General features: G+C 38.3%; 5 protein-coding genes across 10 annotated transcripts; 2 read left to right on the forward strand and 3 right to left on the reverse strand.

Moving 5' to 3' along the window:
• Positions 1-2,570: 2,570 nt before the first annotated feature.
• Positions 2,571-8,992, forward strand: LOC108676157 (protein fuzzy homolog). The gene is made up of 9 exons (XM_018164200.2): positions 2,571-2,835; positions 3,070-3,191; positions 3,442-3,652; positions 4,055-4,204; positions 4,464-4,670; positions 4,929-5,134; positions 5,998-6,628; positions 6,883-7,013; positions 7,354-8,992. Exons 1-9 carry the CDS (start codon positions 2,755-2,757, stop codon positions 7,409-7,411), a joined length of 1,797 nt encoding a protein of 598 aa, XP_018019689.1. The 5' UTR covers positions 2,571-2,754; the 3' UTR covers positions 7,412-8,992.
• Positions 7,152-28,030, reverse strand: LOC108676158 (dihydropyrimidinase). Of its 6 annotated transcripts, XM_018164201.2 has the most exons (16): positions 27,962-28,030; positions 26,087-26,196; positions 25,428-25,559; positions 22,552-22,555; positions 20,182-20,276; positions 19,023-19,096; positions 18,342-18,452; positions 17,101-17,228; positions 16,515-16,694; positions 12,123-12,236; positions 11,486-11,718; positions 10,720-10,945; positions 10,221-10,331; positions 9,376-9,549; positions 8,027-8,120; positions 7,152-7,851 (listed from the first exon to the last, which is right to left on the reverse strand). In XM_018164201.2, the coding sequence occupies exons 3-16, from the start codon at positions 25,538-25,540 to the stop codon at positions 7,775-7,777; spliced, it is 1,734 nt and encodes a 577-aa protein (XP_018019690.1). In that variant the 5' UTR covers positions 25,541-25,559; positions 26,087-26,196; positions 27,962-28,030; the 3' UTR covers positions 7,152-7,774. The 6 variants fall into 6 exon arrangements, with proteins under 6 accessions (XP_018019690.1, XP_047735963.1, XP_018019692.1 ...); XM_047880007.1 differs by lacking the exon at positions 22,552-22,555 and having other exon boundaries at positions 25,424-25,559; XM_018164203.2 differs by lacking the exons at positions 22,552-22,555; positions 25,428-25,559; positions 26,087-26,196; positions 27,962-28,030 and adding an exon at positions 21,545-21,731.
• A 755-nt stretch (positions 28,031-28,785) lies between these two features.
• Positions 28,786-31,808, reverse strand: LOC108676165 (pre-mRNA-processing factor 17). Its single transcript, XM_018164210.2, has 3 exons — positions 31,526-31,808; positions 30,867-31,083; positions 28,786-30,565 (listed from the first exon to the last, which is right to left on the reverse strand). The coding sequence occupies exons 1-3, from the start codon at positions 31,700-31,702 to the stop codon at positions 29,223-29,225; spliced, it is 1,737 nt and encodes a 578-aa protein (XP_018019699.1). The 5' UTR covers positions 31,703-31,808; the 3' UTR covers positions 28,786-29,222.
• Positions 31,809-42,701: 10,893 nt separating this feature from the next.
• On the forward strand, positions 42,702-52,783 carry LOC108676152 (phosphatidylserine synthase). The gene is made up of 8 exons (XM_018164195.2): positions 42,702-43,137; positions 43,750-43,937; positions 44,689-44,875; positions 45,360-45,434; positions 45,792-45,953; positions 47,160-47,434; positions 49,890-50,130; positions 50,967-52,783. Exons 1-8 carry the CDS (start codon positions 43,117-43,119, stop codon positions 51,297-51,299), a joined length of 1,482 nt encoding a protein of 493 aa, XP_018019684.1. The 5' UTR covers positions 42,702-43,116; the 3' UTR covers positions 51,300-52,783.
• Positions 52,784-55,758: 2,975 nt separating this feature from the next.
• LOC108676163 (sulfite oxidase-like) lies at positions 55,759-66,754 on the reverse strand. The gene is made up of 10 exons (XM_018164209.2): positions 66,426-66,754; positions 63,340-63,572; positions 62,756-62,932; positions 62,353-62,463; positions 61,190-61,349; positions 60,207-60,393; positions 59,589-59,720; positions 58,730-58,922; positions 58,112-58,312; positions 55,759-57,643 (listed from the first exon to the last, which is right to left on the reverse strand). Exons 1-10 carry the CDS (start codon positions 66,443-66,445, stop codon positions 57,345-57,347), a joined length of 1,713 nt encoding a protein of 570 aa, XP_018019698.1. The 5' UTR covers positions 66,446-66,754; the 3' UTR covers positions 55,759-57,344.
• Between the last annotated feature and the right edge of the window lie 5,335 nt (positions 66,755-72,089).

The raw sequence follows: 72,089 nt of genomic DNA on the forward strand, positions 1-72,089 counted from the left end.
ACACGCGGACTTAAGGTATGGCAGAAAGGATAACTGACAAAGACACTCTTGCATTGTTCCTAGATCTCATCTATCACAGTTCCAATGAATGGAGCACAACGCCGGCAGATCCTGCACCACTAACTTATTATCTACGTTGAACGATTGGACTCGCCTGCTGGACGAAAGGGAGCCAGTGGATGCATTGTACCTCGATTTTGCCAAAGCATTTGACAATCCGGGCAAATAACACGATATTAGATCTTCTGTGAACAAGGCACGAAAAGGAAAAGAATCGGCGACAGGCCACATCAGGCCTACACTTCAGCGCCGACATCACTATGTTATGTTATGTTAACGAAAGAAATCCAAAAATTAGTTAAGATGAGGCATGTCACCGGTTGAAATATAGACACCTCCATTTAGCAGTCTTCAGGATGCATTAGAGGTTGTTAAACATGTCGATGGTCGATGGTCTGGAGATACTGGAGGTCAGCGGGAAACTTAGGGGCTGTGAGTGAGGGTAGGAAGAATGTAACGAGAGGCGAGTGTAAGCAGACTTCAGCTGGCGGCGATGAGGCGATAGCTGAGGAGAACAGCCAATGAAAAGCTCTTCATTGGCTACTCTCAGCTGTCGCCTCTGGTATCTGATATTCACAAAATCATAGCTGATCAAGAGTGAGCCGGCACCGGCATGTTGAGCACTGGGGTTGACTGGCACGTCTCGGACAAATGTACGGTTGACTCGGCCGTAGGCGGCAGATGTGATCTAGAGTATGAATGTTATGATACCTAACATAAGTGATGCTGCTTTTACACAATCATTTAATATGTGCTAGTCTTATATATAAAAATAGTTGTAAAGCAAAAATATTTACACAGATGACCTAACAAATTTTAAAATTACAGCAGGGAAAGATAGGTTATAGGTCCCATCTTCATGTTTCAACACCCAGAACCAGACACCGAGAAACATTGCAGTTTCCAATGCGACAGCCCGTTGACTGTAGCATGGTGGAGACTGGAGGTAAGGTTAGGCCATGTTGAGATTGTACATACATGAAGACAAGTTTGGCTTAGACAGAGGCAGTGAATTTGCGGTGCTATGGCTTTAAGCAGTCCAGTAAGAAAACAATATACTTCTAATGTCGATTTAGTATTCCACTTTTTGTATCAATAAAAAGTTTCGGGATCTTTTGCATGAACTAAAAATGGCAAAATTGGCAAAACCAACAATTTTTGAAGTACTTCCAATTTGAAGCCAAAACGTGAATCAGCTCCGCAGCAACGTAACGCAACAATCTGCTCCGTAGTCGGTAGTGTCGTACTGTCAGTTCTCACTTGTCAGTATCGTTTGCGTGAGTTCATGTGCGGCGATAATTGCCCCAGAATCCCAGATGAGTCCAGCACTTATCATTATGCGAGCGATTGCTACTCACCTCACGGCTCACGAAAACTGGTCGTCTACCTAGCTATACCTATTGTAGATCGCGAAGCGCACAAGTCTGGACCTCGCAATCATTTGCCTTCTGACCTCGTGAGTCCAGAGTCGTGTGTCGTGAGAGATTTCTGACAAGACAGACAGTTAGACAGTGAACAAGTTACGGCCGTCGACCTCGAGAGTGAGAGACAATGCCTTTATTGCCTTATACGGTTATACCTATTACCTCATTCTTGCAGTTGCAGAGATAGAAAGTAGAAACAATACTGAATGAAAGATAATTAAGACTTGAACCAACGAATTGAACTCGTATTTAATTTACTATTTACCAAACCGGGCAAACCCTATAGAGTCATAGACTATAGTTAACTAAGTTAAGTTGATATATACAGTGTTTTGAGGTCAAGAAATTTATTAACTTGTCCCTTTTTTTAAGGAATTTATTAACTAATTTAACTTAGTTCACTGTTCAGTGTTCACTGACTTCAGTTCAGTACTAGTACAGTAGTACTAGTACTAACACACTACTACTGAGAGTGAGTATCAGTACGCAGTACGCCAGTACCTACCTCAAAAAAAAAAAAAAAAAGAAAACATGCCCTAGCCCTACTATATCAGTAGGACCTATATCCGACCTAATCCTACATGCACTGATGCCCAAATTGCCCATAGGCCATACTCTACTTTCTTTCATTCAATGACTGAGCTATGGTTGCAACTTGCAATACAAATTATAATTACTGCCAATAGTATTTGTTTCCTTGTAGCTGGTCTCTGAAATGTTTTCAATATAGATATATTGAACTTTTATGGAGTTTTCTTTGCTTTTAAATTTCTATTTGTTTGTTTGTTTGGTATTATTGCAGATTAACTACATCCAAAAAAAAGGGTGTTTTTTTTTTTAATTATATGTTTTTTGGGGTGTAGATTACGAATCTGAAATCCATTTTTGGCGGTCGGCATCGGAAAACCGATTTTTTTCATTGTTAGTAGGCTAATTGCAACATAAAAAATAACACCTCAAAAAAGACAAAAAAGATGAAAAAATAAAAAAATCAAATAAATCAAAAAAATCATGAAAAAATATAAAAAATCATTGATTTTTGATTTTTTAAAAAAAATCAAAAAAATCGCCAACCCTCGTAAAGATCCATTTTCATTATTACTTATATCCATTACCAGAGGAATTAAACTTCCCTCCTACTTTCTTCAATTAGCAAGTCAATGTAAACTCCTAAAATATTGTCCCTGATGAGCTCAAAGTTGGTTGACTTTGAATGAAAAAAATACTTAAAAGTATTTCTGCTCTTAGTTTTTAATATGTGATTATTACCATGAGTTCCATCACGCTTGTGTGCATTGCTGCATCAAGCGGTGTGCCTTTGATCATTCGGCATCGGGGTGCTGGCAAGCCTGTAAGTAACTCTTTATGTCCTATAACCTAATTTTCCTTGTTTAAGTGACTTATGAATGATGTTTCTTTAGCACAAATTTGTAATACTTGTTATATACTAGGAAATTATTTTCCATCATACTCTATTATGCTACTAGTTTTATTTCATAATTTTTATGAGAATTTAAATACTTGGCCTCCAAATTCAGGCAACTGAGTGGAAATTAAATGAAAAAAACCTTACAATTTTTTTCAGCCACCTTTTAATGTTGTTGGTTCCCTCAATGGAGTCTACATGTTTGGGGAGTCTCAAGGAACTCAAATTCTTGAAACAAAAACACCTTTCTCAGCCATCACGTGGAAAACCTACCATGACAGGTTGGCTTCATTTGCTCTACAAGTTTATCATTAGTCTAACACAGTTGTTTCTTTGTATTTTAACCTAATCTGTATATATATGTGTGAAAGCTTGTGCTTATTTATGAACAAGAACCAGAAACCTGAAACTTGTACATAAGAATTTTTTAATACTTTCAGAATAAGTTTTTAAGAACAAGAAAACAAGCTATATCAATAATTTCAATTATTGTTTCATCAATTTTAATGGTTTAAAATTTTTTCCTTATAGCATTCGCCTGATGCTTCTTCATGGAGAAGAAACTTCCAGCATTGCACCAGAAAAAAGGACCAGCAAAACTATTCTTCAGTCTCAGTGCCTCCTGGGAGGAAGGCCAGATGAACGTTTCTTGGACCTACTCTTTGACTCCCTTGTGCTGCTGCTGAGCATTGATGCTCTTGTCAACATTACCAGTATTGAGAGGCTCAAGAAAGATATGAAGGTGGTTCCCTTGTCAGCAAGCTATGATGTTGATGAAATAGAAGTAGTAATCTCATTCCTTTGCAGCATGGACTTATTTATAGATCTTTAATTGTTGATATTTCACTAAAATCTTTCTTGTATTTGTAATAAGATGATTTATTTTTATCTTGATTTGTGAGGCTCATTGAATGATCACCATTCTCATTCTACCAGGTCTACCAAGTATCAAGTTCAGCTTTTAATTTTACTTTTATCAATAAAGAACTGTGACATGAAATGATTACATAATATTGTTTTTAAGATGTAAAATAACTTTTGATGGTAGTCTTTCTGAGAAACTTGATTGCTTAATTTTAATCCAATGCACTTGGGTGAAAATTTTGAAATCTATAGACCAAAGTTAAGTACAGTAATGTTGCAGGTGTGCAACCCACTTCTGGACGTGCTGCTGGAGCGGTGTATATCAGAAACCAACTGGAGAGGCGCCCAGAGCATGGGGCCTGGACCTCTATTCTCGCACCTCGTCTTGTGTGCTGACACCGTCCTACCTCCTGACAATTATAATCTCCAGGTAAATCCTTCCTCTCATCAAGGAATATATGGTTAAGAAACTTTTTATTAGTTTGCTGAAGCATTTAGGTTTCATGTGTAATAGAACATATCCACTTGTGCAGTGGTTTTATTTTTTGCATAACAATTTGACCAAATTTTGTGTAAGAAATACCATTTCACCTCATAATTTATTATTATTTTTCTTAGTTCATTCAGTTATTTACCGATCATAGAATTTTTAAGTTCTAATACTGGAAATTGAAGCTTTACTCTAACAGAACGAGGTGCAGAAATGGAGTGAAGTGGAGTGCAGCAGCAGCTACGCATGTCTACTGAGCAGCTGTGGCCGGGTGCTGGCGGGCTCTAGATCCTATTGGTCCCTCTCGAGCTCAGAGCTCGTACTGCTGCCGTTGCTGCTGCTCACCACGGCCGCTCCCAACACTGCCAGAGATGTGCCTGTCTATCTCCCCAATAAAAGTCCTAAGGTATAGGGAACATGTTTCTCATCATGCCGGAAATTCGTATTATTAGTTGCATGTTTACATTGTGTAAAACATTTTGTATATCCTACAGATCCTTGTGGTGTACTTTGCCATTATCCTTGAATGGGTGAATAGTTCCGGTTCAGTTTTCTCTGTGCATAGATGCTGTAAGTTCAGAGCTTTAAAATTCAGATTTGAGCCACTAAACGTGATTTTTCTAGTTGAATAGTATTATTATTAACACAAGTTCACCGTGGCCAGGTTCCTTTCCGTCTACTGGGAGTGAAGTTGACGAGCATGGTGTGGTGCGCATCGCTGGCGGGCCCCACGCCATCTCTTGCTCACGTGCTGCGCTCTGCTGCCCTCTTCTGGAGTCCGTATTATGCTGGCATAGAGACGCTGGCTGCCACGCAGCCCTACAACATCACTGCAGCTGTCAAGCAGACTCTTGATAAGGCCGTCTTGGGGTCAGACTAATACGCATAGTTGTTTATGTGTAGTAATTAAATATACTTTAGCAGTGTAATGTGTAATTACATATGCTTAAGCAGCATAATGTGTAATCAAATATACTTTAGCAGTTACATTGCTTAAAACGTCCCACGTCATTTCTTGCCATCAAGTAAGCTTGCAATGATGTAGCCATCGAAGTAATTTTTAACATTTCTCAATGTTGAAACGTATTCCAGTCAGATTTTGAAGTTGATCATGAAAGTCGGAAAGTACTCAGAGCCCCATTGGATAGTCTTGCCCAACTTTTAGCTTCGATGTACTTTTTTTACAGCCTATCTTATTATTCTAAGTACGGTATCATGGATAAAAAGAAATTTCTAGTCTTCAACTTTTCTTAGTCAGATTACTGATATTATACTGATGTTCTGATATTATTACTGAAATTTCACCTATATGGTTTAATATTAAGGTTGATAATTCCAATGATTCCATCATTTAGAGGTTTTTACTTGATGTGACCTGAGCTCATCCCACGCGCCATTTACCTAGTCTATCTTAATTTATTCCGGATAATTCCTATTAGCTAAAAATGAAACATACATACCGGTATTAGCGAATTAGCATGAAATCAATTGTACCGCTTGAATTGGTTCAAGTATTCTTTTTTTAGATTAAACGATTCTAAATGCATCAGTTCCTAATTAATAATTTTTTTAGGGTTCCTTTTTTTGAGGGAATGCATCAGTTCCTAACTAGAACTGAGAAATTTTTTAGTTATTATAAATTTTCAGTTATCGGCGAGCTTAGTGCAAAATTCCATCATATATTACTTTCCATCTTGAATAAAGAGTGCATCGAGGAGCCTTCTGATGTGCAGGCTGCTGGTGATCAACCAGGAGAGCAAGAGGTGCGTGTCTTGCGTGCATTTAGGAAACTCGGGCCGCAGCAGGACGGACATCACCCCTCCTGCTGCTAACGATGCAACCAGCGATGCATCATCGTCTAAATCCAAGAAACCTTCGTCTCCTGCACCACCTCCTTCCCACACAAGCACGCTACGTTCCAGTGCTGCAGGCAGCGGTCAGGCTGTTCACACATACCAGACCGCTGAGGCCACCATCACCTCAGTCACTGACAGAACCACTACCAGCCACTCACGGGCGCTTAGTCCATCTTGTAGACCTCTTAGTCCTTCACGAGCTCAAAGCCCTCCACTCACAATGACCCGACCAGCCAGAGCTAAGTCTCCTGGTGCCGGGAGAAGAAGCAGATCTCCTGGGCGAAGAAAGTCTAATGAATCTGCAAGTTTCCGAGTTAAATCTCCCGTGAGAGCAAAATCTCCTGGCAAATCGCTGTCTGGAACGCTGAGGAGCCGCAACGGAAGCTCTAATGTTGGTATGACCATCACGCCTGCCTTCAAGACTGCGGTGCTGGCAAGCACTTTCAGAAGCCTCGCTCCTTTGTTCGCGCAACGCTCATCTTCTGTTGGCCGTCATCCTGCCACACCAGTGAGTTTAACAATTTTTGCTTGTAGACTTTACATGGGCAGATACAATTTTAAATTTTTTCAGTTATCTCAAAAGACAAGTAGTCAAATGTCATCTGTATTAGGAAAATAATGCCTAGCTTCCAATTTTTATAAAGTTTAAAATTATCCTTCTGCTCAAAATCCTGACAGTAGTTGATAAATGCTGATACACCTGAGCAAGCATTGTTCAAGGTATCATAATAGTGAAACCATTTAATGTTGTGCCGTGATCAGACTGGCGACTCGTCGCACAGCATTAAAGAGACGTACGTCTGGTGCGGAGCATGTCGAGTGTACGTCATCGTGTCATCACCTCTCTTGCTACTGGTGTTGCTGCCGTCCACATTACCACATCCTCTCGCTAGGTAAGCTTCATTGTTTTTAGACGATTTCAGATTCAGATGATAATTTTTATTCTTCACATGCCTCATATAAGCAAAAATTAAGTAAAATCAGCACTTGGGTAAATGTTGCACATGTTTCAGAACCGTCGATATCAAGTGGAGACTTGATAACCTATTGAGACTTGATAACCTATTGAGACTTGATAACCTATTGAGACTTGATAACCTATTGAGACTTGATAACCTATTGAGACTTGTTAAAATTAGACGTGAAAGGAACTGCCATGTCGGAGAAGCTAACCTCACACCTGTCCCAATGAAGTCTTGCGTGTAAGCTTGCTAATAGTGTTATGTTTTGCAGGGCTGTGAGCTACAAAACCCTGGACGTTTTTCTCAAGAACAAGTCGACGAAACTGTGAGGTACAAGATATCATAAAGAGATTATTAGAAAACTATACTTTTTTTATTATCTGATTTCTGAATTTTGAAAAAATTGTTACTAATTAAAGACCACGTGCGTGAAAGGGAAATAAAAATGGGAAATTTTCCAAGTAGGATTCTTGTGTCCGAATGTAGATGACTTATCTTGTCGTAGGATATGAAAAAAGTACTCGTTAGCATTAGTATAATGAGATTCGGTGGAAAATTCCTACATAATTAGAATTTTTGCCTCGTGACAAACTTGGCATTTGTCAACAATTAATTGTCCCTTTCACTTGAGGTTAAAATATCTCTGAATGAGCGCTGCTATGGTACATGGTCGCGTTGTCGCGGCCTCTTGATCACCAGAAGCTGCCAGAAGCGTTCCCTCCAGGTGGTTGGTTGACTTTAACTGAAGATCTTGCATAGGAAGCTGTCGCTGGAATGATGAAATTACAGTATTAAACGCAGAAGCAGCAGTAATATTAGCAGCACAATTGATCGTAGGGACTTTATCGCGAGTGAATGCAGCCACTTAACATGAACAATAATTACTCTGCTGTGAATGTAGCCACTTAACATGAACAATTCCTTTGCATAAATGTATTGATTACCTTTCACGGACTGCGGCTCTATCTCCGTTATCGTCCCGTCGTTAGAGGCGTCATTGGCCACGTACACGGGGCCGGTGTAAGGCTCTCGCTCCACCTGTACAGTAAGGGTGCGCCTCAATAGATTACTCACTGTAATACTGGTTATTTATTATAGTTATACTGGTACTGGCGGCTTCCAGTGAAGTGAAGCTGTTCATTTAACTGTCGCTGTTTTTGAAGATTCATGATGCAGCACCTTATACGTAACGAAAAATAAAGCTTTTGTATACATTATAATTTTAGAAAAAGTTTCGCAAGTTTTTCAGTGATGTCAATGATTAATTTTCGGTATATGTATTTTATGAGACATGACACTGTGCAATATTTTACGGGATATTTTTTCCGTTGCATAATAGGCTTTACATAATTGTAAGTAGTTTATAAAATTAATAATAATGTTCATAACACTTGATATTCAAGTGAAGCCAAATATCAGTTGAGCCATGATGTGCCTGCAGTAATTTTGTAAGTGCGTAATTGTTTGTTTATTGTTCGTGTGATCAGATAGCATATTGTTACATTTTTGTACAGCCGTCATCAGCTGCATTTGATGGTAAATGAATACCTCTTATTATTTATTAACAATATAATAGCACGAAAGAATTGTTTGGAAGATCCTAAGGCATACCAGAAAATGTTGGATTTTGAATTTAGATAATTATTTGTCTTGCCTTTGGTTATTATTATTTTGAAGAATATTGTTCCCGGAATTTAGAATAAACATGGCATCTTAAAACTAACCGTAACGAGTTAAAAGAGGGTTTATTGTAACTAATCCGTCCTAATGATCGCCGAGCCGTATTGTGTAAGCCATTGTTTGATTGTTAATAGCATTAAGCATCGTGCCAGGTCGTTAATATTTACTCATGACATTCTCTACACCTCTCATTAAGTAAACATTTTTACCAATAAACCTAGCTAAACTGAGCCTGTTTCCGTTATTTATGCTCCTCTTGCCTGACACTATCAACAGTTATGAATTAACATCACCATCCAGGAACTGTACTGTCAAAAATAGTTAGTAATTATGTCGTCTAATAAATGACAGCGTTTCAAGCTTCAGTGACGTCAATGCTTAATTTTCGCTATATGTATTTTAGGAAACATGACACTGTGCAATATTTTGTGGGATATTTTTTATGTTGCATAATAGGCTTTATATAATTGTAAGTAGTTTATAAAATTAATAATAATGTACATAGCACTTGATATTCAGGTGAAGCCACCGATCACGCCGCTACGTGTACTTTTGACAGCACAGCAATAAAACTCAACATTCTTAAGTATCATCAAAGGCTAGCACGACTTGCCTTCTTCCACGCCTTGGCAGCATCCCTGGCAGGAGTCCTGGCGTAGACGGTGGGGGAGTAGACGGGCGTGGGTATGTACCGTCCTGAACCCTGCACCACCCTCACCTCCCCGTCCTCCACCACCACACGTCCTCCGCACACCACCCACTCTGCCACGCCGTGCACCTCCATGCCCTGACAATAAACTTCTTACTCAGTTTCGTTCAGCTGAATTCATGAAGAAATTATATTACCGTATCGAACTGGAACATCTTTTCAATAATATCTGGGGTTAGTAGACCGGAGTTGAAGCAATTATCTTAATTGGTAGAGAACCATCAGACACTCGGCTGTTAGGATTAAAATCCGATTTAGTAAGAATGACGATCTCGGCAACTGAACCTGAAGGTCGAGGACTGTCTTCTCAGAAAAGATTGCAGTGAAGCAACCATTCTTTATCATCCGCCTGTACGTAGAAATCATTGGCGCAGGATGGTCGAATGAACTACCCACCTCAAAAATGTTACAGTGATAAACTACCCACCTCAAAAATGTTACAGTGATGAACTACCCACCTCAAAAATGTTACAGTGATGAACTACCCACCTCAAAAACGTTACAGTGATGAACTACACACCTCAAAATTGTTACAGTGATAAACTACCCACCTCAAAAATGTTACAGTGATGAACTACCCGCCTCAAAAATGTTACAGTGATGAACTACCCACCTCAAAAAACACCTCAAAAATGTTACAGTGATGAACTACCCACCTCAAAAATGTTACAGTGATGAACTACCCACCTCAAAAATGTTATAGTGATGAACTACGCACCTCAAAAATGTTACAGTGATGAACTACCCACCTCAAAAATGTTGAAGTCGACGGCCTGGTGGTGCGTCTTGGCCGAGATGACGCGTGTCGCGTGAGGGTTCCACACGACCACGTCAGCGTCGCTCCCCACAGCAATGCGACCCTTGAGTCCGTAATAAAAAAGCTCAATTATCAGGCCCTTATTCGAAAATGCTCTAAAAAGAATTATTGTTGTGAGAACTTACGATGTTTAGATTCGAGGATTCTCGAGTATGGAAGGGAAAAAGAGGAAACGATTTTTAAAGCAGCCTGCTGCAAACAGAAATCAAAACGAAATGTCGAACTGAATAAAAACTGCGTAAAATTTTCTGCACACTTTTGACACATGGATTGCTGCAATTATAACATAAAACACACTCCTAAATTCTGCGAAGTATGTAAGGGTTAACTTTCTATTCCTTTTTCGATTACACAATAAAGGAATGGAGTATAGCCTCAAGTGATACTGATATAATTTGGTAGTTTGACTTACAGCCCGTAACAAAATTCACCTTTTTGGGATAAATGTTGAATATTTTAGCTGCGCTGGTAGAAGTGACGGCCACGAAGCGGCAAGGATCCATCTTGCCCTGCGCGACGCCCTTCTCCCACACGATCGACATGCGATCCTCGACGCCGTTCACGCCGTAGGGGATCTTCGTGAAGTCGTCTTTCCCTAAAGCTTTCTGGGATCCTGAGAACGTGCAGTTGTCCGTGCCGGTTGTCTGCAGGTCACCGCTGCACGCGCAACAAAACTTGGTCAAAACGAATCATAAACCTACAATAAATACATGTTCACTTATCTGTGAGGAATTCACTAACGCTTTTACACTAACACGAATCACTAACACTTTTACTTGCACCTGAATATGTAGTAGTAAACCTTTACTGCGTCTTGACTTGAAATACAAGCAATTTTTACTATTCATGAATAAGTTCAGACAAACAGAAATGGACAAGCATGAGTTTCAATCCAACTTGGTGTGAAAATTTGATGCATAAAGAACGGCATTATTTTACCGTTCGTTGAGTGAGCTGAATGATCCATGTTGCGTCTTCACTGTTAGACGACATGACGATTTATCGCTAGGTTTACTTAGCTCCGTGGGGGAGGCTAGAATCTGCTCGAGCCGAAGATACAAAACTAGGGACCGACGCCTGAAGAGGGTAGTCTATGCTACAGTAAACTAGGGCAAGCAACATAAAAGTTACTGTAGAAAACTACAACTCGCAATAAATATTACCAATAAATGATATGTTTACTCCAAGATTCCATACTTGGCGAGAAGGTCCATGAGATGGCCGGGAGTGGTGGGGTCAGAGCGCAGCGGAGGCCCCATGACGAAGGCAGCGGCATGTCGCCAGCAGGTGTGGCGATAGTGGCTGCCGCTGGCGCCCAGCGAGGCAGCAATGGTCTCCCCGAAGACGACGTAGCCTGCTCGTCGCTTCTCGCTGAGGACGTCGGCAGCGCTTTTGGACATCACGTGCACGACGTACAGCGGACAACCCACCTGGAACCTCTCAATGATGTACCATCCTAAAATAATAAATTATGAACTAAAAACATGAATATGAAGACTAAATCATTCATACACTGCTAGCCTAATTATGACTCCTGATAACTTGTTACCCTAACTGCTGTCATTCAAAACGAAATCACTCATATAAGTATAATTATGTGCGGAATTAGAGTATACGGCATCTACAGAGCGGTCTAAGTACAATCATGAACGCCATAATGGTTAAAGCTTCATATTTTAGGAAGTGACTAATTAATTATTAACTAATTAATATTAATTATTTAATAATTAATATTGATGTTGCCTACTATATTAATTAACGTATGTTAGGAAGTCACTAATTTTTCAAGAAAAGACAATACTGTCGTCTTGCTGACATACGAGATAATCAGTACCTGGTTAGAGAGCACGCACGCTCTGTTGGTGGCCTCTGCCTCGACTTCCTCAGGCCGGCTCATCTCGTGCCCTTCAGGACCGGTGATGCCTTGCGCTAGTAACTTCGTCGAATTCTGCGCAAATATTATTCTATATTAACTGATGGCTTGTATGTGCAAATTAAACCATTGTGTATTATTCAAATGCTAATCAATCAAGCAAAGAGACAGCGACTAATTATAATTATATGGCGATTACAAGATAAGAATTACGTTTAATCACTAAGCTTTAAATAAAAAAAATTACTTGACTTGCTTTCTCTTTGTAAGTAATGTTATAGTTGATCAGTAAAGAACCACCTATGTGAATCACAGTACATTGATAAATACTGGTGTCAAAAACTGGTTTTCTGCATCTTCAGAAATTTTCGAGCAACATCTTTAAATTTAACATGTATTTTACGATACATTTTTACGCCACTCTATAACTATACCTAAAGCTAAACCAGTCTCTATTTTACGCATGTGCTACACGCATTAACATTATATTACGCTTCAGATGCAAGCAAGCACATGAGAGGGGTTACAGGCATCAGTGCAGCCCAAAATAGCACTCGGTCCCACTACTATATTTATGCTTACACGTTTTTAGCTGTTTTTACGGAGTGAAAATGCTAGAAGATCTTGGAATAAATTCTGATAGATTAAGATAAGTAAAGAGGATTGGACTGAAATTGAATGTAAAAAAATGGTTTGCACAGTATTCAAGAGGTGAACATTGGGACAAACAATAGTTAGTCGAAAAAAGGTAACAAGCCTATCTCGCGAGTTACTTCGAATGCGTAATCAGCGATTGAATACTATAACTAAATGAAGTTTGCTTTAGCATCTCACTAATGCCATTTCACTAAATAATACTCGTATATGCCATTTCAGATTCATTGCCTTACTCAAAACCTATAGCGACATGAAAATGGCAGGACCTAAATAAAGTTTTCGGGCGAGACTCGTTTAAAAGAAGTAATATTTTAAGTGAGTCACAGCCTTTGCTTAAGTCGTATTTCAGGACAAACATTGCAGACTGTTTTGACTTGCATTCTACGCATGACAGGAATATGTATAAAATTATTCTGCTCAATCGCCCTGAAGATGAAGCATTTAATGGACGATGTCTTAAAGTTCAGCAATTTAACAGCCTATTGGATAACATACCATAAATAAAGTAAAGAAATACTTGGTAACTTACTAAATGTGCTTGTACACGGATTTACTGTGGTGACCAGTACAACTTAAAAATACTAACCACGACTTATTACATTGTTTCTGGTCTCATGTACAAAAGTATTGGATTTTCACTCGGCCAGTAGCGCCTGTATACAAGGCCAATAGTGCGGTAAATAGTGGCGGTTAGGGTTTGAAAGTTATCATGGCCGCCATTAGTGGCAACAATACACGCCCTTATGACTGCCATATAACCATCAGAAGAAAGGTAGTGAAAAGGAAGTCGTTCAGAATAGTGCAACTGTTCAATTGTAACACAAAATCGCGAGGCCGGTAAAATCATGGTAGGGTGTAGAACCAAAACGCCTATTCAAAAACTTATTTCGAGAGAAATTTCATTGCAGAAATTACTAAAAATGTCATCTTTCAAATGTACATTTGAGTATCTGTGTGAAAACTAATTTCGTTCAAGCGACTACTGGTAAATAAGCTCTGCAATGGTCCTGAGTGATGTAGAAGCTATAAATTCTCAAGGCACAGCACAGGCAACGGCTGACAGTTTATTTAGTCATTTGCATTCCTGGCTGGAAAAAATAATGCAAATCACCGACATTTGACCCGCGTCTAAACCTCAGCGACTATCATCTCTTATCACTCAAATAATTCATATTTCATGACATTCCATAATATTTTATGGGCGCTGTTTGAACTTATTTGTAGAGGAAATGCTGCAAAATTTCGATAATTTATGCAATTAAAGTATTATTGTAAATATACTAGGCTGATGTTAAACAGACATCCAGGCGTATATGACTCTATATAATATATATTAAAATATATAGAATATAAGAGACTATACGCCTCGTCCGCACATGCGTTCTAGGCGCGTCGCGCTCCTGATGGCATTCTAGACACGAACCATCACAACGCAGGTTAAATTACACATTTTTCCTGTGTTTTCTGCCGATATATACATGAGCGGCTGACATTGTGAGATTAAAAAATCACAGGAAAAAAATAATTATAAATAATAAATTTGAAGTTATTGCCCGAAATTTAATAATCCTTTAATAATTATAATACTAATAATAGAAATTTGCTCTCAGAATTGCGAGATGAATTAACCTACGCTGAGGCTCTGTTGAATTGATATGAACATCGTGTAAAATTGGTTTAGAGATTTAGATGATTATAAAATTATAAGTTATGTTACATTTCCATGTAAATATCTACTAATATTTACTACTACTAATACTACTTTAATTCATTCATTTACTACTACTTAATTCATTCAGTAACTATAAATAATATAATTAGTAGTAATTTAAGATTAATAAATAAATGGATAAGCCGAAAAGTTAAAAAGTCTTCAAATTTTTAATCAACGCTGATAATGATGTAGCATTACGTTAGTACACGTGGTAATAAAACGGCCGAGTAAGTTGTAAATTCAGACAGCAAGTAAAACATACTTCAATTCAGGTCACGAATTGAATGACGATGAGCCTGGCTTTTGCAACCATCCTTCAAGGAGTCGTTGGAGGATGGTCTTTTGAATTTACCTAATATTGATGATTTATTTAATAAAAAGTGATATTATGAATTTTTTTATATAATAATCAAGAATCGTTCAATGTCAAACAGATGATTGTGTTTCCGTTCTTAGTGAAAATGATTATCTATACGTGAGAAAACGTCACTTTCCTATCAAAAGCGTACAAAATGTTTCAGAATATGGCGCGATACGAAATTAAAATAGTTACCACTTAGCACGTAGGTTCTGTGGTATGTATGGAACGTAAGTCAAGAAGCGTGCTGCTTACATACGAGCTAATCGTTGGGTGTGTTGCATACATACGAGCTAATCGTTGGGTGTATTGCCTATACATCCGAGCTAATCGTTGGGTATGTTGCCTATAGTACATACGAGCTAATCGTTGGGTGTATTGCCTATACATACGAGCTAATCGTTGGGTGTGTTGCATCAAGTTCATGCATGGAAATTTAAATGAACATAGAGACAAATAAGGAACATGCTGCATGGCTGGTTTTGATATGTTCACCGGTCATCATGAGTGACGTAGACCGAAGAACAACGCAATCCACATGTGATACACGATAGCATCGCTGATTTGGATCTTAATAAAATATCATAAACAACGATAAAGAGAAAATTGCAAGTTAATTTTTTTTCAATTAGCGTCATAGGCAAATTTCAATTTCAACACCGGGTTGTATTGGAATATTTGTTTAATTATTGTTGTTAATGCTAGTAATGTTCGCATTAATTTATTTTAATACAGCGCTGACGTACGATTAGCCAGGTAATCTAACGATTTTTTTATGCCTAAAACTCGACACAGTATTCTATACGAAAGTGTAATACAATTTATTCCGTTTGACCAGATAATATGCTTCGTGTAGTAGTACCTAATATTGGTAGTTGTATTACAAAATATTGAGGAATTAGATTCTTTGGAGATTCGGTTACCACGATCCGTTGCAGGCCGCCATCTGACTGAGGTTGTAGTGCGTGGCTATCACCTTACTGACCAGGGCCCATACTTTCAAAAGAAGTTAAGAGATCTTAAGTTCATCAGCCAATCATTGACGGCCTTTCAAGCAAAATCCACCAATCATAGACAAGAAAATAGAGCGAAAGTACCTACGTTCATTTAGCGAGTTTTGAAAGTATGGCCCCAGCGGACTTTTTTTTAATTATCAAGACTATTGAACATGGCATCTGATACGTGGGACAGAAATAACAGAATTGCTTCATTATTTTTGTCTCCTTGTCATGATACGCTCGAATGAATTTTATCGACTTGAGGATGTAGTAGGCGCTATCACTTCAATTAAAATTATCACTATTCTTCAGATGACCAAAAATCTACGATTTTAAATACGAGCGTTCAAATAAAGCAGCGGAGAGCGACGATTAAGTTGACAGCACTGAACAAATGTCAAACCTAGAAAATGGTAAGTTGTTAGAATATAACGCTCACAAACATTCAACAATACTGATTATTGAATCGTGGTTGTGTAAAAATAGAAGCTAAAATTTATTAGTAACGAATAAAATAAAGCTTTCAAATAGGTATATATTCATAAAACACCGCTTCCATTTAGCTTAATGTCATTCCACCTTTCAGTCCAGCTCAAAATAGTCTAATCAGCGTCCCTAGAACTGACCTCCTTGATGACATCGCCGTTCTCAGCGTGTACGAGCGCCAGCGCGCCCAGGCGCTTGCAGGCGTCGAAAGCGTGCAGGAGCTCAGTGTCGTTCAGCTGCCAGACGTCCTTGTACGCCATGAACATCTTGAAGGAGTTGATACCGTGCACCTGGCACAACTCCTCCATCTCCTGTGTCACCTGGATGCATGTACATCAAGAGATTTCTTAGGTGATGCCTTTAGATTTAGTTCGCCACCTGGATGCATGTACATCAAGAGATTTCTTATGCGTGATGACTTTTGTTTTAGTTACTAACCTGCTATGTCACCCATTTGTGTGTCTAAAAAACTGAAAATAAATAGTCTTCGTCCTTTTAAGGAAGAGGTACAACAGCTAAACAAACACAACAGCCAAACACAAAAGTAGATATTATCTCACAATGGACAACCTTATCAGCAATTCGACACTGTTCCACATCAGACGAAACACACTATGTACTTTTAAACTTGACGCCAAAATGGACGCTTTAACGCCAAAATGGAGATGTTCTAAGTGTTGCAAGAGACGTTTGCAACACTTGCAATCAATTCCTAAGCCTAATTACCTTAGGACCCCACCAGGTGACCCCGACATGGAAGGAGTAGTCGCAACAGACCTTAGGGTCGGCCCACGCCCTCCACTTGTGGTACGCCTCCACCAGACTCTCGTTACGGCTTGGCAGAACAAAGTCCACTGCCATCGTGAAAAATTCATGTAAATCTACAACATTATTCATGTTTCCAATAATCCTGGGGATAATGAATCAGCAAAACTTTCGTTCTAACTTGGCAGTTTCAGATCCACGGCTACGAGGACAAATCTTCCCTGGTCTACGTAAGATTTTTTCAATCATCGTACAAGACATTTTTCTACCATTTGTCTGCACGACATGAATTTGTTTACCCTATTATCGAAGCGTAATACAAAAGAATAACAATTACCAGAGATAAAAAAAGAAGTTTTGACTAAAATCTTCAAGATTATCTCACTAAATCACTGACTTCACTGTAAAAAGAAGGAACTTTATTCAAAAACTCTGTAAATGACAACCTAATCGCCTCTGTACTTATGTCGCCGGCATCAAACAGAAATGTTTCAGGGTATGAAAAGAAACAAACTGGAACTTTCTAGCAACATTTGAGAAGCCGTATAATTATTAGTTCTATTCAAACACAACCTAATGTACCGTACTTCTGACTATAATTATGCAATTTTGATTGAAAAGCATAGAGTTAAGCTGTGTTATACACATTTAAATTATAAGTAATAAAATAATGACTTACTGAACTTGAGTTAAGCTGTTTCAAACGCGTTTTAAATTAAAAATTTATAAATAATGTAATAATGATTTCGTATGTGATTTCAAGAGATTTCTTATGTATTTAATTCTTATGTATTTACTATAATTTATACATAAATTATAGTCTTATAGTCTTATGTATTTAATATAATTAATATAGTTACGAATGATAAGCGTAAACATTGTGAGCGCACTGATCATGGTGGTGCCGCCGGCGAGGGCGGCTCGGGTGCCGGTGTAGAAGTCGTCTATGGCGAACATAAATTATAGTCTTATGTATTTAATATAATTAATATAGTTACGAATGATAAGCGTAAACATTGTAAGCGCACTGATCATGGTGGTGCCGCCGGCGAGGGCGGCTCTGGTGCCGCTGTAGAAGTCGTCTATGGCGAACATAAATTATAGTCTTATGTATTTAATATAATTAATATAAATACAAATCCTAAGCGGTGTAATATAACTAATATAGTTACGAATGATAAGCGTAAACATAGTGAGCGTACTGATCATGGTGGTGCCGCCGGCGAGGGCGGCTCGGGTGCCGGTGTAGAAGTCGTCTATGGCAGAGGTGCCCATGAAGGGAAGCTGCATGTGCGTGTGAGTGTCAATACCGCCTGAAATATTACATTACACTCTCATTAATTGATGCAAATCGTTTTATTATTAAATTTACTGCTATTAAATTTAATAATTAATTTAATAATTAATAACAACTTCAATTAATAACAACTAATTAATAACAACTTCAAGCCTCCCTACTTCAATACACAAAAAACAACTGATCGTGCTATTCCACTTAATATTTTTAATTAATTTTAATATGTATTTTGTGAATAAATATTTCAAATTATTTTAAACAAAATTATAGTAAAACGTACAGTTATGCTGAGTAAACTTAATCATAGAAATACTATCATTAACTTACAAACTAGAAAGAATTATCGTAATTAGCCTTCACTTCTAGGAGTGAATTATTATTATCATTATTATAATTATCAGTATTATCTTGCAGTTTCAGATTCAGATGAATAGAAGCAAGCGCTCAACTTTCATTGACTTTGGCAATTAAAATATATAATTTTTAAAATTTGACAATTGAAATATTTAATATATAAAATATTTAAAACGAAGTACACAACAATTACTTGCGCCTCCTGTAAAATAGAAAAAAAATTTAGCCTCACCGGGGATGACGAGGCGGCCTTTGGCCTCGATGACCCGACAGCCTCCGGGCACGTGCAGATCGCTGCCGATTTGCCTGCGTACAAAACACACGCAAATGTTCTTAACTCTCTACCGCCTGACATGAGTAACCGGAGCAATATTAGTAGTATATTAATATTACTAATATAATATAATATAATATAATATAATATAATATAATATAATATAATATAATATAATATAATATAATATTAATAACATTAGTAACATGAGTAACCAGAGCAATATTGTCACAAGCCTAGCCGAAAAGGATACGTTCTAGTGAGCGCAAAATGACTTGCACTGATGGTTGCAGCTACGTACGACAACTTTAAAATGTTCTCTGTTGCGTACAAACGTCCTCAGGTTGCTACACTCAATAGTTTAAGTATAATTTAAGTTGAAAGTTAGGTTTCAGGAGAGTGACATATGGTGGTAGAGGGCTAAAAATGACGCACGCACCAAGCAGAAAATATAGAGAAGTACGTACCAGGATAAATAACAGGAGAGAAACAACCAGAGCACTGCAAACAACACTCGGAACAAATTACAATGAGATTTCGGCATTCACGAACAAATGGAAATTCAAAATCAAAATGAGATAATGAGTGAAAATTTAATATTTATTCTTAAAAGAATTGCCCAGTGAACGTTCGTTAACTTTACCACTCAGCCGCTTAGCCCTTGAGGGCAGTTAATTATCTCGCATCTTCTATGTAAATTATACTGCCGTTCAACAAACGAGCTCTAGAAACATATTGATGCGTAAAACACAGGCAATACTGTATACCGTACATCACAAGTTGGCGATCCAAGGTGCCAATGCGTTCCAATAAATGAGATAATCACTATTCTTATTATCATCGAACATACTAAATAAGTTCACAATAGACAAAGAATGAAAAAATAGTTATCAATTATCAAAATAATTATCAATATAGTTCACAGTTCAGCAAGCAGTACAAGGCGGGTGCCGACAGGCAATACATGTTGGCGATCCAAAGTGCCAATGCGTTCCAATTAATGAGATAATCTCTAGTCTTATTATCATCCAACATACTAAATAGGTTCATAATAACAAGATAATCATCAATAAAGTTCACAGTTAATCAAGCAGCACAAGGCGGACGCCGTACTCACGCGATGACGCCGTCCTCGATGTACACGTCGGCATCTTGCATGCGATCATCGTTGACCACGCGACCCCCGCGGATCAAAATACGGTTCTGGGCACTCTGCAAATACGTAATAATAGATTAAAATTTAATACCGCGGATCAAAATACGGTTCTGGGCACTCTGCAAATACGTAATAATAGGTTAAAATTTAATACCGCGGATCAAAATACGGTTCTGGGCACTCTGCAAATACGTAATAATAAATTAAACATTTCATCAGGATTTCCTGCGTGCATTTTTGAAATGTAATTGCATCAGTGTTATTACTTTCAAGCATGCAGTATTGTGAAATTTTCTTCACTTCAACAGTTTGGGAGTACCTTGATTCTGAGAGGAATTTTTTTCACGGGTAAATCGGCGTTAGTCATAATACCAAGTAACATCGATTTGTTCAACTAACAAAATTTCTGTCAAGCTCCCACTGTACTTTTAAATAAAGCCCTGACGTTTGTATGCGTTGTTCATTAACGTTTGTCAGCCGCAGAATAATCGTCTCTCTATTTTATATGACCAAACACGGAATTTATTTGAGCAAAAATTTATTTAAAATTTTGAACATAAACTGGAGCAAGCTCGTGGTGTTCCGACCGTCGCGACTCCAACGAAAGCTCTGAATGTCGAGAACTTAGAGTTGTACGGCTGAAGCCTCCCTCATCTTATCTAAAACCCTTTAAACCTGATGCCTTGCTTGAATAATTCCTATTGATGTACATTGATAGAACTACACCAGTTCCGAAGATTGGAAGGAAAATAATTTTTTGGTAACAACGCTGTACTAAAAGACGCTACATTACTAAATTTTAATAAGAATTATCTAACGAGGAAGTTGTTCTAGTGAAAACTTTTCTGATAAGAGTATCTTAACTACGGGTAGGCACAAGACGGGCGCTTGCCGGCAAATGGCCCGCAGGCAAGAAAGATGCGAGGGTGAGGCGATAACAGGGGCATGCCAGACCATTACTCTGAGAAAATGTACATAAAATACTCGTTTACAGTAAAGTTTTAAACTGAAATTCTGAAGATCACTTCGAGATCGTATAACGATTAGCATTAGCGTAAGAAATTTCATATTCTCGTTTAGTTGTGCATTAACACATGAAAGTTTTGGCCAAATTCAATCGTTAATAAAATGAGTTGCTGGCATTAATAACTTAATTCTAAACAAAAGAACACACCGCTTTTTAGAATGAAGTCGCAATTCTGTTGTTTCGTTCATGACGTTGCGCAGTAAAGGTTGCCTGTAAACTCACCGTACAATGTATTCTTACATAACAAAAACTATATAAATAACATTAAACAAACTGAGTGCAAATTCAGTAACGTACCTCATCCATCGATGTTAGCTTCTTAAGTTGAATGAACAGATCTGGGCTCTTAGTAGGTATAGGTGGTTTCAAGTTCAAAACAAGGGATCGTAAAGTAAGGAAGTAATGTGAGAAAATCTGCGTAGGAATAAACTATCAAATTACATCACATACTCTACGTGCGTAGAATATTTCATCGTCCTCGCAGTAAACACACACCACAGACATGCTACTCATGTGCGTGGTCGCATCAACGCGAGAACACAGACTATAACAATTTAAATATCACTGCGCGCCCTCAGTCTTTCATGTCTTTTAGAATATATACGGCAAAAGTGATGTACGAAATTGTCATTCCAAATAAAAAACAATTCAATGGCAAGCTTTAGAGTTATTATTTTGTCATGACGAACAAGTCATCTGACTTGGTAAGCAAAAATTTACGAAGCATCTTATTTACTAAAAGGGAATAACGAAGTTTCTTATATACGAGATAAGTTAGAATAACGAAACTTCTTATTTAGTAATCTGAAATATGGGAGCTCCTTATCTCACTAAGCATATGTTGCAATACCACAACACTCACACCTCAGCAGTTAGTTGAAATAACAAACAACATATGTCGTATCAAGTCTATTCAGAAATATAACGTCATTTATAGTTGAGAGCACGCGTGACCCAGCGAGCAGTCGTGCGTATGCCTATAAGTAGCATCAGCAGGGACAGGGGCATAATGCACCGCATCCTGCCAATTGTGGTCTCAATTCTGACACTTGTGACTGTCTGTTCGAAAACTTCCCGTCATTTATGAGCATTTCTGTCTTGATTAGGATTTGCTGGAGTTAATCGGGAAGTGAATGATTCAAATCTAAAGTAACGTTATTTTCAAACAAGGCGAGGGCTAAACTAAATAGCGGAATAATGAATAGTTAATTTAAATGTGGTGTCCGGGATTAAAGTCATTAGCGTCGTATCGAATTATGAGAAGATAAAAGCATTATTCAAATTCTGAAACCAATTCAAGTTACGGACAAGACGTGTCACAGTAAATCCTAGTCAAGACTAAAAATAGTCTGTGTCGTTGCTACATTTTGATATGGAATGCATCGTACTTGATTCTAAAATTCCACATAAATATCTACATTTCATTTAAGAAACTGGGAATATGTGCATAAAAAAAACACAGCACGAAAAGTTTTTTATCATGATTTTCGGGAGCATGAAAGGACAGCGTGCAGTGGGACAGACGAAACTCAGTACAATATACGTCATGACCCTGCAGAACGCCCGGCGAAAATAAAATATTTGTACTTTCTCTCTAATTAATACTAACTTCAGCAAGGGCATGATAAACATGTTGCCGTTTGGTTAGCACCTTATATTAAGAAATAAGTTCTATACTTGCTTGCAAAGTGTCTCTATAACCTTCATTAGAATCCTTCTGAAAAGTAAGCTGTTCGTAGAATTTCCATATACTTAGTTGTAGATTATGGATTGTTTCGAATGCAAGATGGAAACATTTTCTTTTCATGAACATAACGTAGAGACAAATACTTCGCAGTACTACAAGGAAGACTGGAAACTTTTGCTAAGACATTGAGTGGTTTCAGTTAAACTATTTGATCCATCGGCCAGTGATACCACAGATGCGAATTAGTCGTGAGAATTTCAGCATGAGCCCTGTCTTTGAGTTTGGTCGTCATCAAATGTAGACAAGTTTAACTGTCGTCGTACGAATTTCAGTATCGCACGAATTTCAGCATCAGTATGAATTAGTCTTACGAATTTCAGCATGAGCCCTGTCTTCGAGTTTGATCGTCGTAAGATGTAAACAAGTCCAACTGTCGTCGTACGAATTTCAGCACCGTACAAATTTCAGCATCAATACGACTTAGTCTTACGAATTTCAGCTTGAGCCCTGTCTTCGAGTTTGATCGTCGTAAGATGTAAACAAGTCCAACTGTCGTCGTACGAATTTTAGCATCAGTACGAATTAGTCGTATGAAAGATCAGCATGAGCCCTGTCTTCAAATTTGATCGTCATCAGATGTAAACAAGTTTAACTGTCGTCGTACGAATTTCAGCACCGTACGAATTTCAGAATCAGTACAAATTTCAGCTTACGTACGAATTTCAGCATGAGCCCTGTCTTCGAGTTTGATCGTCATGAGATGTAAACAAGTTTAACTGTCGTGCGCCGCCCTAAGCACGTCACAGGCAGCGGCAAGTTCGACGTCCTGCCAACAACTGAGGCACCCACAGCCCAGTCATATAAAGCTGAACTTTCCTTCTACACACAAGCTAAACTGAGCGAGCGTCAAGGCCACGCGGACGGTGGGCCGAGATTTGCAGACCAGCCGAATACATCCTTTGCTTGGCAACAGCAGCAGCGCTGTCATGAGTGAGAACGACAAGGCAGGCAAATTTAGAAAGCTCACTTCCAGTTGAACTGAGTTTAATATGTTAGTGTAGTTCTGATAAAAGCGTCATTCAGTTGACATGGCTGATTTAAAAGGCGATATTAATCCAGAAATACAAGTTTTTAAACCCTGTCGATGTGACAAATTAGTAACAAATTCAGGCTATTACAGATATGTTTCATTGATTGTAATTATCTAACAACGAGTAATACTGTTTCCCAAATACCATCACAATATACTAATGATATTACTGCCATAGCACCCACGCATGAAGCGGCAAGTCTCAAGTAAACCTCGCAAGTCAACAAAGGCTTGTTGTGTGGGCATCAAAGCAATACAAAAAGAATGATTTACAACTATGAGCAGACCTCGCCATGTCTTGCGAAACCAAAACTCAGTAAACAAACAGAAGCGATACTCGAAAAATACTAAATTTAAGCAAAAGCCACGCACAAATCCTGAATCACAATTCCCAATCGAATCCGAAAAAATTACGGATGTAAATTCAGGCATTACAATTTACAAATCATATATTTGTTTTGTTAGACGTAAGTGTTGGATATTATATTTTATTTTTGTCGATAGTCCCGGTAGAGTGTAGACTGTACACTATAGACCATGTATTCGTTCAAAGTCCCTTTTACGTGTCAGCAGAGCAAAGAACTTCATGCTAACCCACTACATTGAAGTAAAGCCTCCAGCAAGTGAACACTTGTGTGCTTCACAACAACCCACTACAAAAATATGTAGCACAACTGTGCCGCACATGTGTGGTAACCTTGACATTCCAGGTATACTGCTGCTGAATAAATTCTTTAAAAAGTTGTTCAGTTTGATCTTTGCAGCGGTTGATAGCGTTTTCTGTAGTTTTGCTTACATCAATAAATCACTCTCCCAGAAAATGAAAATCCAATAGCTGTCAGCCTGAGCAGTACAACGATACGAGTACAATTATTAGATTTTATTAGCAACCGTTTCTTCGCATCGTTACTTCATGAACTCGGAATACATCTTCTCGAAACATAACCTCTTTCTTACGTGGTCTGTAGATAAAAAATGTCCAAAAAAGCGGAAAAACATATTGAACATTTTTGAGCTGCCCAGGCCGTATTTGGCAGAAATGCATCAACTACCCAGACATCCACGAACTCAAATAGGTCGCTTTACCCCAAAGAAATATTTATTATTTTTTAGGAATATTATTACATAAGAAAAATTATTACATAGCAATAATATTATATTGGAATATTATTATATAAGAAAAATTATTACATATCAATAATATTATATTGGAATATTATTATATAAGATTTTTATTATATAGGAATAATATTGTATTGGAATATTATTATATAAGAAAAATTAATACATAGCAATAATATTATGTAGAAATATTATTATATAATAAAAATTATTACATATCAATAATATTATATAGGAATATTATGATATAAGAATATTATTATACAGGACTACTCACCTGTTTGAAGCCGCGGTCAGGTTTACGGGGCGGCGCAGTGAGAGGCTCGGCAGCGTAGGTGCCGGCGCTGCGAGGCACGATGATCTGCTCCTCGAGCGCCTCCAGTAACTCGTCCATCTGTGATACCGCGGTGCACCTAGGCGTACGAACAGTGTACACGCACATTTCATCGTTGAATATATTCGTTATTCAAGTCAATCTGCACCTAGGCGTACGAACAGTGTACACGCACGTTTCATCGTTGAACATATTCGTTATTCAAGTCAATCTGCACCTAGGCGTACGAACAGTGTACACGCACGTTTCATCGTTAAATATATTCGTTATTCAAGTCAATCTTTAAAAATATAAATATGGATTCTACGAATATATAAAAAAATTTATTGATAAACCTAAACCCTAATTCATTACCTAAGCGTACGAACAGTGTACAGGCACGTTTCATCGTTGAATATATTCGTTATTCAAGTCAAATATTTAAAAATTATGAATATGGATTCTACGAATACATAAAAAAATTAAATTGATAGGATATTATTAATGTAGCATTTGTAATAGCAACAATCTGACACGAAAATTGTAGGTAGAGAATAATACACAGAAAAATCATAAACAATATTGGAGGTCGAATGTCACAATAAAGCAGATTATCTATTGTCTTGCCTCGTAACGTCGTACGTATCTTCAGGTCCGAGTGTCGCGATGATAAAGATGTAGATTACAACTATAAAGGCGATGGTCTGGCCATTCCTTTTCACGTACGCCAGCCGTCACTGCACGGAGGACAAATTTATAATGAACCATTTATACTGTAATGTTAAGATTTGTCGAACGTATGGTTAAAACGCAACTTCAATCGTGCGAACACATAAGGTTGCATTCAAGTATGTACAACTGTTAACTTGAATCGGCTCTTCGAGAATCGAAAACTGAGCGACTCATTGATGAACAGGCCCAAACAAAATTTGAGTTTTGAGTAACGTCCGTCGATTAAATATGTTCGAAAGTTTGCGTCTTTCAAGCCTAATTTAAGTTTAAAATTAAATTAAAAAAAGTTGTGCATGAGTTCCCAGCTAAACGTAAGTTTAAACTGGAATTTTTCGATTAACGTGTCTTCATTTCAAAAAATATTAAATGTATTCGGCATGACAAAGTTCAAGATAACATTCGAGAGGGCTGTGATTTTTTATCCTGGGCAACGCCGGTTTGCCATAATAATTTACTACAGAAGCCACCGTGCATCGAACAAGCACATTAATAGCATATATCACATTACACAATTACGCTAAATCTAGACAACTTGAGGCCATCGGCATCAAACCCCCATTAAGAGAAGGAGCAAGCAAGGTCGAATGCGATTGATTTTGAGGTGTGAATTTCTAGCAAGATTCCAAAGTAGCGTACAGTCTATATACTCATTCCTAAAACGCACGGAACACAAGTTACGGTACTGCGATTTGTGTGCCTCGAAATAAGACTTTCACTCGTTGCTGATATACTGTGAATTTTTAGGCTTTTAGAGCATCAACTTTCGGTTATGATTATAGTTATTTAATTGGGAAAATGACAAAAAATATTAATTTTTTATTATAATATCATATATTATATTTATATATTTTGTATCACTAAATATTTTTGCTATTATTCACCAACGACCGAATCGGACCGATAGTAGTGCGAAAAAAACGGTAGAGGGAAATTTCTTTCACAACTTCATCACTAAAATGTGCGTCCAAAACTCGGAACGCCGCAAAACTAATGCACTGCTGCAGGGTATGTATTAATTCTTAACTTCTGGTCGGATGCTAAGCGGAAGTAGGTCGTCGGACATGTTCAAGACACGTGTCACGTGCGCTGAAGCTACGGCGGTTTTGATGATGTCGAATACGAAATCTAGGATCAAAATTATTATTAAATTATTTTTTCAAGTCTCAGCAGTTTACCTCGGTTTTGATAACACGTCTGGCAAAGCACGTACCGGTAGACAATTCGTGCTACACGCAAGCCCAGGGATGCTCTGACGACAGCAGAGCTGGGCATGGGCGAAGGAAGTATCGAGCCAGTTCCACGCCTAACTTCGGTTTTCGTTTCTTCAATTTTTTTGCCGCCAATATGGACATTTTCAGCAAGAATATATATATCCAACGCATACAAAATTATGTATTTTGTATTTAGTAAGGAATTGAAATAGAGAAGCGGTAATGATGATCAACAAAATAGAGTTTATCTGAATAAGAAGGCATTCATATCACTATTTCTGATTTTATTCCAAATCAAAAGATTCTATGAACAACTAACTAGTACATAAAATGCAATATTTACAACTTGCTTGTAAATTAGATGGATCTAGTATAACATTTTTCTTTCACAGCAAGGTAACCGGGAACCACCTTCCTAAGTTCCAAGTCGTACATATTACAGAATCAGACTTAATGTTTATTTATTACGCAAAATATTTTAAAAATGAAGCAGTGAATAGATAAAGACTTTCAAGGCATATGAATTCACCAACTAACAGTTGTTTACCGACGAACTTACTGTAAACAACCGGTGACGAGTAACGTATCAGAAAACGCAGGAGCGGTACAACCTCACCCTCTCCTTACATTCGTGACACTGATGAGATGACCTCTCACAAAGCACGACTACATGACGCTAACTGCGTCAAGTGGTCAATTCAGAAAATAATTGTTGAAGCAATTAGCATTCGTGTTATTTGGTTCTTTATCCGTAGCCGCAATTCTCAATTAGATTAGATTTATTATGCATTGGAGAAATGAAAGAACTTTTCAAGCAGCAACAAATTTTTTCTTCTTTTAAATCATGAGGCAAATCTTTTTGTCTAGATGTTATTCTCGAATCTATTCTCTTAATGACGAAATCGCAATTAGCAGTCAAATTTACGTCAGTTATTGAATCTTTATACAAAACAATTCCCAGTCAATATTAAATGGATTCCAAATCGTATGTTGACATCATAAAGCAAAATCACAAAAATTTTCCCAGTGCAGTGAAATTCAGTACCTACGTTGTTTAACTTGTTGCCCAGCTTTTACTAAGCGAATTTTGTTCTTGTAGGACGTAGGTGAATAATGACAGGATAGTACAGCTGTTGCAGCTGCTGTAATAACTGAACCCCCTGCAGACGTAAAGCTACATGGGTCTAGAAAAAAGCTACATGGGTCAGCTAGAATAAACATCAAAAATTTAAAAGAAGAAGGGTAGTACAGCTAAGACGACGAAATGAGGACTGGAACAAAAATTCGTGATCGAGATGCGACGAAATGTAAGAGTGGAATCCGAGGTTAAGCTTCCTCAAGAATTAAAATTTTGTAATGACGAAAGGTTAATCAATACGTAGATAAAATTTCAGTTTAATAGAATTAAAGATCCAATAGAACCCTGTATAATTAAATAAGATGTAGAAAGAGTTTCGGTGGCAAACAAACATACGACTCCATAGATAAAGCAATTTTCTTGTCTAATGATGACGAGCCGACTTCATTCTTATACTTTCAAATAAAAAGTGTGGCATTCACACACATCAAATGGCCTAAGTGTTCTCATAGGTGGTTCCACGTGTGTTATGTGCGATATTAGCATCTGAGGAGGAGACATCAGTAAATCGCTGGAGGATGCACAGAAAGATGTCATTTATTAAATAACACGGCACATCACACGAACATCCCCAGCTAATCAGCATGATTATAAGCAAAATTGCTAAAATTTTTAATGTTGAAATGATTTAAGATATCGGGATGAATTTAGCGTTATTAGCGTCGGAGTTGTTACAAATAAGTTAATCCCAGTACTTGATGAGACCGTCCCAACCAGCTGTGGCGATTTTGCTCGTCTCGTGAGGATGCCACAAGATGCCGATACAGACATCGTCATGTGCCTTCCACTTCTGGTACAGCTTCGTGGTCTTCCAGTCCCACACGTAAGCTCGGCCGTCGGCGTCTCCTGAGATGAGGTAGCTCATGTCGGGAGAGAAGTCCAGGTTGCAGGCATACCCAGCGACCATGTGACCCGTGAACGTCTTCTTGCGGTTCAGTTTGAAGCGATCCAGCGACGAGAATATTACGATTTTGTTGTCCATGCTCTGACACGCGAGCCACTTCTTGTTGGGGCTCTGCGTTACTGCGGGCATGGAGTGCATCGTGGGATCTGCAATGTATTTGAAGTCGACTGGAATATCCCACTCCCACACTCTCAAACTTTTGTCGTCTGAAGTGGATACGAAACGACGATTTTCATCAACAAATGTGATGGTGTTTACCGCACCAAGATGACGGTCGTACTCCTGAACTATTTCCCCCGTTCTTATATCCCAACAAACAATTTTCTTGTCTGAAGTTCCAGCAACAAACAAGTCTTGCTTGTCTTCATCCGGATGAAACTTGACGCAATACGGAACTTTTCTGTTTGTAAAACGTGAAATACATTCGCCAGTCTCAGTGTCCCACAGTTTAATGTAGCGATCATACCCACATGACAGGAACCTCTTGCCATCGTTGTCGAAAGAGACGTCTCGCACGGCTTGCTTGTGACCCATGTAGGTGCGGATGCACCTTCTCTCGTTGTAAACTTCCCATATCTTGACTTTCGTATCCATAGAGCACGACAAGAGAAGATGAGCAGATTTAGGGAACCATCGGATGGCGGAAACACCTTTATTATGTCCCTTCCACGTATGGATAAGCTTCTTGGGCATGAAGCATTTGGCAGGAGGTTCGTCTGACTTGAGATTGACTCCAACATCTTGAGGCACATGCAAAAATGACCGTCCTTGATAATCAGAGGCAGTTCTGAGATGAAGTAAAGTCTTTTCTTCCTCGATTTTATCATCAGTCTGCTTGCCGCGCTTCTGACGTTTGGCTAGAATTTCATCAAGTTGAATTTTCTCCTCCTCGCTTGGGCACATCACTGTTTTTTCGTTTTCATACTTGGCCCAAGGTCCTTTGAAGCCATCAATGTCTGTGGGGTCAGAATTTGAATCTCTCTTCCTCTTTGTTTCAGTGGTATATCGCTTTTTGGATTCAAACACAGAAACATTGTCAGACTTGCGAGCAGCTGCTGTGTCGCCGACCATCTTCAGCCCTTCTCCAGGATCACTTGATATGGAAGGATCCACAGCATAACCTAAACAGGACAGCGAATTTTATACAAAATTAATTTCACATCAGTGAGATTTAAATTATTATGAATCAGACTCAAGGAAAAACATGAATAAAATTATTTTACTACTGTGGTATTACTTACAACAATTAGTTATTGTACTATACTCAAATGAAACACCATAAAGAAATTACACTGAGATTTATTGACTCACGAGATTGAGACATAAACCATGTTTGGTTTCTCAACTATTAATATCATGAAACTACTATTCAGTCATAGTACATTATTACAATGAAGTTCATCCACTAAATAAATTACAAACCATAAGAAGTGAAGGTCCTTCGTTCTTTCTCAAACTCAAAATCAGAGACATGAGCAGCCTCAGCAAAGCCAGAAAGCATGTTGCGCTTCATCTTGTGGAAGGCAGATTGATTAGGCAGCTCAGGACCAAGCACAGGGGCGGCCAGGACATCGTACCGAGGATTGTAGGAGAGCTCTTTGGTCAGAGGGTCTATGTGCAGCCGGTCATCCAAATTATTCTGCAATACAAAAATGTACAGAGATTAGATTATATACATATATAAATGTATTTTTGTAAGACAAAATTTGCAGCACATTCAAAGTTCAACTACAGTCTATGCAACATCAACCATGAGAATTTTTCAAAATTGCTCACTAACAACATAAACCTGGAAGCATTAATGTAATCCATTTTGAGAACTAAGTTTCATAAGGAAAAACATTCTTTTGAATATTTTTTATTTGTTTCAAAATTAATGTTATAAATTAATTCAAATAATTAATTATCAAATACGGTAATGAAAAATCCTGCAACATCATGATGTAATTTAATTATCCTGAGCAACCGGATTTCAATATAATAGGTAAATCTGAGACGAATTTTCTATCCCAGGTTTTATCAGTTCAAGTAGGTACTCTTATGGTTACAAGAAAGAGGTTGTTGAAGAGCCTAATACTTACAGTAGGTATTGCAACGGGTGCTATTTCTACTCTTTTACTGAGAAGAGAGTTACTGGGTAGAGGCAATAGGTGCTGAGGTGTCTCTTGATCAACTGATGATTTTTCAGGTTCATTAACCTCATCTCCACTCATGTCCTCATCACTACCATAAGCCTGCAAGCCTAGCAGTGATGACATATTGAACAAAAATATACAGAAATGAGTCTGGAAAAAAGTGGATAAATCATTGTTCAATGGGAGATTGATATTAGAATAATTCTTTATTCAAATAGAATAATCAAAACAATTCTTTAGTCAGCTGATAAAATGCCCTGTTCCATAATGTGACTAATAAAGCCTGAAATTTTTAAAGTAAATTAAATTTTTGTCTAGGGTTCAGAGTGGCAGTTGGTAACAAATTTCAATTGAATGGCATTTCTCATTATACACTGCATAATAATTATGCTGATGAATCATTCACATTTTGACTTTTATGCTAGTCTGGGGGATAGTTTTTATTGATGGTAGAATAGATGTAGGATCTTGGATGCAAAACAGGAGAGCTTCTAAGGTTGAGAGATGCAGGATACCATCTTGGCTCCATATACATATATATATATGGCAGAAATGCATATATATATTTGTTGGGTTTCAAGAACTGTTGCTAAACAGAACTAGGATGAGACCATGAGTGGCAAGAGCCTCCTAATAGGCCTCTTGTATAGATCACAAACAGTTCCTCTGATAATGACAAAGTTCTAAACAGCCTCTTACCAATGAATAAAAGAGGATGACTTTCAGTAGGTCATATAGGTATGTTGATTGCTGGTGACTTTAACCATCCAGAAATAGCCTGGGCAGATGAATGCTCTCAAAGAGATGGGAATCACCGAGCAGCCCTGTTCTTGGAGTCTGTGCAAGACTAATATTTAATCCAGAACATCACCAGGCCAACCCATTTTTAGGGTAAACAGACCCAAATATTCTAGATTTAGTATTTACTAATGAAAAATCAATGTTGGATGAGCTTCAAGACGAGGCTCAGATAAGCATAAAACACCACCAATCATTGTTTTTAGTATCAAGTGCTATACAGATTAGATGCCTAAGATATGTGAACGTTTAACTTAATGCAAGGCAACTATGTTAAACTCTGTGATGTATATAGTGCGTGTGGCAAATATTTTGGACTGCATCCAGGACATGAATGTGGTATCAAGGACATGAATGAGGCAATTATGTAGGCAGTTGATGCATGTGTACCTAGATTAAGCTTGGTGGCATCAAAAAGTCACAATGGATGAGCAGTACAGTTATAGCTGTTCAAGACCACGAAGGAAGCCTACATGCAATATTTATGAACTCTGAGCAATGTTAATTATAAATTGGATGTAGGAGCTTGAAGCCTCAAAATCAAGCCAAAAAAAATCTGTCACACCACAGTGAAAAATGTTCGAATAAAAACATAGCCAAAAATGCAAAAAAAATAACCTGAAAGCCCATGGTAGAATTCCAGGAAGTGGTTGGTCATTTAGCTATAGCAGGTCAACCAGAGTGCTCCACTTAAGGGGACCGACCTGGCTAAAATTTTCAATTTTGGCGTTTTCCACTTTTTGGGCTCATCTTAAAGCTTACTTTTTGACGCATCCAACGGTGCCAGAATCATCCCTCTACGTCGAAAAATGATTTTGTGACAGCTTCCCAAAGAAGGGCAGTTTTTAGGCCCTTTAACAAATGTCTATGGGATTTAATTACAGGGCTGGACAAACTAAAAATGAATTTCACGTTTTCTATCAATTTTTTCGAAAAATTCATACGAGCAAAATGTTTTTCTTTTTACATTTTAAGTATGTATGTGAAGTTTCATGATGATCGGATAATAACTGTAGAAGTTTCTCCGGGGGCAGCCCGGTCCCCTTAAACTTGAGGATAGGTGGGGGGGTACAATTCAAGGGCCATGCAATTGTGTTAGTGCTAATTGTGAAGAAAATTACAGTGATTTAGGTGCTAGAGCGCTGTAGCACCCTTGTCCAAGGCGTGTCACTCATATTTTAGCCACCGTGTTCCTCAATTACATAGGAACATGGTGATTTCAAAAATTGGAATGCCAACATGCATAAGCCTTCTTTCTTTGTATGCGAGTTTGAATTGTAAAATAAATGTCAGTATTTTTGATTTGAAAGTAGATCAACAAAAGATATCCCTCCAGCACACTGCATATGACAGTCATTTAGAGTTTGACGTGTTCAAAAATGTCACAGACTGACAGCCTATTGAATTCATCATGGATTTTGTGATAAAGTTGTTTGATTGTAATGCTTTGAGGTTGTGAGTTTGTCTAAGGGTGGAGAATAAATGGCTGCTTAATGTGATAGTTGTTACTCCAATGTAGTTAAAATAATGATTAATGAAGATGTCCACAACCTTTTTCATGAAATTTCCTCTGACATAATGACAAAAGTCACACTCACAGAACACAGATTTTTTAGAATCAGTTCATTTTTAATTTTCTCAAGATTTAAACCAATATTTTAAATATAATCTTATGAATGATAATGCTAATATGTATCCATGATACTTCACTCAGTTTACTGGTAACTGGTATATTCATAGGGCTTAAAAATTAACTTGTGGAAGAGTCTAAATAAGAAAACTATCTGCTTTAACACTATGTCCTCTAATGAGGACAAGACTAACATTCTTAATCACATTTTTAGCAATAGGCAGTGTGTTCAGAACTTCAGATGTTCACAGATGATTACTTGAACAGTATTACAGTCTTACAGACATTGAGGAGTGCCTATTGGGATCAGGGCATTCAGGGGTAACAGGTTTAGAAATATACAGAGAAAATGTTCTCAAGCGCCTGGTTCAATGCACACCATTGCAGGGTCAGAATTTTCCTAGGGTAAACGCGGTATATTCCGACATTGTAGGTAATTCCGTCACCTCTACAGCTTTTCCTTTATATTAAGCTTTGTTTTAGTTCCATGCGTTTGTTGATGGTTGAAATGGTGACGTCATGCATTTGCGAGTCAAAATACTGCCAAAACACTAGGTCTTGGCCATCTAGTGGGAAAATATTGAGATCCAAAGAGAGACAATGATCATCGTTGCTGATGCGTAGTGAAGTGTTTTGAGAGTCATGTGAAGGCAACAGAACTTACGTAACGCATACGGTTTTTTTTATAGTTTTTCATTTCTCGATGCGTCCTTAATGTGTCGGAATATACCGCGTTTACCCTACTTATTTTCAAAATCTTACAGCAGTAGCAGCACCAATGTGACAAATTTTCAATACATTTGGAATCTTGCAGCCCAATCATGCACTTTTGACTTTTGTTAACAATTAGCTAGGAGGTAATTCATCTGGCAGAAATCTCGCAGTTCCAGAAATGGCAGGCAAGCTACAGTCATGTCCCTAAAGATAGATGTTTTCCTAACAAGCATTTGTCCTATCACTTCACTCAAGTGGCAACTGAACATGTTATAATGCATTCTGAATGCTCTGATCAGTCTGATGTGGCTGCAGTCTGCAAGTGACTTAGTGAGGCTTAGTGCCTTCAGCTTTTAAGTGTGACCCCAGTTAGGGTTGTGTCAAATGAAGTGCAACAGAGAGATGATCTTGAATTATTGATACCTAGTTTAGTTAACAGGACTGTCAGGGCAGATAGGTGGCACCTGCATTAAATGCGTTTTAATGCTGACAAGTGTAAAGTAGGTAGGTACTCCTACTCCAGTCTCCACCTTGGAATTTCAAGAAGTACTACAAAGTACCAGCTTGAAGGTGCAGAAGTAGGCTACTTGGAATTCAGAAAGAACAACAATGATTAACAAGATTACATTACAGTATGAGAAGCCAGAAGGCATGGTCGCAACTCGCAATGAGAAAATAATGATTGAAAAGCCTAGCCTAGGGAGGAAAAATATTTGGAAGCTTATGTCAGCAAGGAGCTGAAATTTTCTAGCCATATCGAAACATAAGCTAATAAATCCAATAAACCTCATGGACTGATCAGACGTTCTTACGAGTTTCGGGAACGCAGCCGTGCACCACCAAATTTTTGCACCAATCAGCCTGAAAGGAACGCCTACGTAGCAGGACCAGGGTACGCACCCGCGCACCACCAAATTTGTGCACCAATTAGCCTTGAAAGTTGAAAGGAACGCCTAGCATATTTCCGGTAAAATTCCGGATGACCACCAATCAGCCGTGTATTAGGCCATCCGTTGGTAACCAGCCCGCGACATCATTTTGCTTTAAAATATTACGAGCTTTACGCCACCACATTCTGATAAAGGGTCGCCTGCCGCAGACCACCACTGCCCTGTGCCTGTGATGGACCATCATGATTAATGCCTTCCGGAACGTAGCCTTCAACACCTCAAGCCGTCCGTATCTAGGCCGTGCGTCGAACCAGCCATCGGTCGAACCATGGTGGTCGAACGGCCACTTGTCGAAAGACGATAAATTTTGGAACAGAACTATGCTATCTGAAACCTAACCTCAGATGCGGTGAACGTAACATTACGTAATTTAACCATGCCCGGAAGTCATATTCCATCCGCGGCCTGGTGATGCACGGCAGGTTCTATGCAAGGCCGAAGGAGGACAAAGCCGAGTGGTTCACGGCTGAATGGTGGATGTCCGGAGAAATCCAAGGCGTTCGATTCAGGGCTTATTGGTGCACAAAATTGGTGGTGCAGGGCTGCGCTCCCCTGAACCCACGAGAACATCCGTCTTTCAGTTCAGCTTTCTTGTTACGTCACAGATCGAAAAACGTAAACAATCCCGTCATTCCCCCGACGAATTGGTTAACTGGCTTTATCGCATTTTGGTGTTTAGTCAATGCCCGTGACGTCAGTGGGATCAAAGACGTCACAGACGAAGAACAAGTTACATCCGCAAAAATGCGCATCTCATGGGTCAACCTTAACATAACATAGTGATGTCGGCGCTGAAGCGTAGGCCTGATGTGGCCTGTCGCCGATTCTTTTCCTTTTCGTTCCTTGTTCACAGAAGATCTAAAATCGTGTCATTTGACCGGATCTTTTCATGACTGACGATAATTTGAAGTAGCTACTAGACTTCTACCGGGTTCGATAAGGAGCTAGGCATTTCAAATCTAAACATATATTTTTCCATAGCTTTATCTAGTCTGTTCTTGAACGCGTTCATACTTGGAGCGCCAACACTTGGAGCGCCAACGATGTCATCGGGGAGGCTGTTCCACATGTCGGTGATTCGAAGCGAGAAGAAATTTTGTCGCGTGGAGAAGTTGCAGCGCAGTTTTTTTAGCTTATAGCCGTGGCCCCTGGTGTTGGATCTTGTTTCAAATTCTAGTAATCCTTCGGGGACCTTGTATAGACCATGAGTATACATATATACTTGATATTTCAATGAGGTCCCCACGCAGACGTCGATAACTGAGGCTTGGAAGCTTCATAATCTTTAAACGTTCCTCATAGGACTTGCCTTTCAAGCCCGGAATTATCCTTGTTGCACGTCTTTGAACACTCTATTCAATTTCTGTCCTTTTCAAGTTTCGGTGACCACACCGTCACACGACATTTCCAAACTCTAGGTTCGGGCGCACGACAGCAACAAACAACTGCTTCATCGCTTCTGCATCTAGGAACTCGAAAGAGCGTCTGATCAGTCCAAGTCGTTTATTGGCTTTATTAACTTGACCTTCAATATGCTTTAAAAAATTCAACTCATTGTCGACATTAACTCCTAAATCTTTTTCCATTGTCGACTTCGACATCATCACTCTGTCGTTGCAACCGTGTCTTCTCATACTGTAATCTTTCTGTCCATTATTCTTGCCAAGGTGGATTACTTTACATTTGTTCACGTTAAAACGCAGCTGCCACTTATCAGCCCAGTCAACCAGACTGTCAAGATCACCTTGTAACTGTACTTTTTGCGACATATTCTTCACTGTATTACAAATTTTTGTGTCGTCAGCATACATCGAGCACACGCTAGACACAGCTTCTGGCAGATCGTTTATAAACGCAACGAATAAAACAGGCCCGAGAACGCTTCCTTGTCGCACGCCGCTGCGCACTGAAACCCAGTCAGATGAGGACCCATTAATTAATACTGACACGTTGTCGTCTCCCTACTAGAAAATCTCTTATCCATTTGAGTACATTGCTGTCAATTCCCAAAGACTGCAATTTCCGCAACAGCCGCTCATGTGGGATACTGTCAAATGCCTTGGCAAAATCGAGAGACACTGCATCTACTGGCTCCCTTTCGTCCAGCAGGCGGGTCCATTCATTCAGAGTAGACAAAAGGTTTGTGGTGCAGGAACTCCCAGCAATAAAGCCATGTTAACAGTCTGATAGGAGATTATTAGCAGTCAAATGATCTATCAATCGATCCCTCACAACAGATTCCATTACCTTGCAAACGACACTTGTCAAACTGACAGGGCGATAGTTGCCCGGGCAGCTTTTGTCACCTTTTTTGAATAATGGTGTCACTTGAGCTAATTTCCAGTCAGCCGGCAAGATCCCTTCGTTCAAAGTTTTGCGAAAAAATGACGTCAAAGGGCCGGCTAAGACTGTTGTTAACTCTTTGAGTGATCTGGGGTGCAAGCCGTCTGTTCCACATGACATGTTTGGATTTACAGCGATAAGGCGCTTTAGAACATCTTCTTCTTGTATTTCAAAACTTGTTAATTTACAGCCGACTGGGCGCTCCTCAATATCCGGAATACTGTTCAAGTCCTCTTCAGTGAATACGCTACTGAAGAAATGATTAAGAACGTTAGCCTTGCCCTCATCAGAGGATATCTCTCGTTGATCTACTTTCAAATCAGAAATACTGTTCATACCTAAAATGTCCCTCTTTCCTGCGCCGTTACCTCAACCATCTCTCTTTTCTGCAACGCTACCTCACCCGTCCCTTTTCCTAGGCCGCTACCTCACCCGTCCCTTTTCCTGGGCCACTACCCCACCCGTCACTTTTCCTGGGCAGCTACCTCATCCAAATCCCTTTCCTGTGCCGCTACCTTATACCCGTCCCTTTCTTGTGCCGCTACCTCACCAGTCCCTTTTCCTGGGCCGCTACCTCCACCACCTCTCTTTTCATGTGCCGCTACCTCATCCAAATCCCTATCCTGTGCCGCTACCTCATCCAAATCCCTTTCCTGTGCCGCTACCTCATCCAAATCCCTTTCCTGTGCCGCTACCTTACCCGTCCCTTTCCCGCGCCGCTATACCACACCAGTCCCTTTTCCTGGGCCACTACCTCACTCGTTTTTTCCTCGGCCGCTGAATTCCTACACACTTATCCCCTGCGGGATATTGAGCTTTCCAATGAAGCAAACATGGAGCTTCCCATCAATGAGCCCTTGCAGCTCAATTTTTCGTATCGAAAACATCAGAATTAAAAATCTCTTCTAAAACAATGAGAAGAACGAAGCAGAGCAAACTTAACTCTTAAATATCAAAATTAGACTTGAATAACTCTTACTCAAGATTGTAAGGAATTAAAACCAAGCAGCTGATCAATAACTAAATTCGTTTTCAACAGCCAAAATAGAAGTGAAAAGAAGAAAGTGAAGCCAATAAGCTCATCAATCATAAATTTGATTTAAAAAGTCCTCATAAAAAATTCTGAAGCTACCACGTAGCCTCGAGCAGCATGGCGGCGATCAGAGCGAAGAGGCTAGAACGACCCGGTCCGGTGATCCCGACCTTAGAAAAAAGTTCTTTTTTCGAATGAACTAATCGAATCGATAGAGAATTGCCCAAACGTCAAAAATTTACCGTGAAGTGGCAAAAACTGAACTGAAGACTCAGATAGACATAAACATTAGTAAACGCGAAGAAGTACAAGCTAGAGTTGCGATTGGAGCTCGATTGACGAAAACTGCACACTGATTTTAAGACAACATTGCGATGATCATAATTGAGTTCGATGATGTTTGTCAGGGAAGGTCTGCATTTGTGATCAGCAGTTTTTTATCAAATTTAGTAAGTTGCTGTAGAATTTAGGATAGCGTGATTGCGACAGTTAATCCGGTAGCCTATGAGCGACGTTTTACATTGGAGCTTACTTAAGTATCATGGATACGGACAAAAATTTGTTGCCTTCCTCCTACGTAGCCCGTTTACTTACAGCTCGGTCTCTACCTACAGCTACACCCTAACATTCGGAAGTGGCACCTTTATCTATCTATAGCCCATTCGCAGGGAGGCAGGACAGATTGTTGTGGTGAGTAATGCCTATCGCTTGAGCTAGCGGCGGGGATAGGCGATAGTTCGCTTCCCCCGCTGGGGGGTGGGGGGTTTCAGAAGTGGCTACTTCGTCAGAAGTCCCAGCTCGGGATTCGAATCCTCGACCTCCAGATCCATCCCACTAGCTCAAGCCGACGCATTTAACCACTAAACCAAACTGTCCCATGACTGAAAAAGTTGGAACTTATATTTGAATTGCGTAACGTCTCCAAAAAAAGGTATGAAGTAATTTCGAACGTAGGATAATAATAATAAATAATAATAATAATAATAATAATAATATAATAATAATAATAATAGTAATAATAATAAGCCCCTAAAGCGCCGGTTTCCTGAAAGCATTATTTGAAAGAAACTTAAATTAAAAATTATAACAAAAATATGAAATTTTCAATATGAAAAATGGAAATATATTTAGTTTTTAATTAAAAGCTGATTTATAAATGTCACTATTTACGATAGTCCGCCATCTTGGATTTCTCGCCCAACTGGACGCTTTTGACTCGCCTACTAAGCAAGCGGGGGGCAGGGGGCCGAGATGGCAACGCCCTCGAGCTGGTATCTTGGCTACCAAAAATTGACGGACTCGTCGCAAGTATTCCCGATGAGTAAAACGCCTTCTGGAGGCCGTTGCTTCAATTTGTTCTAAATTTCTGAGGACTCTACACGCCTAAAATAGTGTGAGTGTAAGTGCCTCATTGGCAAGCGTTTCATGGGCCAGCTGAGCACATACTGGTAACCTGACAATGGCTTCCCTGAAATAATGTAGGGGCTATTGTGCTAGTCGTCAATTTGAATGTTAAATTCAAAGAACATTCTAACTTTGGATACTTTGATTTAGCTATCACTGGAAATCCTCAATAAATATGTAATAAGTTAACTATCTCGCAGAAATTTCAATGCAAAATCTTCATAATCTACATTAAATAATACACTGCCATCGTAGAGCCTTTAAATGCAGGGGCGAGAGGCATAATAAAATCTACGGAATTTGTTCTTAACCTTTAACTATAAAATCTCCTCGGCTTGGCAGGGTCGGCTGCATGACTTCGATATAAGATTGATATCGAATCAGAATAAATTTCAGAGACATGGTAGCCAAGTTTAAGGCAAGTAATTTAAGTCACTAATTTCCAGACGAGAATGATAAAGTGGCAAATAAAAAGGACATTGTCCCGAATAAACAGCAATGACTGGCATCTCTCATTGCACATTTCACCACCTACGCTCAATTCCCTGCTCTCAACTACATAAATGGAAACCATGGTCCATGATAAGCATGGCAATTATATTAATTAAAATAATGATTTACACTCCTGCATCACTCAACTTACATAATAAACATTCAATTGCCGCATAATACAAATAACAACAGATAGTAATTCTATATAATACAGTAATAGCAACACGATGGGACATATGTAGCAAATCAATTATTAAATAGTCGTTTGTAAAAAAATATTTGAGGAATGATTCATACTCCTTATCTGCATCGTCAGAAACACATCCAACGATTCATACACAAATTTAAAATAAAATAATACAATTAGCGTGACCGCATCTAAAGACTGCAATGCTAAATCTTTATTGAATAAGGATTTTTCCAAAGATTTCATGACGGTGAGCCCGTACTGACTGTAAGCAACGAAAGGATTAAATCATTATTAACTTCTCGCGCGATCGTGATAGAACTTTGAGTCCTCGTGGCTTCACTGCAGCCATCTTCAGTCCGCAGGACTTAGTGGTCAACTGAACGGGATCCAGTGAAGAGCTAAACAATAGAGAGCATTACAATATTGTCTGAGGGTTAAGGGTTACTTTTGCCACCCACATTTAATTCTTTCTACTCAATTTGGGAGAGTATATTGGGTATATTTATTATATAGTATATTTTGGGAGAGTATATTCAAAATTATAATGTGATCCATCAAGGTATCCTCAATTAGGATTTGAATGAGGCAGATGGAAATAAAAGAATAGGCGATATAAACATTAAAACATGGTCGGCTAAAAAGAACAGTTAACTTATCTGGAGGCAAGCAATATTAAGCACACGTGACCTGCTTGATGATTGCGGCCACGGGACGAACTGGGAGACCATGGCACGTGGTGATGACGAGGTGTCAGGAGCACGTGGCGGTGACGTGGTGTCAGGAGCACGTGGTGATGACGAGGTGTTAGGAGCACGTGGTGATGACGAGGTGTCAGGAGCACGTGGTGATGACGAGGTGTCAGGAGCACGTGGTGATGACGAGGTGTCACTTGTCAGGAACACGTGGTGTTCAATTGTTCCAGAAACCGTTGGAGGGCCAAACCCTGGAGCCTAAATCAGAAAGGAAGGAACTGTACTGCTGGAGTCTTCCATACCAAAGACAAACGAGTTAATCGGCTGTCAGCTCTACGCTCTAGCGGCCAATCCAGCCTCTATTCACAGAAAAAAATTACGACCAAATAAATTGAACAAAGACTGACAAACCTCAAAGGGAGAAAGTCGGTCATGTTGATAAATGGGTTTAGTTTACAAAAAGCGCAATTTATTTTTAAGCATGAAAATTTCGTTTGAATTTATTAATTGAAGTTTGGAATGTTAGAGACCGAAAGATTGCACACGTGCAACCGATTCAACGCTCGCAATTAATTAAACTCTTTAATAATCTCTGTTGTAGGAAATAGAATCGGATTAGTAAATAAGTAGGCATGTGTTCTTCAATTTTATAATTTTTAACGGTTCAAAAATAATGTGAGTGTACTATAAATCAGTTGAAAGACAAAATTGGCAAGATTTTATTTGTTTACATCAATAAATGATCGACAGATTCTAAGAAGTAAACGATACTATTTTAAAAAAGTGCAGTACGAGATGAGCATGATAGGTACATTAGAATTTTGAACTAATGGTTTAGCGGGTGGCTCGTAGCCTTGTAAACAACATAATCCGTTCTCCGTTCCGTTGAGTTAAATTAGGCTTGCTAGTGACATCGGTAGGGTCGTAGGCATAGTGGCTCGTAGGGACATCGGTGCTCTGACGCTCGGAGAGGTTTCTCATAGTAACCGGGCCAGTATATTTTTCATGAATTGGATTGTTTATTAAAAACTAAATTGAATATTCCATCACCGGCATCACGAGCGACATCCAATATCCAAAGGAACGAGTCAGCTGCTAAGAAAGAATGAAACTGCAAGAGCAAGTCTGCGAGTACCTACCCGGGCTACCCCAATAAATTTGAGCACTCCAAAGTCCAAGTGTTACTACTTACTACCTACTTAAAAGTGCGGCCATCTGGCGTCTGGCGGCCCCTTCAACCCGCGGCCCGCCAATAACAACGAAATTGAGTGTTCAAAAAACGTTTATCAATATGATTGAGTCTTCCCCTGAAGTAAGCAATCAAATGAGTCTATTCCTAATTTGCCTATAATATAAGTCTTTAATATTAATATTATTAGCATCAAAATAACTTTATTAGATTGTTCTAAATTGTTTTCTAATTCAAATAATAAAAATTGTCCATGTTATCATGTTATGCTGTTAATAGCTAGTTTATATTATATTTACTCTTAGTCTTATCAGTGACAGTATGATCTTGTATTTCCTAGACTCAAATAATGTAATACCGTATATAAATTGTTACATAAAATCATAAATTAAATGTTATAAACATTTCATTTATAGAAGGTTGTAAACATAGCAAAGAAGAACATTTTTTTGTTGCTCTTCATCCAGTTCATTTTCTGTACCTATCCTATGAATAGACAACAGACTAGGCCTAGTTTCACTAGTAAGTATCTTGGATACCACTACTAGCACTATCTTAAGTAAGAAATTGATTAAAATGTTGTAGTTAGCTTTGCTAAGGTGAGGAAATGTAAAATGAACTGATTCTAAAAAATCTGGGGTTTGCCACTGCCCACCATGGCTAAACCATTTGGTGAAATTGTAAATTGGTAAAATTTGAAGAATAATTATGATGTTAATTTGTTATTTTTTCCAGCACATCTGTGGCATTTCAAGAAGGAGACACAGCAGAACATTTTCTTCCGGGTCTGAGACATCAGACCATTTCCTCTCCATCAATGAACGACCTGTGGATGATATATCACTTGATTTCTTTTATAAACCTCACACCATTACATTACTATTAGTTACAATTGCGGGTCTTTTATATATTTGTTTTTTAAGGTGAGAATTAGTTTTTTATGTACTGTAGATGATTGAGGAATTGCATACCAGTACATATTTATAATTGTGAGTTGTGACCGTCTGTGACTCATTGACTCGCAATCTGCCAAGTGCCAGCTTGCCTGATTGCAGAGTTGAAAACAACACAGAAGTTGCTCATTACTCATTAGTAGTGACTAAGCTTTTAAAAAATTTTTATTCACAGGCAAATGTTATCATTACATTATTTTATTTATATACATTGTTTTTATTGGAGGGTGTCAAGGTGCTGGTGGCAGGTCAGGTATAGTACAGATATATTTAGTTTCCAAGCCACATGTTGTGACAGAATCTTTCTTGCCTAGATGCCATTTAATTTTTTTATTATCACACATTTAATATTAACAAATTGCAAAGGATATTTTAATAGAAAGTTGCGAATTCTTAATCTTTGAATGTGGGACCTTCTCTTCATTTAGGATTACTTAGGACATTCAGGTTACTTAGGAGTCATTACTAATATTTATATTGCTAACCCACATATTCCATAATTAATTTGGAATGTATTTATTATGAAGTGAAAATGTATTTGTTAGTGTTGTAAGAAGATACCATTATATGCATGTTTGTTTTAGAATTGGTAACATATTGAGTTGGCATAAATTTCATTCTAATGATGAATAGGTATATGTTATAAATATATATAAACATATATTCAATGACTACCGTACCATGATTTATTCAATTCTTATCTGCATTTAAATTATTACAGAGATGAAACAGTTAGCATTCAAGCAAACATTCAAGTGGGCATCCAGGCAGCCATTTTCTTCTTCTTGATCATCTCGGTATTGGCCTTTCCCAATGGCCCATTCACTCGTCCTCATCCTGCCGTTTGGCGCTGTGTCTTTGGCCTCTCTGTGCTCTACATGATACTCCTCATATTTCTTCTATTCCAGGTATGCAATTTTTATTAACAAGTAGGTGACATTAATCCACTTAACATCTTTGAAGATAATTGTTCATATGTCTCCAAGCTTGAATTTTACAAAGATGCTATTTTTTGTGGTATAAAAGAAAATATTATGGCATCATTCTTATTTTTTTATGGTATTCCTACAAGTTTGATATTCAGTGCTCTTACCAGCATCAGCAGTTTCGAGTCATTTCACACTAAAATGTTAGTGTGAAAAATGTTCTGCTATCAAGTTCTTTAATATTCTTGCATCAAAAATTTTGTATATCTGGTTCATACTCTTGGATGTAAGTATATATTCTTCAACCATTGTCATGCAGAAGTTGTTATTGCATAGTTTTGTTCATTGATTATGTATCTTGTTCAGTGAAAAACCAGTGCCTTCCTATATCACCTTGATAAGAAGCTCACTTTGAAATTGATTATTGCTTTAAAACTTACACTGCATATGCAATTCCATTTTCCAGGACTACCAAACTGTTCGTGGCATTTTCGAGTGGTTTTTTCCTGAGCTGAAAAATTTCACTATTGACATGGATAAGGTGATGTATTATTAATATCTATTATCATATCATTTCATTAGTATTACTCTCTTGATAATGGGTTTAAGACCAATATATACATGTAGAGTTTCATAAGATGTTTAGTTACTAGGTACTACATTGTACCAGTCTAATTGGAGTTTGTATATACTGGTCTAATTTCATAATTGTGTTGCCATATGATGTGTGTGAAATATTTTGTGTCCTGAAAATCTACCCTGTGATTTACAGAATATTTTGATTTACACAATTTTTGAGCTCAACTAGTGGTTTATACACATAAAGTTTTATAATTTTATACCGTTTGCTTACTGATGAATTTCAAACTTGAAAAATGATTCCAAAACATATTTACAGGGCGAGTGGGGGGAGAAGTGCGATGACTTTTCTCTACAGCGGCTGTGGGAGAGTGTGGACTTCTTCTGCTTTGCTCACTTTGCTGGCTGGGCCATGAAGACGCTGCTGGTGCGCCACTACGGCATCCTATGGACCATCTCCATTATGTGGGAGATAACTGAGGTAAAACTTGTCTGCAACCTGTTCATCATTTAAGGTCAAACATTCTTTGCATTCATTGTTGCTTATTAGGCTTTTTCCTCTCTTACCTTTTGTATGTTTTCTTTCTAAACATGTTTTTTTGGCGTTTCAGTAATATACATATATTCATTACTGAAGAGACATATATTGTATATTCTTGTTCAAAATTTTCTATTACTAGGAGACAAGCAGGACGTAGCTCAGAATACATAATTTTCGGGCTGCTTTAAGATTGCATTCAGAGTCATGAATGACAAAGGAAGAGATGAGTAGTTTGAGTCTTAATATTAGAGTTCAACTTTTGACATGCTCATTACCATGTCATTTTGACATGAGCATGTCAAACACTTACCATTTGACATGATTATTTAGTGTATTTACAGTGTGGGGAAATAAATATTCGTACACTTGAAAAATCATATTTTAATGTATGTAAGTGCACAAACTTAACAGGAAAAGTGATTTAAATTGTGTATAGAGACGCATAGTATTCAAAAAATACTATCAAAAGAAATTAAATCTCAATGCAACAAGGTGACTCTCGGAGTCGGTGTAGGCCACCATCAGAGGCGTTAAGGTCGGGGCCCTGATCATTGACATGAAACCATTCCCTGTTTTTAATTAATAAAATTAATTCCTTTTTGTTGGAATGGTGAGTGTGGGAGGCCTTATTATTTAAAAAAAAATATATTTGTATGGATTTATGCCTAAGCATCAACGGATTGGAGTGGCTTGTACTTTCAATTATATTATTGTATTTATCCATTTAGTTTTATGGGCACTACAAAAGACTTTTTTTTATTTGATGCGACAGTAGAGTAAGCTCTTAAGTTGATGCATTCACTGTAGGTATTCATTAATGATTTATTTATTGTCTTACATTAATAATATAGGTTACAGTGTATGTTTGCCCTGTAATATGTAAATGGCCAGGGGAAAGGATCATGTCCAATGATCACTATTTCCAGCTATATTGATATGCATGATGGTGAAGTGATGCACATGATGGTGGATGGTGATGCACATGATGGTTAAATAACTATCATTTCAATTCAATGATAATTGAAGCAATTATTCTATGATGTAAATGTACACGGATAATATATATTCTCTGGAAAATAGTTACTCTGCTTAGTCTGTTATTTATTATATGTTGGTATATATTAGAGCTTGAATATTGATTTTAAGCAAATGGTAATGGTGCTCAGGGACATCCGGAGCGCGTCTGGCAAGCTTAAGCGCGCCGTGCTGCAGTTCACGCCTGAGTCATGGACGGCGATGCGCTGGCTGGACCCGAGCAACACTGCCATGCGCACCGTCGCCGTGTGTCAGCTCATCGTCTTCTGGCAGCTCTCTGAACTGAACACTTTCTTCCTCAAGCATATCTTCCAGATGCCGCCTAACCATCCTATTGTCTTCATTAGGATCCTGCTACTGGGGGCCATCTCTGCACCCAGCATCAGGTCCGTGACTTGGACGCCTCTACTGGAACACTGTTACAGGCTACTTAGGCCGCCTCAACTGGAACACAGTTACAGGCTACTTATTCAACTGGAACACAGTTACAGGCTACTTAGGCCGCCTCTACTGACCTTTAGCCATTTTTGAGACCTTCTTGTACTACGGGCAGTTGCAGAATGATCTGGTAGTTGCAAAATACGTTAACTATGGTTACTGATTACATTACTGGAACGTGCTACATGTTTCTAGTACATTCTGGAATGTTCTGGTGTGAAATATTGGTCAAAAGATGTTTTGTACGAATACTTTTTTGACCCGAAGAAGTTAACATGTTGCATTAATTTTTGTTGCATTGAGATTTAATTTCTATTGATGCTATTTTTTGAATACAATGCGCCTCTATACATAATATAAATCACTTCTCCTGTTCAGTTTGTGTACTTACATACATTAAAATACGATTTTTCAAGTGTACGAATATTTATTTCCCCCCACTGTATGTCTGCTGAACTGAATTTCTATTTTTTGCTATCCAATTATCTTGACATCCTATGAGGTTAGGTGATCTGGATTCTTGCTCCACTGGGCAAAACAAGTTAGCAATCACACCCATAATATCCGTATGTTTCAATTGATTTTTACCACGGTAATGCACAATCGTCTTTGCTGCTATCATATTGATTTTCTTAATAATGTTATGTAATTAGAGAGACTTGTTCAATCAACCACTGGCAAAAAATACATACGATGCTAATGTTGGAGATCCAAAATAAATTGCCCCAATTTCCGCACTGGGCCAGGTAAAATAAATTGATTGGATTTTTAAGTATTTTACGTTAAATTTTGTTGTGCAGTTGTGCTTCTGTCATCTGCTGCCAAACTTCAAGGAGTGTTGGTGGGATTCATTCATCCTGGACGTGTTGCTGTGCAACGGAGCCGGCATTTGGTTTGGCATGCAGTTCTGTCACTGGATGGAGATGCGCTATTACAGCTGGGAGAGCATCAAGTTAGTCGGCATGCAACTTGCAATTGATTGCAAGTTGCAATAAATTTACTGCAATTTATTTATTTTATATATGTTCTGAAGAATGGGGCTGATATTAGTCTTGCAGTTAACTGAAGCCATCATTAAATGTAATTAGTCTTTAAATATAAAAATTGTATAATTTTCTATAAAGCATAGCTGTGAATTTATTCATCTGAGGATAAGGTAATAAATCCATTATTATTAAGAAAAAAATTGGGTGTTTTAAACTGAAATGAACAGCTAGGCAGTGTTGAAATATAATTAAGTGATTAATTTTTAAAATGTTGACTCGAGGTTACTATTTAGCTATGTGACAGTAGCATGGAATAAGTTATTGCACAACTATTTTGATCTCAAATGATTTTTCCTTTTTGACGTGAAATGTATGAAATATGCTCATTTTCACTTTGACTTCACTCATGCATGATCCGCCCAACTGGCTGTTATTGTTATTGCATGCTGATGATAAACAAAACTCCGAATCTGCAGATTTGGGTAAAATATTTACGTTTTTTCATATCTAATTATGTAATCATTGCTATAAGACAGTATCGGTAATGCTTGGGTCGCTTCGGTATTATACGAGTTTTTATTGGATTTTTTTATTATTAATAATATTGTTGGATCTCTTTATTATTGATAATATTGTTGGATCTCATTATTAATGTTGTTTGATCTCTTGTGCGTAGTTATGCCGAATTACGATATTACAGCTTAATTTAGGATAAACTTAGTTATGCAATTCTATGTAGTTTGTTGTTGGCATGATGGGCTAAGAATGAGGACTTGGTTTCATGAATACACCTCGTGGCTCAGAATTTGATTGGAATCATATTACATAAACTGTGATGTAGTAGAACGCATTGAGATTAAATTATGTTGTTAACTTATTTAAAAATGTTCGATCAAGTCCGTGATTGAATAATAAGTTGCTAATCCAAAAAAAAACTTTTAAGATATAAAACTGAGAAAACGTTGCCCTTTTCCTTGAACTTGTAATATTTGTAATATTTGTAATATTTGTGTTAACTGAGCATCCACGTGGGAAGGTTGTGTGGTGCCTAAGAGCTCTCTAAGTGCTTGTTGTGTGCTCTGTAGCCTTGCACGGACGTTGCCCCCATTCTCTCTTCTCGCTCATGCTGACGCAGCAATTTTATTATTGGCACGTCTTTCTACTGCTAGAACAGGCTACTTAGGCCGCCTCAACTGGAACACAGTTACAGGCTACTTAGGCCGCCTCAACTGGAACACAGTTACAGGCTACTTAGGCCGCCTCAAACTAGACAAAAAAAATTGAATATAATTTCTGAAGTACAAATCTAGATTTTTTTTATGATGTGTTTTTGTACGAGTATAACCATGGAACCAAAACTGCTGGAAAACGCCACTTTACTCCTAATATTTGTGTTAACTCCAGATTTTATTTTCAGGCAATACTACAGCTACGTGACAGACCCGCGCATCAAGCGAGTGGGCACTCAGGCTTGGGTGTACGGTCTGTGCATGTCCGTGGAGGCGATCATCTGCTTCAAGTTCGGCCGGGAGCTTTTCCTGCAGACGCAGCCACAGAAGGTGCTCCTGTGGCTGGGCATCATGCTGCTGGGGTCTGTTCTCTGCATCTACCTCTGCGTTGAGCACCAAAAATGGACACGCAAGAAGCGGGGGCAAAAGGTGCGTGTTAGTCCTGCATTCTTCATATTATATTCTCATAATTAGGTTTAATATCCACAAATACGGGAATGACATATCATTCCGGCTGCTATGACCATTGTATGCATAGAATTAGGATTACAATTAGATCTGTGAATAAATTGAATCTATGAATTTGATTTGATTCTAGTTTGATTGCTATTTAAAATAAAAATTTTCTTATAGCTTGTGGGGATTTAAGTTGAATTGAGGAACAATGTTTTAATGCACTTATTTTCTGGGAAAGTCACGCATTTTTCAGTGCATGTTAGTTTTAAACCACCTGTTAACGTTGCAAACTTTGCAAATAGCTAAAATGACTGACTTTGTGGATAATTTCAACGCTTGACGATTTATTAGCTCGCAAACACCGAGTTCCATACAATGAAAACATCCTGAGTACACTTTAATGTATTTGATTCTATTCTGTCTTCTGAAATCAAAGCCGCATTGTACTACTGTTGCCGTCCACACACTATAAACTGTAATGTGCGGAATATCATGCACCAACCGGCCAAGGGATAAGTTGTTATTTCACTATAGTCATATTATTAACTTGCTTTGTAATATGACTAGTTTTTATCTTATTCGGAAAAATTTTCTAAGCGAATCTTTTCTGGATTCTGATTTTGAACCGCCATAGAAAATGAATTTAATTTTTGTATGATTGACTATTGCAGGCAGCAGCCCTTTATGTTTATGGATGATAGTGTAGAAACCATAAACTCTTGTTTCGCAATACAGACTACAGTGTAGGTATATGACTCTTTCATCATTAATTGTGACCAAAATGTTGTAATTTTCATCCCTGTGCTCAGGAGCGCCACAGCCGCGCGCACCACAACACTGGCGGCAGGAGCCGTGCGATGGACAGCTCGAGCCCCTCAGCGTCGCCTCGCAAGTCCGTCACGCTCAGCACGCCAGACTCTGAAGCTGACAAACATTTCCCTGACCTCGAGGATGACGAAGATGTGACGAGACGACGCAATGCAGACACTCGTTTCAGGCGACGTCGAGACGTGCAGTCGAGAGGCAGCCTCAGCGGGATTATGGCTGACGATGAGTCAGAAGATGCTGATGATGACATCCCCATCTCTGCACTTCTAAAAAATAAGAAAGTTACTTTACATGTATTTAACCTGCCAAACTAATTTTAGATTCACCCAAATTGAGGCAAGCGGTGCAATGTTCGCGGTCTTCATTGAATTTTGGCATGGTTAGCTTTTCACTCGCGTCGACGATGCTCCCTAGCGACACAGGGTTTGGATACTGCAAGATTGGAGCGCCATCAAGTTTTGCATTTATAAAGTATATAATAGGCACTGAAGGTTCAGTAGAGTTTGTAAGTATAGGATAGACATGAGCCTTTTAGTTTCATACACATAATGGCGTATGGAACCCTTTGCAGAGAAAGGTCGAGTGAGAGGCAGTGGGCAGTTCCGTGACTGTTTTTAGTTTTGGACGCCTGAGGAATTCGGTAGTTACTTCTAGGTTATCTGTACCTGCCGGACCATCCACGAGGATGGTTGTTTTTATAAGGATTAAATCGTCTACTGAATTACAAGTTCTTCCTGGGTTGTTGAAGTTGATTTATATTCGCTGATTCTTCTTGCTTCCAGTTGCTCTCTCTCTCTTAAGTGATTTTTCGCGTTTTATTGTGTATTTGCTCAGTGTTGATAGTTCTCCTAAATATAGGACCACTTCCTTTTCTCATAGATTTTATCATTTACTGTGAAGCTTTACTGACTATCCTTCATTGTGTATCTGCTATTAATCACAATATCAATATCGTATTGAAGGTCTTATCTGGCCAAGCAAGGAAGAACGAAATTCTGAACTAGCTCTTGTGATGCGGTCTTGTCTTGCATAATATCTTTCATTTCATGTAATGAGTGATGGGCATCGAAGCTCCTGTTTGCTGTAATGTTTTACCTACCGTACCTTGTATAACTTGCAACTATACTACTTCCCAGCATAGCTTAGCGTTCACTCATTGACAAAGATCTTTTACAGTGTCCAAACACAGGTATTGGAAAGAGTTGGATCTCTTCCAATGCACCTTTATTAGAAGATAATTCAGCACGCAGCCTGTATTGCAGTTCACTTAAGGTTAGACATGAAGACGCACAAGGCTCTAGGGTCAGCCGCCCGTCGTATGTCAACACTTTCGCGGTACTTCTTTGATTGAGAGATAGAAAATTAAATGACTGAGAATTATGTTCAAGATATTTCTTTAAAGTAGTGGATTATTTGAATAGGTTTGAATTTTATTAATGCTCGGAAATTGAAATTCCTTGCATTTACGTAAACACGAATTACGTCATGTATTGCAAAACTACCAGTCCAAGTCTAGGGATATGAGTAATGCTAGAGCAATATGGTAGTGCTACGTAGTAACCTTGTATTCTGTACCACCAGAAAACTTCATTACTTCGCAGTTTATCTCTAAATTCATTGTTTTGACGCTTCACATGGTTTAATGAATGATTAAACGAATCGTTCTTGATGATAATTGCACCAAAGTGCTTCAATGAATGCAATCGATGAGCAATCAATTGGGACAATCCGATCCGAGCTGGTTTGAGAATTTTTTTTATACTGATACTGTTTGATTTACTAAGTGCTGTTGTGTAATGTGTTGATAAGTGAATAGACTAAGATCTAAAGTCAGAATTGAGATCATATGCGACCTCCATTCGTGTGAAGATATTGAGCTAGACTTTGGTGCTTTATACTAAAGAGCTAGACATCGCTACTCGACCTGTGAGTTGAGGCATATTGATGTGTTACTCGACCTCCTTCCTCATCCATACTTCCTGTGCACTTCGATCGCACTCTTTTCCATCTTCTGTGTAAATTTCACGCAACTATAGCTCTAAAATAAGAATATGTATTAACTAAGAGCAATGTTTTCAGTAGCACGCAGTAGAATTTCTGAAAAATTAATCCATTTTGATCTTAGCGTTATGGATTTCTTATAATAATGGTGTGCCTTTTTGCTGTAGAGAAACCTACATATTATTAGGCAATATTCTTTATAAACTAACCAATATTTGTGTTCTACAAACGATAATTATTGATTGTAGCTTTCGGATTATGAGGAAGCCTCTTATTTCAATTACGAATGTTTCTCTTCTTCACCATTAATGATTATATTCAAATGCCATGAGCTGAGTTGTGTTAACAGATCACTGTACGTCCGAGTAGAATTGCTTAACAAATGCTACGTTGTTCTTCTGCTTTGATTTGTGCCAATTAACTTTCATTGTTTTTATATGTGCGCTATTAAACGCAAGCATATCTCATGTGGTCGTACGAGCGTGCTGATAATCGAGCTTATATTAGATTTATGTCTTTACGGTTCAACGATGAAACTTGCAGTCGTCACAAACGTTTCCATGTAAATCGTAGGTAAAGGTAAATAAATCGTTTCCAGGTAAATCGTCATAGGTAAATTCTATGATCGTATAGGAATAATCAGCTCGTTAAATTGAGCCGCAGTTCTGCCCTGCATTTACATTGCGTTCTCATCGTGTGCAAATAAATGTTATCTAGAATATAAGATTAGAGATTCTGTAGCTCCTGCACCAATTGCTTGTTGATATCTAATGAGTTTATTGCCTGTTATTCAAACTGTGGTCAATGTGATCATGTCTATAGCTAGCATTTAGATAGAGTATTGAAGTGTTAGTAGTTTAAGTTACCAGTAACTACAATGCTTTTCACGAGCTATAGTGAACTATAAAATTTACACATTATTTTTTGACTTGGCACCCATGAAGCGATCTCAGAGAAGCGGGCTACAGTCGTCGGCAACTGTACGGACGCACTATCAATTTAAAGCAAACATTCAATTCATTTTACTTTCAGATTTGAATCTAAATTTCCTTTATATTTTGTATTAAATGAATTTCTCAGCAACTTATTGTATGTAATTATTGAACGTAAATGTAAGAGGCAAATCATTGCGTAATGTGGTCCTCGTCAGAGCTGACTGGCCGCAGAGTCATGATGCTAATTTACTGTTTAGAAATTTCAATTATGGATCACTGTCCTCTGTCGATTTTATATTCAAAGTTTCTCGTTGTTATCGCGGTCAACAATGATCAGAGTTCATTAGTCGGTGTGATGGAAAACTTTCTACTCTCACGTCACTTTTAACAACTCTCTTTACTCACGCATGTCAATCGATCAGACCTGCTGTTAATTTCCATTTAAATTTTCTAACGAAAATATACTTAAACCATCGCTGCGCTGATTGCATGAAGAAAGATTTTACTTAACTGCTTGAAGCCCAGTGATGTATCGCCAGATAAAGCAACCCTTTCTTCAGATGCCTTTCGTGAAAATACTAACTTATACTACTTATTACTCATCAGGGGGGGCTTCTCGCGCGTGTCTGTGCTCGTCAGAAGTCCTATGGGATTTCGAGCTCCTAGGGGGATTGTTCCTGAGCGCCCCACCGCTGAGCTCGCGGTGTCTGACTGCAGGTCTCAGTTGTGGGGTTAAGTTATTATGTAGGTAGGATTCCTTACATTTCCCTTCTCTGTCTCTCTCGTGCGGGCGGCCGACGTCCCGTGTAAGCGACCTCTTGTTCGAGTGTCTTCGTTTCTGTTACTTTTCACTTGTCCCTCCTTGTCTCTTCGTCTCTTTGAGATGCTAACGCTGCTTCTTTCGAGCCAGCTTCAGCGGGCTGGACATCTGAGACCTTCCGCCCCTTGTGGGTGATGATTAATTTGAGATTTTTAGTAATTGAGACTTTCCGCCTCGCTGGCGACGTTATCTTTTGACCTCCGGTGCGAAATACGCTTGAACCATTCTACTACTGCTACTTCATACTACTTAATGTAATTATGATACGGATGATCTTATTGTTAATACCTTCTTGTTGGCCTCGGGAAAAATTTTCGTCTTTGTTTTTTCACGGAAATGTTGCCGTCATTACGTGACACGCGAACCCGCCTACGCATAGACTGTTAATTTTTTTACTATCATTCTGTCACGGAGGACACTATTTTTACTTCTGTGAAATTATTTTGTAGTTTTCTAGAAATTCTCTCCACCAATGATCTCATCTTTGCGATGCAAAAGATTCACATTGAACAAGCCTCTTTTCAATAAGAATTTACGTATGAATCTATTTGAGCCAACTATTTTGTGAATGTCATCATTCTGTTGCACGCAACAGTTCTTCAGTTCGGTTAATATTTGGTAGAATTATGCCACAGGATATCGATACGGCCGTTTACTTTCGACGGTTAAATTGTCGCGCGATTTTTTGCGCTCCTGCCTTATCGCTTCTACAGTAAATTAAAATTTTATTTTCTTCGTGTAGAAAATGTAATCTAGAGTTACCTTCTCATTCTGGGACAGTATTTTTGATTCACTCTAATTTTAATGTTGGATTACGTCACTCTATCAGTTGCCTTTCGTGGATGAACAAAGAAGCAAATCGACTAATTTTTCTTCCCTTCTTTGGTAACATTTTCCGGATGACCGCGGATAATTCCTTGGTTCCAGAATCGCGGAGAATACCTTCATACCTCCATAACCTGCTTGTCTTTGTACTGCGTGGGAGCGAGGATGATCTTCGAAAATAATATGATCGTGCGAGAATCAAAACAAAATTTATTCGATTAAAAATACTGTAACATTTCAAGCACTTGATCAAACATAGCATTATCAATCAACAAGACATGTTATTCAGGTGCAGATCCTAGTTAGCGCTGCTCTATCTTGCTCATTTATTAACACATAACACATTTATTATCCTTAATCGACTTCTTGATCGACATTAGAATCCGTCAGTGATTTTCGTCCGGTTGAGAAAATAATTTGAGTTACCATTGTATTGTTAGTAGCGTGTTTGGGTTAACTGAAGAGTATCTCGTATTACCGTATGACAAGAATTGGATCAAGGGTATCGCGCATTACCGTATGACATGAAGTGTATCAAGAGTATCACGTAATACCGTATGACATGAAGTGGATCGAGAGTATCACGTATTACCGTATGACAAACTGCAGTAACCAAGCACCATATCGGAACGCACCTACAAAAGTAGGTAAGTAGCGTATAGCAGAAGTAATTAGAAGTTTTAACATTTAATTGGTTTATAATAGTTTAAAGGTACGAAAGCATACAGTTGACAGGAGTAATTCCCTGATTCGATTCATAAATATTAGATATCTTTTCATACATTCAGATTCATATAATAGATCTCTCTTCATATATTCCGATTCATATATTAGATAGCTTTTCATCCATTCAGATTCATGATTTACATCGCTCCCTCTTAAGTCCGACTTCACATGAAATAATTATTACGAACATTAGCAGGGAAGCCAATACTAATAAAGTTTATCACACTGAGTTGAAGTCTATGAATCAAAACAAACCATTTTGCGTCCGAAACACCCTTGTCAACACAACAATGAAAACCGCGTAGTGCAGTTACAAAATGAGTGACGAATCCTTTAGTTCAGTCGAGAGCTGCCTCAACAGGAGGATGAAGCATGTAACAAAACTAGAGCGTTGGTTACAGGTAAGAGTTGTTGGAAGTTTACAATAGCCCTGCCCCGAACTATCATAACAAATCAAGCACGCATAGAAACGACGACAGATGATACCAGAAAAAGTCATCCCAAAGCTTAATCATAACAAACAGAATATAATAATAATATATTTCACTTTCATTTGTTCTAATAACTACCAGTAAATAAATAATCCTCCATAAGTATAAACAATAAAGCTGGTTTATAGAACTTTTCGATGCACGATTATGTCCATTGCTCTGTACTAGAATAAATTGCTACTTCTGAACTTGAGAGGATCGTTCAATTCACTTAGGTATAAGCGACGAGTATTTCACAATACTCGGGGTAATTCTCTGGTTTGACACGAATATCCTATTAAAAAATATCAGCAACTTCGAATTTCCAGACGGGCTGGAAATCATTCGATTGCCATCTGCACGTATGTAAACCCGTAATTAATTAATTTAAAAATTCGTCATGCGTGATCGCATTGAGCAGCATATTTCAATGAAGAGCGCGCCAGGAGATAAAACAGATATTTATGTAATAAATTAAAAATGAAAACAGTACCAAATTAAATTCACACCCTTCATAAAAACATACCTACATAAATCTATTGTAAAAAAAGGATATGAGTAGCAATAAAGTGCGTCCTTGTCTCATTTGAGTTTAATGCTGATCCTGTGGTATGCGTGGCTGAGAACACCCCTCAGGTTCCAAATGTTCTCAAAGTTCTCAGGCTGCGTGTTGTAGTTTGAGTCGACGGCTTTAACAACCAGATCAAGACTCTTGGTGCCCTTCGGCACCTCGACCTGAGTTTTCCACAGGGTCCAGCCCCAGGCCTTTGGATGCTCGGCTGCGTCGGATTCTAGCGTCTCCACCTCGCGCCACGACGCTCCACCGTCGCTCGAAATGTCCACGCGCACGATCTTGCGCCCACCACCGCTGTATGCGTACCCTGCAGGAAACAGGCATTAGCCTACACTTTTAGCGTGTAGGAATAGCCTTTGCTTTTAGCCGTGTAGGAATAGCCTCTACTTTTAGCAGTATAGGAATAGCCTATACTTTTAGCCGTGTAGGAATAGCCAATAACTTTAGCGTATAGGAATAGCCTATACTATTAGCCGTATAGGAATAACCTATACTTTTAGTTGTATAGGAATAACCTATACTCTTAGCCGTATATGAATAGCCTATACTATTAGAAGTATAGGAATAACCTATACTATTAGCCGTATATAGGAATAACCTATACTTTTAGCCGTATAGGAATAGCCTATACTATTAGAAGTATAGGAATAACCTATACTATTAGCCGTATATAGGAATAACCTATACTTTTAGCCGTATAGGAATAGCCTTAATTATTGACATACATAAGTAAGCTAATACTATCCGTTGGACGCGGCAGGAAGATAAGACTCACCCTTGACATTAATCTTGCCGTCAACAAGAGTGACAGTTTCACCGTCGCCAGGGTCGCATATGGCAGACACAACAGGCATCTCCTGGATGGCGGGACTCTTGCTGAAGTCCACGGTGTCCCAGTCCACATTGGGGGCGAAGCCTTTGTAGTCATTCTGCTGCCAGTGAGAGTCCGACTCTACATCAGAAACGATGATGCGACCTGCGGCAAAATAACTGAAATTACTGAATTTATTATATACTAATATTTCATTCTTATAACAATGCATTGTACGTGGCTCCTTCAATCTAAAGAACTACAGTATGTTATTCACATGGTACTTCAAAAGCTTAATACATGCAAAATTACAATTCCTTCAATTGCTAAGTATCGGTTACCAACAATATTGAAAATAGGCACGTAACAAAAGAAAAAATACGTTTTTCTTGTTATCTTGGCTGTTAAGTGTTTATAATGCATGCCAATGCCGCGTTATATAATTCAAATGTTCATTTATGAAATAAACATCAAAAATATGCGAAAGTTCCTCAAACTCATTGAAAGTGTTTTTACATCACAAATGGCGTCGTGAGATTGCAAAAAATGCCACTGAACATCACTGGCCCGCCCAGCTCTCACCAAGCCACTTGACATTCCTGGCCCCAACTACGCCGGGCACGATGACTCTGACGGGGTAGCCATGGTCCCGGGGCAGAGGCTCGCCGTTCATCTCGTACGCAAGGATGACCTCCCCGATGCGCTCCACTGCCTTCCACAGCGGGATGCTGGCTCCGAATGGGTGACTTGTGGGGTCAAGGTCCAGGCCTTCAAACTGTTAACAACAACCATAGATAATTATAATTATCAGCTTGCGTGGTAATGAGAAAAAGTGAAAAAATAGGCCAACTTACGATATTTTGCTAAAATGATAAAACCGTAGAATAACTGACTTTTTATTAATAGAATTTTACTGCGTTACCTTGTACAACGCATCACCTTGTTAGGCGAGCTATCATATTGCTGCTGTAGGCAAGCAAGCTATCGTGCTTCAGGTATCTAATTCAGCTTGGCTTCACAGAACATTCCCCAAGCGTTTCCATCAACCTTCAAACTCGCGAACACTGTAATAAGATCTAGAAAAACTCCAAACTCCTAATCCTCAAATACAGACGACACAGCAAGCCATGTTCACCTACACGTGTATTTACTGGGTTCACGTGGTTCACCTGCACGTGGCAGGACTGGGTTCACGTGGTTCACCTGCACATGCTTGGACTGGGTTCCCGTGGTTCACCTGCACATACTTGGACTGGGTTCACGTGGTTCACCTGCACGTGCTTGGCCTGGGTTCACGTGGTTCACCTGCACATGCTTGGCCTGGGTTCACGTGGTTCACCTGCACATGCTTGGCCTGGGTTCACGTGGTTCACCTGCACGTGGCAGGACTGGGTTCACGTGGTTCACCTGCACAGGCTTGGTCTGGGTTCACGTGGTTCACCTGCACATGCTTGGCCTCTGTGTTGGTCTCGTCGAGGCCTGCTGCTCTGAGGACGTCAGAGAGGCGCGCGCCCGTCCACGTGGCGTTGCTGATGGCCGCCGCGCCCCAGCTCAGGCCCTTCACTGGCCGCACCTGCAGCGTTAAATCATTTATGCATTATGTATGTATGCATTGAGCATTTATGCCATGAGCGTTATGTCAAACGCTCAACGCCATACATTAAACTGATCGATGATATGATGAATGAAATGCATTCAAAATGGCTTGAGAAAGAAATGTGCAATCAAATGGTTAACTAAATTCAACATTAAATGTTGAATAGAATATATTAAAGATAAAGGTAAGATAATGTTTTGTGAATATTGCTTGAATTATAAGTAAATTTATGAGGATTATTAATTGAAAAAACACGTTCAAAATAAGCATAAGAGAATTAGCGTGATGACTACAGTAGCAAAAAAATATAACTCAGTACTCACTGCAGTGAGTGACAGAAAGCGCATTTTCTCGTCGACGAAAACGTGAAGTCACGGACGGACAGACGGACGGACGGACATGGCGAGCACAATATCGCTTTTTTTCTCCTATATGAGAAAATGCGCTAAAAAAACATTATACCTTGACCATCTCAGAGCGCCGGTTGCCCCCGCACTGCACGGCTGCCGTGATCGTGTGTCGGGGGAACTTCTTTATGTCGGCTAGGGAGAGGCTGAGCTCCCGCACACCCAACCCAGACACCTCCAGCGTGTACTCGTTCTCCTTCACATCAGGCACTGGCAGGTGGTTGCGCACAAAGAACAGCTCGCTGCACACAATGTGCATGTGAATGTCAAGAGTAGTAGAAAGAACAGCTCGCTGCTCATAATGTGCACGTGAATGTCAATAGAAGTCAAGGATAGAACTTAGGTGTCAATACCACTCTGGTTATGGTATCGTCCGGTTACTACGATACCAATACCATGGTGGTTTGGACGTAATAAGAGTCTGTGGTTCGACTTTATGTACAGAAGAGAATTAATTGATTTGATATTTTCCTGTATTCTAAATACGGGCGAAAATTCAGGAATGTCATATAATAGTTAGCCTACATTTGTTGTAAGAACAATTTTTTGGTTTCCATAGACGAAGCTCTAAATTAGTCCCGTCATATAATAGTTGACTGAAAAAATCAGGTGGATCAGTTCATTTGAATTGGATGAGCGAAGTGAAAAAAAGAATAATTGTAAGCATGTCTACATGTTTGCCAACCAGATGAATTATTTGGATCCCAGTTGCAGCGGCATGCAAGGCAGAGCATTCTTTTTCCAGAACTTCTGATGCATCTTCGATTTTTGAAAGCCTCTAAAATAGCTTCACATTTTTCAGCATAGAAACAGATTCATGTCATCTATCCAAAACACATAGAATAACAGCAACCATACCAACACATATTTCAATTAATTTCTTTCATGTCTTAAACTAAAAGCTCTAATTATCAGACGTGGAACTTGACTTGACGAACGATTAAATCTCGGACTGCAGTACAAGTACTTGAGTTATACAAAATCAACATCAGTGAGGGGCAGGGAAAATGTCAACAGCTGCTGCAGACTGTGCCTGACTTGGGCGTGATGAGATGCTCGACGAGCAGAGAGAGCGGCGGCTCGCCGTTAAATGGAGTTTTGGAGGCAGGTTTGAGGGCCACGTGTCGTCGTGGCTCCAGGGCGTACGGGTCGGTCATGTTGGCCGTTGACACGCCCACATCGTCCTCGCGCAGGTTACCTGCATTCATCAACAAAATGATTAAATATCAAGTGCAACTATCATGAAAAACTTGCATCAGCTATAAACTGATGTTTGCTTGAACCTCGTAACGCTGCACAATTTTACATAATAATTGTACTTACTGTAATGACAATTGTTTCTTATCAACTGGATGAAGGTTGAATTATGACTATTGCGTAAGGCCTCTAAAGGATCTCAGTACCATAGAACAATATTTGTATTTGCAACGTTTTAAATGATATTTCTCTTAGTAAGGCAAAATTTCTGCAAAACATTAGGACGTTGAACTCCAAACAGTACAGTACCAATAACTCTTCAAATAAAAATAATAGAAGCAAGAGAAAAAGTATTCAAATGAACAACGCTCTGAAGATTCTACTACAAGCAACCACGAGAAAAGCGTGAAGTACAGTTTTTCATCACTATTAGTGAATAATTTTCAGTAGGTACGCAGATTTTCATCACCTTCCCTACCTATGGTAGTAAACTAGTCAATAAGTTGCATACTGAGTGGCATAGACATGTGACATTGTGTATTCCATTTGATTACAATAGTGTCTTGTTTAAGGAACTAAAGGACTGAGAACATGGAGACATGGAACGTCATGTGGTTCAGCGAGTAAGAAACTCTTATGTTAACTATGTTTCAAAACAATGGGTGGTCGATTAGAATGTAATGAATAAAACTGCATGGGAATATTTTCTTGAATTTATTGTTTAAGTACGGATTTATTGACAGTACCTCTATGTTAAAAATTAATGAAATTAAATTGTTCAAAAACGTGACATCTTCTGACTTAGTCATCTATGAGATATGACTAATGACTAAGATATGACTGCTAATGTAAGGAGATGAATGAAAGTAATATTGCACAAATTTGTTCACGTCATTGTAAAAGGAAACTACACACTAAATTCGTATATGCTTTACCATCTTTATTCAACAATCAACCTTCCTATCTTCATTCAACCCATCTCTGTAATGATTATTATTATTCACCAATTCTGTAGGTCTCAAACAACTCCAGGACATCAGCTCGTTTGTGCACAGCATAGAGCGTCCAGAACGGCTCTACTGAACCGCCAGCACCGAGAAGAATTTTGTCTCCACCTGAAAGGTAAAATTCAAAGAAAATATTGCATTTATGCATAATCAAAGAACATTTGTACACATATGTTATCAATAAAATAGCTTTTGATGCAAAACTTGCAGCTGTGGCATAGTATAAATATAATTGCACATTAGGCAGAAGTTAAAATTTTTGAGAAATTTCGAGCATCGCATAGGCTGCATGTCAGCTACTATGATTTAAAGCTAGAGATAGAATCTCTAGAAAATCAGAGGGGCAACATTTGTTCATCTTTTCTGAAATATAAACCGTTCCAGTTAAAAATGTACCAACCAGGATGATGTGAGATAAAATCTGTGATGTCATAAACGCCGTTGTTGAAGCAGACCCAAACACGGTCATCAACACTCGCATGTTTGGCCACGTCATCCAGAGAATACTCAGGCAACCCAGGTTTCCTTACACCGAAGCGTTTCTTCAGTTCTTCATCAATCAACACAGGGGCTTCAGCTGAAAGCAAATATTTAATATCAACAAAAACAATAAATCTAATGAACAGTTACAACTTTTTTCCAGATTTATTAGGTGTTAATGGCCATATCCCGTCCATTTCTTCATATGAGGAAGGTATGAACAGTTTCTTCTAGTAATTTGAATAATATTACTGCATAAAGCATCTTAAAGTCACAAATACAAACATAATTTGTGAAGGTGAACCTTTCAATCCATTAATTATTTTTACTCAGCAACTATTGATTTGTGGCATGGCCAAAGGTCCCCTCTAATTTAAGGGGAAAGTCTGATTGACAGTAACATTTGCATATTAATAATTATATTTATCATGATCTACATAATTATTATATATCAATGTATTCTAAATATTTAATTTTTCCCAATAAATATTTGATTTATAACACCTTTGAGTTTGTTGAAATCAGCAGAGCTAAACGCCCAAGCAGTAGCCACAGCTCCTCCAAATACGGCAATGGCTGTGCCATATCCAGCCTTCCTGTTCCATCCTCTTTTTTGTCCATCAGAGCCGTGATTTGCATGCCCGTGGAGTTTATTACAGTGTTGTCTAGAGTGCAGGCAGCCATAGAAAGAAGTTGGCAAGGAAGTCCAATGAGCTCCACTCAATGCAATTGCAACTCTGTAATAAGGAAAATTGTATAGCACATTGATATAGTAAGCAATAATTTTGCAGTAGAAAATGCTAGTACCATAAAAAAAAATAAAGGGCAGATCGGGATGAGCCAAAAAAAAAAAATAAAGGGCAGATCGGGATGAGCCAAACAAAATAAATTTATTTAAGCAAAAAATAATACTTGACATATTAACTATATTGAACTAGGTCACACATGGTGATTACACCATGTAATGTTAAGTTGTTCATACCTGAAGGAGTAAATTTAACATCAAACCCTTGTCATTGCCAATTGTTAGTGTTATTTGTACTTGAGCCCAGTAACTTGAGTTACTGCCAATAGTCAATGGATTATACATGACAGTATTACTGAGAAAAACATACTTTTCCCAAAAAAAGTTTAAAGTTGTAAACTTTTTATGTGAACAAAATATGGACTAGGTCCATGGTTACCATTACTAATTCATTATTATGATATTAAATTATTCAGACAATTGAGGAAATTCAATACTCAATACAGCATTATCACTCCCAATTTGAGAATATTTTTGCAATATATTTCTTTACTTGAAGAACTAAATGAGCTTCTGCAGTCAACAGCAGCTGATGGCTTTTGAGTTAGCTGTGGCTCACTGTATCCAACTTGAACTTGAATCAGATACTATCCTTATAATATATTCATACAAAAATAAATCATTGCCAATGTAATTGCTGAAGGATATAATGTTGCATGAGAAAGAAACAACCTTAATGTCTGCATTGCTGACAATTCAAACTACTTTGAACTTTATTATGAATAATATATCTCTCAAAATTTATTATTTCACTGGTTACATAAATGCTCATTTTATACAAAAATTTTTACATGACAAGAAGAATTTCAAAACAGCTTTTTTTTAGAGAAGAATAAAGAACTTTAAATCCCTAAATGGGCTTAGTTTAGTCTTTGTATATATAGTTCTGTTAATTGTTTCTGGTATATTGATAAGTTCAGAGGCTTGGATGAATATTACCCATAAAATGGACAGAGTTATTTAATGCTAATGAACAGGCATGTACAACAAATTCATCACATGCTATTATATATGCTCTTTAACGTCAGTAACGTTAGAATATTTATTTGGATAAATAGACTATTCCCTTTGGTAAATCATCTATTTACCAAATATTGTAAAAAACTTACATAGGTACTTATCACTCAAACATTTTGTTTGGCCAAAATCACATACATATATCATTTCTTTGTATTGAAAATTCTGCAGCTCAAAAGTCCTGTATATACATTATTTAAGATGGAAAATTTGGGGCTTTAATGTACAGAAATTATTCCAAGAAAATGTTAACTTTCATGGTTCAGTCCAAATTTTTGGGGCCCAAAGAGTATTGGTTAAAGCTTTCACAGTTGCAATCATATCAAATAACAATAAAAATGAGTTTCATTGACAAAAATAAAAAAGAATCTTATTGAGTATTAACTTGTTTCTAAAGTGACAATAAAAAATTGGTCTTACTATTTATATTAAAATTATTATGTTAATATGTTTGCGCAAAGCCTAGAAATGTCCAGCTCAAAAAATGAGTCTGTGACTCAAAAATGTCTTCCCATGGCTTAGAAAATGGATTAATGATCCAAATTTTTTTCAAAGCTGAAAAATTTATGAACTTCATAAATTCAAAAATTCAGTCATGGCTCAGAGACTGGAAAGTCCCATACCATAGATACTTTCCATACTATTTGACAAAATAGACTCAAATTTGATTTCTTTATAAGTTAAAAAAAACAATTGTAATTCAAGCCAATAACTTTGTGCAGGCAACTTGTAAATGCAACAACAGTTTCAGGAAAAATTGTCAAGCCATTACAAGCCATGTGGTAAACTTGAAGAATAGCAATTGACAGAAGATTTATGACTGTATGCCTATACCAATCAAGATTAGAAATTTCCTACTTAATACTTATTACTCAAATGTTATGGCTCAAAAGTGACATTCAATATTTTTTAAATCTATGAGGTTTCATGGATCCAATTTGGGTAAGTTTGAATTCATTTTTAGATGAATTAGTAAAATAAGATTATGTAAGTGATCACTCTGTTTCTCACATTGGAAAATTGAACAAAAGCCAGTGAATGGGCAAAAATCCTGTGCTTTCACCTATTTTTATGAACCTAGACTAATATATGTAATTATAGGAAAAATTCATATTTTTCCTATAATTACATTTATCTTGCATACCTATATACATGCTTAGATAAAATAAAACTTCTTCATGATTTTTTATTTAGTTAGTTTTTGATAATAATCCACTAATTTGAGAAAATGGTAGAAGTGATTCTATTCTGAAAGAAAAGAATGAGTTAACAACTTAACATCAATGCCACATAAGTTGCCGCTCAGCACTCAGCAGAAACTATACATACCTTACCACTCATCACTGAAAACCATATGATATGAACTGGTCAGTCAATTTGGAATATTGGGCAGACATTTCCTATAATCACCAGTAAACTATCAAATCAATTTTTGAAAATTGCAGGTAAAAATAATCAGTGTTTCTCATTTTTTCACTGAAGAAAATGGGGATAAAGCCTTAAGAAGAGGTGAAATTGGCCAGATTCATGGACGTTTTTGTCCAATTTATGGGTGTCTTCTGCCCAATTATCCACTTTGGGTGGTCAGAACTACTATTTGAAACAATTACATAATAACTATAACTACCATTTCAATTGTGCTAGTAAAATATGGTTGTTTTGTTTATATAATATATAGTTTCCATTGAAGGCAGGTGCGTGCTGCTGCTGGCAATGTTATGAGCATTGACAGCAAGATAGGTAAAAATAAATTCAAACTCCAGCTTACCTTTTAGAGACAGCAAGCATGGTTATTTATATATTGTCCTACAAATTACAATTGTTCTATAATTTCAAATTGAATCTGGCAAATGTTTCCTTCCAAAATAAACACTAAAATACCTAGTGAATAGAAATTACTATGAATGGAGCTAATTTAGTAGTGCAAGTTGTTGCATTGACAGGCTGTTAGAAAGTTTTTTCATTGTCTTGCAGATTTGTATATTGTAATCAATATGGGTCACAATTAAATCCTGGAGGCATTGAATTTTTTACTGCTTTTTAGAGCTTTAGGTTTACAGGTAACAACTCCCAGACGAAGCACAATTTCAAGAAATCACAACTTATACTTTTGTAAGAGCACTTTACTTCATTTTAGAAGTCAAAGAGTTCTTCTTCCTCGTGAGGTGTCCATGCTGATGCTGAGTGGACTTAAAGCCTCAGGTCTGCCTGATGAATGACCATTGGGCCTGACAGCTTGTTGCTACAGTTTTTAGCCTCTTGTATTGGACAGACCATCAATGCTCTCTTGTGAGTGATCAGTTCGCATGTGCTCAATACAGATAATTTGGAGTTTTAAAAAGACAAAATAAGCTTACGTATTTGATACAAAGTGCAAGTAAATAATATAAAATTGCTTGAAAAACCTCCCTACATACTCCAAACAGTCAAAAGTTATGAGTTGGTAATGAATTTGCAAACAATAATAGCATATAGCACTGCATTTAGGCAAATGAATTATTTATGAAGGGTTTTCAATACATTTTTTTTCAATCCCCAGTGCTTTAATACTAATAAAGTGACAGCTAGTTAAAGTTAAATTAGTGCATGGGAATGTGAATAAGTGTTTTTAGAGCGAGTTGATTTTTCATGGTCCTGCTTATCTGGTGCTTATAGTGATAGTCTCATATTGACCTGCTGGCTGCCACTCACCCATGCTGGTGTCGGACCTACTGTACATCATTAGATGAGCCTGCTTTCTGGCAATGAAGACTTCCTTGCTGACCTGTCACAATGTCACAGACCTGCTAAGATTATCGATTATCCTGGCTCTAAGATAGGTAAGTAAAGAGAACACTTGTGGGATTTTATTTGTTTGTATTTTAGAGTTTGTGGTGTCCAATTTATTGATATTTGGCAGCCCAATATTTATTTGCGAGTTCTAAATTTTTGAGTGCAGTGCACATCCTAGCTAGTTTACAGCCTGTAGCTCTTATTTCTAGTCAAAATCAATTTTCATGATTGCAAAATTTTCATAATGGCAACTTTTGGGAAGCTTGAAGATTTGAGTTAAATAAAAAAAATAATTAGTGTCAATCAGTTTTGTATCCTTGACAAGTTGATGACTGACTAATTCTTATATCGAGATCTTTTGGAGACAGATCAAAGCAGAGTTTCAACTTGTTGTGAACACCAGAATTGTGAATTGAGGTTGAGTAGATCCTGCATAGCAATTCAAGATTTAATAACACTCTTGACATGCATCTCAGTCCTTAATTTTAATAGGGAAATGCTTGTAAAGAATATCCCTTTAAATGGTGTTTTACAGAATACAGTTTTGCATCAGATAGATTAACATGCATTCATGTGTTTCAGGGGTTTATTAGTTGAATAGATCCTAGGTTTCTGGGTTTCCCTGTCCCTGCATCTTTGCAGATTGCAGAGTGGCCAATGTGGAGCATATTGGGCCAGTTCAGAACAGAATTACCAACACAATTCTCCACTGTATCAGGCATGGAATATATCTACTTGGCAAGCTGCGACTGAATTTTTGGAGCTGTGGTTTTATGAATTTGCCAGCCGTGTTTCCATTTCTTTGAGCCACGATTTGATTTCTCCGAGCCGTGAATTCCATATCTCAGTCATTAAAAGCCATTTACAAGCCGGCAGCCAGCAGCCACAAACTTTTTACCAAGTCCCAACCAAGCACATGTTACCCCTAAATAGCCCTAATCTTTAATTTTACCCTAAAAACAGTCAATACTGACATTTTTCTTCACTAGAGTGGCAACTGATCATGCAATAATGCAGTCTGCCTTCTCTGATGTGACCGCAACTACGCAATCTGTAAGGAAACGTTTTAGATTGACTTGTTGTTTTGTTGTGCAGGATATTTTGGCAGGATTGTTGAAGTAGTGTGGATTGCGGAAATTGAAAATTTCATTAAACTAAGTTTGCGGAGTGCAAATTGTGATTTCTTCAATCAAACAAAAATACATGACATTAGAGCCACAAGATTTCATACCTACTATAATTATATGATAGCAGAGCCATGATATTTCACAAAAAAATAGGACTTTTCCAGCCCTGCACTGTATATTGCCTGTTCCTAGTGTTCTTACTGTTCAGTCTCCTCCACTTCTGGGCATTGGCCCAGCCCTCGGGGGCCCCACACCCCTGTTAAGATCACCAAATGCTTGTTTCCTTGGCTCAAGTTGCTTTGCCAGTTTGCCTCAACTTGAAACTGAAAGTTATTCTCAACTCGACTTGTTAATGAATCACAGACATCAACATTTAATATTTTATTACAACATCAGCTTCTAAAATTACGATACGCATTCAATCGTTCCATTGTTCACCATGTGTTCTGCTGCAACTTCTGCACTTCAGCTTTCAAAGGAGACCCCACCCTAAGTTCCCAACCAGAGTGAAGACTGAAGAAGAGTCATCCATTCCAATCCAACTGACTAAGAAGTATCAATGACAACTTGACCTCACTGCTTAGCCTACAAAGCCAAAATATAAACAATTTTTTAAAAATTTCAACAGGTGGCCAAGGAAAAGTGTGTGTGTGTGCTTTGTTGAAGGTGAAGAGATGACCTCACTCAGGCCAACTGTCACACCTGGACATGGCATTAATTGCTGGCTTTACAAATTTTCCACTTCCAGCTACAGTCAAATTTTTTTTGCTTGTAGGAGGCAGCTGTTATTTCAGGATTTCCTCATATTATTTCCAGTTAGATGGCATCATGGCAAGACCAAGGAAAAGGAATGTACAACCGGGGTGGATAGCTAGAGGTCAGCATAGCTCAAGTCCACAGTGTGATTCATATACCTTCCCAAGCATAATGCAGCCAGCATCTTCACAGCTTTCAACACAGAGCACCCACCACAACAGCGCTGTTCAGTCACAGGCACTGTTTTCAGTGTTTCACAGCACCAGAGCGCAGCAGGCCCTACCTACAACGCCTTACCCCAGCCCTACTCCTAACCTAACCTAATGTAAGGCATTGTACGTACATAGGGCCTGTTGCATGTTGCGCTATGGGCCTCCGGCCCGTTGTGTTCCGGCGCTGTGAAGCAGTGGCTGTGTTTTTCAAAGTTGGTGCGGTTGTTAGGGGCCACATGGTGGCATATGAATAAGTAAGGAGTTGTAAATTGCATGCATTAATTCTCTTCTCCTTTTTTTATCATCCCCAGTGTTTAAATACTAGTGAGATGGCCAGCTAGCCAGTTTAGTTTTCCCTGATTGTGCTCAACGGTGGAAGTGTAAATGAACCTGCATTCTGGGATTCTGGCCACGTTGACATCCTTGATGAACTGCCACCTACCTGCTAGGACCATTGCTGCTCTTTTATAGGCAAGTCCAGGGAACACTCTTGCCATGCATCTTAGTCCTTATTTTTACTAGTAAACTCTTTTGTAAATATCATCCTTTTTGCATTGAGGTTTTAGAACTGTACATTGGGTAGGATAATGTTTCTGGGTTCAAGTGTTGGATAGGGATTTATGTTCTTCTGTCCTGGCATTTTTGCAGAGCAGCAAATTCCAGAGCCAATCCAGGAGTGAACCAGAGAGCTGAGCTGGGCAAATCCGGGGCTAGTATTTGGGCCACTGCTGCGCAAGCTCAAGGAGTCTTGGGTTGGCCTGGACCACATGCCATGAAGGTGTTGAGCCAGCCTAGAGCCATGTGCACATCAAGCCAAGCACCCTCTAGTTGAATCCTTGCTGTCCATCACTGGTAAGACCACTGCCTTCTAGCTTCCTCTGCTCCTCAGTACTGCTTCCTCCTGACAGATATAACCAGGCTGGACACAAGACCAATTCCAAGACTGTTATTTCCTGTTTTATTTTTGGTTGTTTCCTCTTCATTATTCTGGCCCAGTTGAGTTAATTTAATGTTCACCATTTATTCAGTTTCTGCCAGTTTGGGCTAATGGTTTTCTTTTGATTTCACATGGTAGGCTCATCCCACCACCCATAAGCCCCAGACTGTCCCATCACTAACATGTTAACCTTCACCATTCATCTTCATGTGCCACTATTTTATTTAATATATTTTTTGCTTGGTTCTGCTTGGTCTGTCCTCCTGAGTTCCAGTTAATTGTTTCTCCGTTAGCTGGTACTATACTGGCCGGTCTGCTGACCTTTAGATGGGGCGACCCCCAACATGGTGATATGAGTCACACACAGCTCATTGATCTGAGGCTATGTGTAGATATTGCATGCTGATGGTGTGCGTTGGGCCCAAGCCTGCTTACAAGTCAATTTTGGTGGTTGCAGGTTGTAGGTGAAAAAGAAGTTGCATGATGACTGCCTGTAACACCTGGACTCAGCAATAGTTATTTAGTTGAAGTCTTCATCATGTTTCTCTCAATTTCATTTTCTTCTTTGCTGGCATGAGCTCTCCTTGTTGCCAACTGTCACAAAGGGAACCGGCGCGCAAGCCCCTGTTTGTCCGCGCCCCTTTGCGTTTTGTCTTTGGTACTTGCATTTTCATACTTACATGATCTCTCAGGGGTGTTATGAGGGTAAAAGTTTTTTATTTTTGTTTATAACTTGGTAAAAACTGACCGATTTTTTCAAACTTTTTCACTAGATGTGCACTGTTTTTCTGCAACTTTTTGTGTAGGTTTTTATCCAAAAAAGTTTATTTTTTTATAGAAAATGTTGAAAAACCAAAAAAAAATTCAAGGTGTTCTCGCACTTGTATCTCTGGTCTCAGGCTCACAATTTGATTCAAATCATTTTCCCTATATTCTTTGAGTCACGATGAATATTTTGATATGTAATATGCCCAGATAAAAAATTGTTTTATATTTTAATTATTCAATTTTGTATAATAAATTTAGCCCTTTTCCTTTTTTTAGTCTATATCTTTGTTGAACGACTTGCAAAAATTATGAAACTTTTTCATACTTTTTCTATGATTCATGACAAACATTTTGATGTATGACGTGTGTGTGTAAAAAATTATTTAGTATATAATTTTTCCACTTAAACTTTTTTTTGGTTTGGCGCCATATCTTTAGTAATATACCACAGAACAAATTGAAATTTTGCACTAAACTGCCTACGTGCATTGTAAACATGGAAATATATTCAACTTATTTTTAGAATTCAGATTTCTCCATATATAAAATAATTTTGATCCTCCAAATATTTTCCTCGTTTATAAAATGACAAAAGAGAAGAAAACCCAGACTGCCACGCTGGATGCCACCTTTGCCTAACCATCGCCATGACAACGGCACGTCAACAGAGTGTTCCCATAGTGACAGTTGTCAATACTGAACATGACTGCCCATTGAGAGGTGATTGTTTGAAGAACTCATTAAAAGAACAATGACTTGTTTGAAATAAATGGAAAGTTATATGCATTTTTTTTAATTCCTTATTATACATTGTTTGTCAAATTATGCAATGAAATTAGGCCCAAGATAATTGTTATAGT

This window comes from Hyalella azteca, unplaced genomic scaffold (genome assembly GCF_000764305.2).
Source record: "Hyalella azteca isolate HAZT.00-mixed unplaced genomic scaffold, Hazt_2.0.2 contig4411, whole genome shotgun sequence".
Lineage (NCBI taxonomy): Eukaryota > Metazoa > Arthropoda > Malacostraca > Amphipoda > Hyalellidae > Hyalella > Hyalella azteca.

Coding starts and splice junctions, on each gene's coding strand:
- LOC108676157 (XM_018164200.2), top strand. CDS start 2,755: ATGAGTTCCATCACGCTTGTGTGCATTGCTGCATCAAGCGGTGTGCCT. Junction 3,653..4,054: donor GGCTCAAGAAAGATATGAAG/GTGGTTCCCTTG, acceptor GTAATGTTGCAG/GTGTGCAACCCACTTCTGGA. Junction 7,014..7,353: donor TTACCACATCCTCTCGCTAG/GTAAGCTTCATT, acceptor TATGTTTTGCAG/GGCTGTGAGCTACAAAACCC.
- LOC108676158 (XM_018164201.2), bottom strand. CDS start 25,540: ATGGACGAGTTACTGGAGGCGCTCGAGGAGCAGATCATCGTGCCTCGC. Junction 9,550..10,220: donor TCGACTTCAACATTTTTGAG/GTGGGTAGTTCA, acceptor GTTTATTGTCAG/GGCATGGAGGTGCACGGCGT. Junction 8,121..9,375: donor CTGCCAAGGCGTGGAAGAAG/GCAAGTCGTGCT, acceptor CTTACTGTACAG/GTGGAGCGAGAGCCTTACAC.
- LOC108676165 (XM_018164210.2), bottom strand. CDS start 31,702: ATGTCATCACTGCTAGGCTTGCAGGCTTATGGTAGTGATGAGGACATG. Junction 31,084..31,525: donor CACCCGTTGCAATACCTACT/GTAAGTATTAGG, acceptor TTTGTATTGCAG/AATAATTTGGATGACCGGCT. Junction 30,566..30,866: donor AAGGACCTTCACTTCTTATG/GTTTGTAATTTA, acceptor TGTCCTGTTTAG/GTTATGCTGTGGATCCTTCC.
- LOC108676152 (XM_018164195.2), top strand. CDS start 43,117: ATGATTGAGTCTTCCCCTGAA. Junction 43,138..43,749: donor TGATTGAGTCTTCCCCTGAA/GTAAGCAATCAA, acceptor TATTTTTTCCAG/CACATCTGTGGCATTTCAAG. Junction 50,131..50,966: donor GCAAGAAGCGGGGGCAAAAG/GTGCGTGTTAGT, acceptor CCCTGTGCTCAG/GAGCGCCACAGCCGCGCGCA.
- LOC108676163 (XM_018164209.2), bottom strand. CDS start 66,445: ATGCTTGCTGTCTCTAAAAG. Junction 62,933..63,339: donor TGATTTCAACAAACTCAAAG/GTGTTATAAATC, acceptor ATTTGCTTTCAG/CTGAAGCCCCTGTGTTGATT. Junction 59,721..60,206: donor GGCGCTCTGAGATGGTCAAG/GTATAATGTTTT, acceptor TTAACGCTGCAG/GTGCGGCCAGTGAAGGGCCT.